The sequence below is a fragment of the Vigna unguiculata genome, chromosome 5 (assembly GCF_004118075.2).
Source record: "Vigna unguiculata cultivar IT97K-499-35 chromosome 5, ASM411807v1, whole genome shotgun sequence".
Classification (NCBI taxonomy): domain Eukaryota; kingdom Viridiplantae; phylum Streptophyta; class Magnoliopsida; order Fabales; family Fabaceae; genus Vigna; species Vigna unguiculata.
In genome coordinates, this window is record NC_040283.1 from 9,314,476 (window position 1) to 9,386,564 (window position 72,089).

Genomic DNA, 72,089 nt, shown 5'->3' on the forward strand with positions numbered 1-72,089 from the left:
AGCTAAGGAGTGGATTTCGCTGAAGTTACCGGAGAGGAAAAGGACAACGCGAGGCGAAGAGGTTCTTTTAGTAGGCTCTTGGTCCCTACCCCGAAACAATAATTAATAATAATAATAATAATAATAATAATAAATAACATTAACAACAACACGATTTTGTAATCTTTCTTTTCTATTTATTAATTTTTTTTTTGAAATTTTTTACACCATTCAAAAATTTCATTTTCAAATCTACTTATATTCATCTCCAAATCAATTTAACAAAATTTAGTTAAAATAATTAAGCCTTTATTTATTTCTACCTATTTACTATAGCAGAAGATAGATTTGCAAGTGAGTGTTGTGTTTGTTTCAGCTAATTTGAGATAATTTGCAATGACATATTTGAAGGAGTAGGGAGAGAGTGATCCTATTTGGAATGAAGAAATTTGAGCAGAAATTTATATCAATTCTTGTAGATTTATTATTTTATCCTCATATTTTTCACTTATTTTTTACTATATGATATATTAATATTTTAAATTAGAAAATTATTTTTTGTTAAAAATGCGTGCTTGTATTTGATAAATATTACGATATTTTTTATGGTAAAAGAATTACAAATATGTCCTTTTAAACAATATTTTTAAAATTTGTTATGTAATTACACGAAAAAGTTTAATTTAATTTTTTTGTTAAACCCATTATAGGAAAATTTTTAATTTTTTTATGCCATTCGATAAAAATGATATTTATTATAAAAAATTGTAATTATTTAAAACATAATTAATTAGTACTTTATTTTGAATTATAAATTATTCAATTTTTATTAGTTAAAAGTTACATTATGTTTAAATTAAATTAATTAATATCTTATTTAGATTAAATTTTTGATTGGATACAAAAGATTTATATTAATCACTAATGAATATAAATTAAACACTTTTTTGTTAAAATATTATAAATTTGTAATTTATAAATTGTATTAGATAATTATAGTAGAAGTAAATATAATTAATATAAAACTTGGAAATTATTAGGATTTAAAATTTGAAAATTATTGGGATTTAATTTATTTCTATCATTGTAATGAACTATATTTTTTAGGTATAATTACTCTTATAGTACCTAGTTTGTGGCTAGTGTGTCAAATAGGTACCCGGTTTAGAAAAAGTGTTAATTTCATCCCAACTTTTGAAAAAGTGCTTCAATTAGGTCCCTTTCAGACAGAGTTGACTAACGCCGTTAGTCAATGTGCCACGTCTCAGTATGTGGTTTTTTTAATTTTTTTTAAAATTTCTTTTTAATTTTTTTTTAATTTTTTTAATTTTTTGAAAAAAAAAATGCTACGTGTCAAGTTCCTGTGTGTGACACGTGGCATTATCAGTGCCACATGGCATTGCAATGCCACGTGTCAGTATCATTATCAGATGTCATTGTGTTGATTTCGATTTAGTCCCCATATATGTTTTTTTGTTTCAATTTAGTACCTACTCATATGTATCTGATTCAATTTTGACTTTATATTTTTTAATAATTAAAATTCATTTTTTAGAAAATTAAAAGTAATTAAGTATAAAAATTGTACAAAAATTAAGTATTTGATATTTATATTAAAATTTAGAGGTAAAAGTCATTTTTAATAAAAAAAAAATTAGTATAACATTCGTACCAATAGAAATTTTGGTTTAAAATTAGTAAGAGACAATATTGTTCTATTTTGGAAAAAATAATTAACAAAACATGAGTACTTAATAAAAAAAGTAATTAATAAAGTAATATGTTAAAAAGTCATTTTTAATAAAAAATATCAGTATAACATTTATACAAATAATAAATTTGGTATGAAATTCAGAGGAACGATAATAAATATTTATACTTAATTATTTTTAATTTTATAAAAAATGGATTACAAAAATATTTTAATTATTAAAAAAATTGAAACAAAATTGAATTAGATACACATACTTAGGTATTAAATTGAAACAAAATGATATATATGGCACTAAATCAAAATCAACACAATGACATCTGATAGTGACACTGACATGTGTCATTGCAATGTCACGTGGCACTGACAATGCCACGTGTCACACACAAAGACTTAATACGTGACATTTTTTTTTTTAAATTTAAAAAAAATTTAAAAGCTTTAGTATGTTCTCCGTTACTTGTGTGAATAAGGCCTATGTTATAAAGTATATAACTTCGATCATAGGGATCAATTTCCAGTCGCATAGCCTCATAATAATTTTGTAAAGCTTCTTCATAATTTCCTTCAGATTGAGCTGACATCCGTTACGGTCGTCATTCGGTTCAAAGAATCTCCGCTCCAGAACTGTACGTGAGATTTTCATCTCGTGGCACGTTGACTAACAACGTTTGTCAACTCGTTTGAAAGAGGCCTAATTGAAACACTTTTTAAAAAAATTGGGATGCAATTGACACTTTTTTTAAACCGGATACTTATTTGACACATTAGTCCCAAACTAGGTACTATACGAGTAATTATACCTATTTTTTAATATAATTTCAATTAAGCGTTTATTTTATTTTTTTCTCAAGTTTTCAATTGTTTAAATTTTTCTTTTCTATACTTTTAGAAATGTTTCAATTTAGATTGTAATTTTTTTTTCAAAATTAATTTTTAACATTTTCTGTACTTATATTTTATCTAAAATGCAAAATTTTTAATTTAAATTATTTTCATTAATGTATAATTTTTTTAACAAAATTACTCCCATTTAATTTATATTAATATTAAACTATCAAATATCAATTTAAAATAATTTCATTATATCAAATTAATACTTACATTTTTTTAAAACTAATCTCCAAAATTTTATTCCATCTTAATTTCTAAAAATCATATTTTTATCAATACTTTTTTTCAGTTTAAATAATAACTGACATTTCATTGTAATATAATTTATACTATTTATAATTTAATATAAATTACCTTTATATATAAGGTTAAACTAGTAATTTTATTTTCTATCAATTAAACTATTTTCTTTAATTTATCATATCAATTACATGACTTATTAATTCTAGTAAAATTTTCTCTCATTTTTTTTTTCAAATTTTGCCATCTTTCTCTCCATCCAAACAACTCAACTTTACTCCTCTTTTCCCTTAAACTCACTCTCTCAAATCCATCCTATGAAACAAATACAGGTTAAATATACGTATTTTTAAAGTTGATGAACTAAATTTGGTCAAAGTTTAAAAAAAAAATACTAATTAAGTTATGAGACTAAACATAATTAACTCTTAAAATATATTTTAGTAGATAATATTAGTGGATGTTTACTAAATTACTCTTGAGTGAATTTGTGTTGTAAATTTAAAACTAATTAATGTTAGAAAAGGTATGACAGAAGCTACCTAATGCTAAGAACATGCAAAGACAATACTAAGCTCACAATATTCAAGATGTCACCCACGTGCACTCACCACTAATTCAATCCATATTTTTCAACATTTCATTGTAAAAGGATACATATAAATTATCTATGTATTATAAGAAAAATAAAAATAAAAGATCATCTAATTAGATATCTAATTCAGGAGTGAATATTTGTATACAACTTTCTTAATGAAGTTACTTGAGACTGAGACTTTAAAATATGAGTAGTGGACAACAGTACCACTCTCTTCCTCTTCTATTTATAGTGAAGCAAGCACGTACATATGAAAAGATATGAAAAGACTACTCTAAGATACTAGGCATGATTACATGCAACAGTAGATATGGCAGTAGGTAGTTTTCCACACTCAACACCCTACACATAGGGTTAATGATACAATAGGTATAGGTAATAATTCTAACACTCCCCCTCAAGCTGGAGCATACAAATTGTATGAACCAAGCTTGGAACAAATGAACTCAATCTGAGGTCCCCTTAATGACTTGGTCAACACATCTGCAAGTTGGTCATTTGACCCAACGAACTCAGTACAAATTTCCTTGGTCATCAATTTTTCTCGGACAAAGTGGCAGTCAATTTCTATGTGTTTAGTTCTCTCATGAAACACTGGATTTGATGCAATGTGGAGAGCAGCCTGGTTGTCACAATACATCTTCATGGTCTGAATTTCACAGAAGTTAAGCTCTCGAAGAAATTGCTTTACCCATATGAGTTCACACGTGAGAGACGCCATTGCCCGATATTCAGCTTCAGCGGTGGATCAAGCCACTACACTTTGCTTCTTACTTTTCCAAGAGATAACATTTCCTCCAAGGAGGACACAATATCCCGTAGTAGAGCGTCTGTCAATAGGAGAGCCTGCCCAATCAGCATCACAGTACCCAGAGATTTGAACATTGCCTTTATCTTCATATAGCAAACCTTGTCCTGGAGCCTTCTTGAGGTACCTTAAAATACGGATGATGGCATTCCAATGTCCAAGACATGGAGTCTGCATAAACTGGCTAACAATTCCAACTGCGAAAGATAGATCAGGCCTCGTAATAGTGAGATAAATTAACTTTCCAACGAGCCTCCTATATCTCTCTGGATCGGAGAATAATTCGCCTTCTACTGTTGTTAACTTCTGATTCGGGTCCATAGGACTCTCTACTGGTCTGCAGTCAATCATACCTGTTTCTTGTAATATATCAAGAGCATATTTCCTTTGAGAGATTACAACTCCATCTTTTGACTGAGCTACTTCAATGCCCAAGAAGTATTTGAGGCTTCCGAGATCCTTGGTTTGAAAATGTTTACACAAGTGCTCCTTCAGTTGAGATATTCCAGTAGTATCATTTCCTGTAATAACAATATCATCAACATATATTATTAGGTAGACACATTTCCCAGGAGAGGTATGTTTGTAAAAGACTGAGTGATCTGCCTCACTGCGTCTTAACCCAAATTTCTGAACAATGGAGCTGAATTTTCCAAACCAAGCTCGTGGTGATTGTTTGAGGCCATATAAAGATCGATGCAATTTGCATACCATACCAGACTCCCCCTGAGCAACAAACCCAGGAGGTTGCTCCATGTAAACTTCCTCCTCAAGATCACCATGAAGGAAGGCATTTTTGATATCCAATTGATGAAGAGGCCAGTGACGAATTGCTGCCATTGCAAAGAAGAGGCGAATAGTAGTCATCTTGGCCACGGGAGAGAAGGTGTCACAATAGTCAAGGCCATAAACCTGAGTGTACCCTTTTGCAACCAATCGGGCTTTGAGTCGATCAACCTGACCATCAGGGCCAACTTTAATTGCATACACCCATCGACAACCAACAGCCTTCTTACCCAAAGGGAGGGGCACGAGCTCCCAAGTATGATTGCTTTCAAGAGCCTGCATCTCTGCAATCATGGCTTGTCGCCATCCAGGATGATCAAGTGCTTCATTCACATTTTTGGGAATAACAACAGAAGACACTGAGGATAAAAGTGAACAATAGGAAGGCGATAATCGGTGATAGCTAAGAAAATTATAAATGGGATGTGGATTTTGAGAGGAACGAGTACCTTTTCTGAGAGCAATGGGCCAACCTGAATCACCTTCATCAGGAGTCGTGGGATCAAGAGACGAGGGAGAAGAATCTGAAGTAGGGGATTCACCATGTTCTTGAACAACTGGACTATTCGTCGGCGTCCTGTGTTGGAGAGAGTCAATAGGTGGAGATGATGGCTCAGGAGGACTTTGGTCGAGACTTGGAGGGACAGGGACATTGGAAATATTGTACTCAACCACGGGAATAGGAAGGACCTGATGGATGACATGGACATCTTGAACAGATGGAGAGAAGTAAGGGGTCTGTTCAAAAAATGTAACATTGGCAGACATGTAATATTTCTTGGTTTCAGGAGAGTAACATCGATACCCTTTTTGAAGTCGTGAATAGCCCAAGAAAACACAATTGAGAGAGCGAGCAGAAAGCTTGTCTAACCCGGGAGACATGTCATGAACAAAACATACACAACCAAAAACTCTAGGAGAAGTGTGAAAGAGAGGATTGTCTGGAAACAGAATGGAGAAAGGGACCTTATGATTGAGAGAGGAAGATGGCATCCGATTAATAAGAAAACCTGCAGTTAAGATGGCATCTCCCCAGTGATGGACAGGAACGTTGGCACTAAGCAAAAGGGTACGAGCAGTTTCAACTAAGTGTCGATTTGTTCTTTCTGCTATACCATTTTGTTGTGGCGTATGAGGACAAGTAGACTGGTGCAGGATACCATGGGAACTCAAAACATTAGAAAGAGCAGACGAAAAATACTCTTTGGCATTGTCACTTCTTAAGATTTTAATTACTTGACCAAATTGATTCTTGATTTCATTCAAAAGGATGTGAAGAGGGATAATAATTCAGAACGATCTTTCATAAGATAAACCCAAGTACATCTCGAATATTCATCAATGAAAGTAACAAAATACCTAGCCAAAAGATGAGACACGACTAGGTCCCCAGATATCGGAATGGATGACAGAAAAACTAGAAGTACACTTTGATTGAGATCTTTTAGGAAAGGTAGATCTAACATGTTTTCCTAGTTGACATGACTCACATTCTAAAGTCTGGAGACGACTAAGTTCAGGAAACATTTTCTTTAACTTGGACAGGTGAGGGTGACCAAGCCGATCATGTAACATTTTAGGATTGGGGGCTGCAACACAGGACACACGTGGACGAGATCCAAAATGGTATAATCCGCCCGCTTCATATCCTTCTCCAATCTGTCTCCCCGAGCCACGCTCCTGTATAACAAAAGATTTGTCATCGAAGGTTACAGAGCAATTCAATGTTTTGGTTAACTGACTTAAGGAAATTAAATTGAAAGGACAATTAGGGACAAAAAGGACAAATTTTAGATTTAAGGACGGAGATAAGATGGCTTGACCGACTCCCTTTGAGGATGTTTTAGAACCATTTGCGAGGGTTATAAAATGAGATTTTTCTTGGAATGAAATGGTTGAGAACAAGGAGGTATTACCAGAAATGTGATCAGAAGCACCAGAGTCAATTACCCATGAATTGTGACCTTCCATGGATTGAGAGATGTAAACAGTTGATGTACTTGGAGCTTGAGATGACTGTGCCAAGCTGTTGGATTTGAGGCGTAGGTACTCTTGATACTCGTTCTCAGTGAACTTGGAGTTAGTAGTCTCTGCCTGGGAGACATTGGCTGTTTTGGCAGGAAATCCATGTAAAGTGTAGCAGTTTTCTTGGGTATGACCCATCCTTTTACAATACGTACACTGAGGACGCCCACGACCTCCACGTCCACCCCCTCTAGTTTCACGACCTCCTCTTCCTCGGGTGGCAACCATGACAGATGGTTCCATTACAGCAAGAGTTTCTGGAGTTTGAAGAGTTGGAACACGTATCATGCGGGAGATCAAAGTTTCCATGGAAGGAACCTCATGAGAGGTCAAAAGCTGATCTCGGATATGATTAAAGTCTGGGTGTATAGCGCGGAGGATCATTACCATATAGTACTTGTCAAGCTTTTTCTTCATTTCATCTAGAGAGTCGACTTCCAAGAACATTCGAAGTTCTTCCACAGCAGCTTGAGCGTCATTCATGAATGACATCATATCATGGTTAGTCATTTTCATAGATGCCAACTTGTTCGCCGAATCATAGAGGCGTTGAATATCATTTGCATAGATATTCTGAGTTCGCTTCCAAAACGAGTGGCAAGTTTTGAAGGCCCGTAGGGACATCAAAAGTCGTGGTTCCACCGATTGCCACAATAGAGCACATAGTTGGAAATCCGCTTGTTTCCACTGTTCAGCTTTTTCAGACGGTAAGTGGCTGCCATCTTTCTCAAGGTGTTCGTGGTGTCCTTGACCGAGAAACCACATCTCGACGGCAGCGGACCAAGATAAGTAATTTTGGCCATTTAGTTTCTCGGACGTAATGCAGGGGCTTCCAGAGAATGAAATAGCACTCCCAATTCCTCCAGTGGCCATGATAAAGAGAAAGGATCTCGGAAACAATAAAACAGTGACGAAAACAGTGAAACAGTGACAATTTTCGACTTTGAAAGGGACGATTTCCACAAGAGGTGCTACTGAACTTCACCGGAACAGAGATTTGATGGTCAAAACGGATAGAGGAGGCTCCGGCGACGGCGACGGAGGTGGCGCGACGACGAACTGGCGACGGGAAGGCGGCGCGTGAGCGGCACGCGCCTGCCTGCAGCGAACAGAGAAGACGTGCGTGGAGGCGCGTGGCGACGGCGCTGCCTGCGACACCGGCGGGGTTGGCTGTCGCGCGAAGAGGCGGTTTAGATCCGGTGGTTTCCGGACGGAACTGCATCGGTGGACGGCGGCGGACGACGGTGGACGGTGGCGGACAGCGGCGGAGGACGCAGACAGTGGCGAGAAGTTGTTTGACAGTGTTGGGTAGTTCAGAAACGAGGTTAACCGAACTTAGACAGCCGCGGACAGCGGCGGTGACTAACGGCGATCAACCGCGGACAGCGATGACGGACCAGCTGAGACAGAAACCAGAGCGGGATCGACCCGCTCTGATACCAACTTGAGACTGAGACTTTAAAATATGAGTAGTGGACAACAGTACCACTCTCTTCCTCTTCTATTTATAGTGAAGCAAGCACGTACATATGAAAAGATATGAAAAGACTACTCTAAGATACTAGGCATGATTACATGCAACAGTAGATATGGCAGTAGGTAGTTTCCCACACTCAACACCCTACACATAGGGTTAATGATACAATAGGTATAGGTAATAATTCTAACAAAGTTGATTTATTGTAAGAATAAATGTTCATACTTGTATATCCTCTCTACAAAAAGTCAATATTTATCTATTCAATTCTATTTGAATTAATAGCAGAAGAGAACAAAAATATATATATATATATATATATATATATATATATATATATATATATATATATTTATTGCAATTAGTTTTTTTATATATTTTGAAAATTACTTATCTCATGAAAATAAAAGGTTCTTATTTTTTAAATTAAGTTTAGAATCATTGTCTCTTTGATAGAAAACAAAAAATATTATTTCTTAAACACTTAATTATTCTTTGTGAGCCACAATTTAATCAACTACTATTTAAATGTTTTTAGAAATTAAAAAAAATTAAATACACATTTGGTCTCTATTTTTCTTGTGTTTATTCAATTTGATCCTCATTCTTATTTTGTGTTCAATTAGGATCTCATTTTATTTATTTTTTTAAAATTTTTAAAATTTTTAAATTTTTTAAAAATTGTCCATTTGTCGAGTCACACTTGTACCACATGTCAGTGCCAATGTCACGTATTAATTTATGGTTCTGTAATTTCTTTTTGTTCAATTTAGTCTTAATATTCATTATTTTTGTTCAATTCAGTCCTTAATTTCGTATTTTTGTTTATTTTATCTCAGGTTTGGTTAGAATGAAACAATTTTATCATTTTTAAATTGACACAAAATTTAATATCTTTTATAAATATTATACTAATATTTTTTGTAACTGGTATTTTTGAAATTCAATTATAAATTATTAAATTTAATTATAAATTGAATATAATTTTGAGATTTAATTGTTAAATAGAATATAATAATTTAAAATATTATTAGAATATAATTATTAATTTTTTTCTTCTAATAATTATATTCTAAAATACTTATACTTTTAAAATTGACATTTAAAAATATTACAATAGAAATATTTTAAAAAAATATACTAATATTTCTAAAATTAACATTTAAATGCAAAACATTTTAGATTTTAATATCTAAAACACAATAAAAATATTAAAGGTTTTAGATTTGGTCTCAATTTGGAAAGGACAAATTGTCCCATTTTAACTAAAATTGAGACTAAATTGAACAAAAATAAGGAATATAGAAATTGAATTGAACAAAAATAATGAATATATAAACTAAATTGAATGAAGGAATTAAATTGAACAACCACAAATTCACATGTGAGAGTGACATTGACACATAAAACACTTCTGACTTGATATGTGGATAATTTTTCTAAAAAATATTTAAAAATTTAAAAAAAAAAATCTGAAACTGACACGTGATACACATAGTTTAAAAACCTTAACTATTTAAATATTATTAATAAAAATAATCAAATTAACTAAAAATTAACAAAAAAGAACGAGAATCTAATTGAACATAAAATAAAGATAAATATCAAATTAAACAAACACATTAAAAATAAGAATCAAATATGTATTTTAAAAAAAAATAGTAACATTTTAAAAAGCTAGATGCCACAGGCAATGTGGAATCACAATTTTGGTAATAGAAATAATAGGAATTTACCACAAAGAAAATGTACCTACTTTTACTTATAGTAGGGTAGGATTAACGATTTCGGTTACTGGGATGATAAAATTAATTCTAAATTGATGTGCTATTGTATAATTATTTATGCTTAAACTTGAGTATTGTTATTTTCGGGATTTTGTTAGGTAGATTCAAGGTGATTAAATTTGTCGTTGATTCATATATAAGTTTCTGGTTGTAAAAGGAAATAGGAAAAAATCTAAAGAATTACGAGACCCAAGTTACTAAAGAATATTTTTTGAATGTGAAAGTAAAGAATGGATATTTAGTTAAATTATTTCATATAATTGGAGTATTTATACACTTTCGTGAGCTTATCAACAAATAATATAATATAAAAAATATTAACAAATATAATAACTGGATAACTGGATTCAGTTTATTATAACTTGAATTTTGTTTAAATTATTATATCATTTTTCCTAATTATAGAAGTATTATTATTTTATATATATATATATATATATATATATATATATATATATATATATATATATATAAATTTTGCATTTGAATTTCATGCTTGTTAGATTGGACTTACAATATAATAATATATTAAATAATGGTGAATTATATTGAATTTATTGAATTGCTGTGTTTACATTTTCACACACCACTTCAATAATATTTGTTGTCATATAATTTATCTTATATTTCTGGATTAATCATGTCTAGGGATGTTAACGGGACGGGTAAGGTATGGGTAATAGCTCCCCGTACCCTACTCGCTGGATAAATATCTGTCTCGTACCCGTATCCATATCCGTTAGGGTCGGGTATCCATTGTGCGAGTATCTGTCTATTTTTTTCATATCCACAGGTATCCACGGGTACCTGTGGGTATTTGTAAAATTATTTAAAAAACAAATATTTAATCATAAATTCAAATAAAATAAAATAAAATACATCACTATCATAAATTTTAAATAAAGTTTAAATAAACTCAAGTTGATACAAGTCCAAATAATTGTAAAAGTAAATATAAGATGAAGTTCAACACAATGGAAATTATTTAATTAGTGCTTTGATCAACAAACTCACTTCCTCCAATTGGTTTCTGAAAAATAAACAAAATAAGCAAATAATAAACCTCAATTGTCACATGCTAAGTATTCTTATTTTGATTCCATCATTTGACAACAAGCATACCATAAACGTTATTGTCTATATAAGGTTTGATGTATATGTACAATTTCAAAGAAAGGAAAGAGAAGAATGTCAAGGGGTGTAAGTTTAGCGGGTACGGGTACCAACGAGTACGGATACTATAATACCCGTACCCGCCCGTTAACATGCGGGTATCAAAAATACCCATACCCGCGGGTAGCGAGTATCCATTTTTAACATAAGTTTTTACCCGTTGTGGGTTTTATTCGCAGATACCTGCGTGTACGAGTTTTTTTGACATCCCTAATTATGTCTATCCCTAATATCTTTATAAACTCGATCTTAGTCTTTAACAAAAGATATGACACTGTTAATTCTGATATTTTTCTCCATTAAAAAAAATTAAAAACATAATTTACTAAAGAATTATAGATAATTATTTCTTTCAATTCTTTAATAACATGACAAGTCCTCAAAGCTTAGGATTATTAAGTTAATAATGTTACTTTTAGGAGTAGATAATCAAACTACTAATAGAAGGAAACAAGGCAAAAAAATAAATTTTTTATTTAAAGGCTAAAACTAATATTGTAAAGAAATTAAAGTAAATAAAATATTAATTAACCTGCATTTAATTATTTTGTTCTCTTCCACCTTAAAATAATTAGAAAATTTATTGCATGAATCATCCACGCGGCTAAGTAATTGAAAAAATAATCCATCTATCTATTTTAAGTACAAAGAAAAACAGGTTATTCCATAAACAACGATAAAGTGAAAAACACGTATCAGAGGTTTGGTCAGAGCTTAGACTTCTCAGAATTTATGTTGTATTGTTTATTCTGAGAAGGAAGAGAGAAAACTGAAGAACGCAACTATGGATGAGATTTTGAACAAGGTGGGGTCGTACTGGTTCAGCCGCAAGGCCAGCAAGGAGTTTAACTCTGTTGGCGATGATATCAACGTACACACCACACTCCTTAACACCCTTTTAATCTTTTGTTAGATTCGTTCTTAATTTTCTATCTTTTATTTGCAAAAAATTTCCTTTTTTGAGTTTTTTCTTCTTCCTTTACCATATGAGTGCTTCAATTTTATGGTTCTGGCTGTCATATTTGCCCCTCTTGAAAAAAAAAAAATTGGAATTTAATTTCTTGTTCAACCATGGAGCAATGGTTTGGTTTGAGGGTTAAGGGTTGAATTGGAGATGTAAATGATGATTATTTATGTGAATAATGCACACAGGCGTGCCCTTTTGGGGTTCTATGAAAAGGGGACATTTTCAATTTGTGGTTTTTTAGGTTGTTTTAGGGAGTGATGAGAAAAAATGGTTTAGGTAGTTCATTTATGTGTGCTAGAGAAAGTTTAGGTCTGGTATGGGAGGTGGAAGGTGTGAACTACAAGGTAAAATCATGGTGCATGAAGTGGATTTGAGGTTTTGTTTGATTTATATCAGTAGAAGGTGCACCCTTTTGAAATCAGGCAGTAACCTCCATCTGAATTATAAAGTCTTGGTACCTTTTTACTGTGATTATATTTCTCTTCTTTTACACACCCACAATGAATTTACTTGTAGGTATTGGTTCGTTTTCCCCTTTTGTTTACTTGGAGTTCTTTATTGAATAAAACCTGGGTTATTTCATAGTTAATGATGCTGAGTTTGTTTTTCAAATTCTCCTGCTTTTGATATGTGGATAAGATAAATCTTGGGGAAGGTTGCAGTGTTTGAATATAATATATTTCCTGGTGGTTAGTCAATCTGTTACCATTGTGACAAGTGTAGCAAACTAACCATATTTACTTTATGTTTCTAGAACCGTTTTGAAAATTTTTAATATATATAAGTGATTAAGGTGAGAGGTGCACTAAGATTATAGTGTTAGTTTTGACTAACCAAGTTAGAAGTAGTTTGAGTGTTACAGACTAGTATGTAATTATATCAATGCATGCTTGAAGTTAGTTCTGTTTTGGTGCTGAAAGGTATTCATTTTTCTTTTCTGGAAATTTTAAGGTTCACTTAATATGGTCAAAATTTGTTGGATGGTTAATGACTTGGTGATTTTAGTTCTCTAATTCTTCCTGCTTTGGTACAAGATTATGTTGATATGAATATTAGGGAAGATGCAATGCTCAAGATTGATTTATGCCCCTGCTGTTCAAAGAAATCATTTTATTTAATTGTACATCTTGGGTTTGTAGTGTTTCCCATAAATTTAACAAATTTTGAGAGGACATTTTATTGCTTATGTTTTATTAACACCTTTGCCATTGTTGAATAGTCACTGTCAACCAGTATTGAAGGGGGAACCAAATGGTTGGTCAACAAATTAAAAGGTTTGTTAAAATCATAATGTTTCTATGCATTGCTAAAACATTTGTACAAGCATAGGCTATGAAAATTATGCTGTAGTGTAGAGTTCATTCATTTTAAACTCATAATCCCAAGTAAATAAATGCATCAAAGCTTCAACTGTGTATATATGTGAGGGTAGGCATGAATGAGTTTTGGTGGTATTCTAGTGTGAATAAGGGATATATACTTGCACTGCTTTTCAGAAACTACTTTTTCTGAAGAACACTAGATACACTGATAAGGACTTCAAACATTCTAAACTGAAATTAATGTGACAAACATGCATTGTAAGGTATTCATCTGTCTCATCATATATGATACACCAAATCTTCTGAACTTTGGTATTTGATCATTCCATAGGTAAAGTAAGTTGTGGAAGTAGGATATTTACGTCTGATCTTTAGTACACAAAGATAACATATAGAAATTATTAGCATCCCAATTCTACAAATCCTAAAAACTGCTAAGTCCTTTCAAAGATCCTTTTGATTAACATTACTCTCTTGATGCTTCATAGGAAAGATGCAAAAGGCACTACCAGAGTTGCTAAAGGAGTATGATCTACCCATTGGAATCTTTCCTCGTGATGCAACAAACTATGAATTCAATGAAGAAACTGGGAAACTTATTGTTTACATTCCTCAAGTTTGTGAAGTTGGCTACCGAGATTCATCGGTGTTGCGGTTCTCCACCAGTGTGAGTGGTTATTTGGAGAAAGGAAAGCTAGCAGAAATAGAGGGTATAAAGACTAAGGTGCTGATCTGGGTAAAAGTAACCAGCATTTCATCTGAGGGACCAAAGCTCCATTTCATGGCTGGCATGAAGAAGACAAGGAAAAGAGAAGCATATGAGGTTACTAGAGATGGTATAAATGTAGATAAGTTCTGATATATTTACAGCAAGTTACTCTTGTTAAGTAGTTTTAGAGTTAGGAAAATAAGTTATCTGTTCTTGTGGACCATTTTATTCTATTAGATATGAATTTAGTGAGTGAATTGGAATTTGGAATTTGGTGGAACCTCTCTTGGTTCCTGCTGGATGTGAAGTACTTTCACTCTCTACTGTTTGGGTTTATGAGTTTTATTTAAGACTGGAACATATGTGCCAGTGAACAACAATGTGGATGTTTGGATAACCATTTCAAAATTACTTTTGGTCTTAAATATACCCTTGAAAAAATATAGAGATAAATATGTCTTAAACGTAGAATGTGTCGGTGCCACATTAACTTCATAATAATGAAGTATTCAAAATGTATGTGGAATTGTCATATTCAAATACATTGGTCCCTCTTAGGGATGTTGAAGTCTGTGTCTTAAATTGTAAGCCATGTTTCCTTAATTGCATTTGCCTAGGATCTACAGTTTTGAAATAGCATTTGTATTTGTACAAGTTTGGTATGAAACGTCATCGTCAACAATTCACAGCTTTATTCAATTTGCAATACAGAAATTCAAAAAAATAGAAGTCTGCACCAGCCGGGAATCGAACCCGGGTCTGTACCGTGGCAGGGTACTATTCTACCACTAGACCACTGGTGCTTGTTGAAATGAAGTTCATACAGTTAAGTTCTATTGTGAATAATTATCCCTTAAACTGAATTCTTACGAACTACACATTTAATAGGATTGATTTTACTGTAAGTTTACAGTGTTACTATTCCAACCGTTGATGAATGATGAGATATAATTTGACATTTTATAATGCATAATGGTTTGAAATTTTAAACAAATTTTATTTGTTAGTTTCACTATATTTTATCAATATCACTAGAATTTTGATATCAATAAAATAATTTCAATCGTTTTTAATTGAATGAGGACTAACTCAAATATTCTCATTAAAAGCTTGATTGCATACATTAAAAGACGTTACAACTATATCGTCTCATACAAAAGAGTGTGGTTAGCAAAGGAAAAATCAATTGCGTTAGAATTTGACAATTGTGAGCAATCTTATAATGACCTTCCTGGATGGTTACAAGTTGTAGAGGAGACTAATCCTGAGACAATTTTTCAATGCTCTAATCCTCCAGTTAATATTGATGGTGAGGATGACACATCGTGCTACATTCTAAAACGTTGTTTATGGGCATTTGGACCATGAATTGAAGGGTTCAAGCATGGTAGTCAAAATTAGGATCCTATTCAAGATTGGAAAGGAAAATATAAATCGTAAATCAGAAAATCGTAACACGAATCAGAATATCCTACAAAATGGAAAAAAAAACAAAGAAGAGAGTGAGTGGTAGTTAACAGTTTGAAAAAATTGTGGCTAAGTAGAGTTTGGGTGAAAAAACAAAGAAGAGAGAGAGGGGTAGTGGTAGTTTTTTTTTACTATGCAATGACAATTCTGATTTATAGAAAAGGAGAGTTGTTTTAACCTTAAAAAAAGAGGAATTAGGGATTTTTAATCTAAATAATGTCACTTAATTATTATTTTACTATTTCATAGTGGCGCTTTTTCTCTCATGTGTGGAAGAGAGGGAGTCACTATTTTCAAGATTAAAGTTACTTTTACATTTTTGTGTTGTCGCTGCTTTACTTATACCTACTCTTGAATTTGACAATCATGGGCTTTGAATTTGGGCTTTAAAATGTTTAGAATTCAGGTTAACAATTAGGGATTATAACATGTCCCAATTCCACCATCCCTTACGAAAAGAGGGACTAAAGAGAGTTGCAACCGCCACTATCTTGTGAGAGTTGTAGTTGCCACTACTTGATGTGGCTAGAGCCGCTGCCACGAGGGTCGCCGTCAAGGGAGTCACCGTTGTGACTGTCGTCACTATGACAGTCACTGCTGATACCAACGTGAGGCCACGAGAGAACCAACAAGTAGCGAGCTCTGTCGACTGCTTTTCGAGAATCGTCGCTCCCACGCGAGTTGCGATTTGCAACGACAATTCAACACAATCCAAGAATAGTACGAGTTTTAAGTGAAATGGGATCGAAGGTGGGAAAAAAAACGTAAACTCGTACGATTTTACGTTCTAGATCGCGTTTCTGACTACCATGGGTTCAAGTATTATAAACCAGTTGTTCAAGTAGATGAAACATTTTTAACATGTAGATATCACACCACCTTGCTAATTGCAATTGTTCAAGAAGAGAATAAAAACATATTTTCTTTAGAATTTATAATAGTAGAAGATAAGACAAATGAGACACTGATTTGGTTCTTTCAACTACTACGAGAGTATGTAACTCCTCAACCAAATCTCTACTTGATAACAGATAGGGGTAAGGAATTTTGTAAGCCTTACGCTTAGAAGAAGTTGATTGGGAATCAGAAAATTTTCACTTAGTCTACTGCATACGTCATCTAAGTTCTAATTTCAACAACATGTTTATAAAATGCTGACCTAAAAAAAGATTTCATTAACATGGGTGCTACATTTTCTTACCATTGCTTCCATATCTATTCAATTTTTCTTTCCAACTAAATCTTATTTCATTTGCTATGTGATTTATTTTTCATAGCTTACGAAGTCAAGCAACCTATTCTCAATTCCCGTAGGCACTAGCTTGGATAGATAAAATTTTGCTACAAAATGGTCTCAGGCTTATGATGGGGTCGAAGGTATGACCACATGACAACAAACTTGGGTGAGTGCATGAACTCAATGCTTAAGGGGGCTCGATCCTTACCTATCTATGCAATACTCAAAAAAACTTTCGAAAGGACAAATTCATGGTTTCACTAACATAAGAAAGGTCTTTTATGTCCAAGCTTTTTACGTTTGTGGTAGGTCACATGTAATATCGGGAGATGTAAATTTACGTATGTTTAATTTATAATAGACATAAATTTATGTCTATTATAAAAGTAACATACATAATTATTTTTTTTCATATCTACACCAAATTTATGTTTGTTACAATAGTAACAGACATAATTTTTTTTTCTTCTTTTTCTTAACATTATAATGTAAAATTACACTAACATAAAACATCTAATATAAACCAAATTTTACGAGAGAAAACACATAAGAAAAATGTAAAAACCAAGCTTTTGGTATGGAGAAACACCATTGTGGTTCGCGTCATCGCTATAGTTGGGTGAAAACACCTTTGTCGTCGCTCCTTTTTTAAGGAGACCCACTGTCGTATTGTTGCTGTAGTTGGAGCAAACACCGTTTCCGTCGTCGCATACCACCTTCCTCCGCCTCTGCGAAAAATGGGAAGGGTTCAACGTTTCGGGAACCTAGAAAAAGTTTTGAAATAAAGGAAAAACAAACCTTTGAAATCACTTGATAACGTTGTCCCATGCACGCACCACGAAAACCAAAAAAATTTAACCCTTTCAATTAGTCAAAGCCACTAGAGAAGAAGACCTGAAATATAAATTTTAACATTTACGTCTGATGTTCTATGGTCAAACGTAAATTTACATATGACCATAGGGCGTCAGACATGAATTTATGTGTGACCTTATGCAGTCATATGTAAACTACGATATTTACATCTGACCCTAGGGTGCCAGACGTAAAAAATTGATCACTCATTTACATGTTTGCCACCAATCATTTTTAATGTTTGATTCCTCTACACCAGACATAAAATCGTAGACGTTAGTTGTTTATTTTATGTTGGTGTTTGTTGAACTTGAAGACTGACTCTATGTTAAGAGCAGATCATCAATATCCAGAAGACATAATTGTCCTACTTCAACAAAATTAGCAGAAATTAACATTTTGTTATGTTCATCGCTACTAATATTAGCCCCCACCAATATCGACCAAAACCAATTTCATTGAGTGTTAGATTAAAAGATTGGTGGTGTGATCATGGTCACTTCAAGCAAATTGCTTACCATGTCATTATGTTATAGTTGTTTGTTCTTGTTCTCATCTGTCACTTACGAATTTTATTGATTCTATTTACGATTTCCATACCATAAATAAGGCTTATGAAGTCTAATTTTATCCACTTCGAGATGAGGATTATTGATCAATCTATATAGGTACAAACTTCATATTCCAAGGAAATATGAATGGGAACAACACGATTTTTCAATTTGAAAACGTGTGGGATTGCATGACTTACCCAAATTTGTAATTTTCTTAAAATTTGCCCAATTTCATAATTAAGATCACATATTTGCATGCTACTAAGAAAAAAAACAAATCATTTATATCAAATTAATGTATATCGAAACTAAATTTTGTTTCATGACTAATATTTTGTTTTGCAATTTTTATGTTTTGAAAATAAAAAATATTAAAAGTGATTTCAATAGTTAGAATTATTGAAATAAATCATTATTAAGAAGAGATGAAAGGGATGGAATTATTGTAAAAATAAATAGAACTCTAAATATGATGGTTAAATGCACTTTTATTTTTATATAAATAATATTTCTAAAACTAAAAGATTTCTTAAAAAATAATTCAAAAATAAAAATATTAAAAAATGTTCTCAACATATATAAATTAAAAAAATTCTTCAAATACACCGAAGTATATTATAATTTGAATCAAACTGAAATAATATACGAAAGTTACTTTTAGACTACCTAAATTATATGGATCATTTATCAATACAAATTTTATTTAGAATATATTTTTCAAATTCATAAGCTATATAGTTTAATTCAATTTATATAACTTTATCTAAGAACCATTAAATTTCTTAAAAAAAGTTTTTTTTTTTGTCCAACGTAAGTGTGAAATAAGATTATCATAGGTGACAGTATCTTTATCTAGTGAATTTTGAGAATCTGGAAATCATTATAAGATATTCATACTCAATTTTCCCCCTTCTTGCACGTTGGGCTTGCTGGTTTTCATTATAGTGAAACCAACATTACACTTTGTGCTAATCATCGTCACATTCTCATTAATCCACAATTAACTACATTGCTTTAATATCATCAAACTTTTCCTTTATCCGTTAATTCACACCGTTGCCTCCACCGGAACCCTCGCTCTCCTACATGTCCACCGCAAAATCGCGCAACTTCCGCCGCCGAGGCGGCGGTGACACCGAAGCCAACGACGAAGACGGTGATACCTCCACCCTCTCGTCCAGACCCCCTTCGTCCGCCAAACCCAAGAAGCCTCAAGCCCCCAAACTCCTCAGCTTCGCCGACGACGAAGATAACGAAAACCCTCGTCCACGATCCGTAAAACCTCAACGTTCCACGAAACCCTCTTCCGCTCACAAAATCACCACTCATAAAGACCGAATCGCGTCTTCTTCCCCTTCGGTTCCTTCCAATGTCCAACCCCAAGCTGGAACCTACACAAAAGAAACGCTTCGCGAACTTCAGAAGAACACCCGAACCTTGGTCACCAGCAGCAGTTCCTCTCGGCCCGAGCCCAAACCCCCCGCTGAACCTGTCATCGTCATCAAGGGCCTCGTCAAACCAGTAGCTTCGGAGCCTCAGGGTCGGGAATCGGACTCCGAGGGGGATGACAAAGTGGTTGAAGGCAAATTGGGTGGCTTAGGCCTTCATAATGGGAAGGACTCGTTCTTCCCCGACGAAGAAATGATCAAGGCTATTCGGGCGAAGCGGGAGCGCCTCCGGCAGGCGCGCCCTGCTGCACCGGATTATATCTCATTGGATGGTGGCAGCAATCATGGTGCTGCTGAGGGGCTGAGTGATGAGGAGCCGGAGTTTCGGGGCCGGATTGCAATTTTGGGTGAGAAGGTTGACGGTGGGAAGAAGGGGGTTTTTGAGGAGGTGGAGGAGAGGAGAGTGGGTGTGAGGTTTAAGGAGGAAGAGGAGGATGATGAGGAGGAGGAGAAGTTGTGGGAAGAGGAACAGTTCAGGAAAGGGTTGGGGAAGAGAATGGATGAAGGGTCTGCTAGGGTTGATGTTCCTGTTGTGCAAGGTGCTCAACAGCACAAGTATGTTGTTCCCTCTGCAGCAACTGTGTATGGTGCTGTTCCAAATGCTGCTGCGTTAGTGAGTCCTGGCATCGGAGGAGCAATTGAATCGATGCCGGCTTTGGATGTCTTGTCCATATCGCAGCAAGCCGAGAGTGCGAAGAAAGCCTTGGTCGAGAATGTGAAGAAGCTTAAGGTATGTTTCAAACTTGGCTGTATGTCAGGCTGAGTTGTTACTTGTCGAATTTTTGTGCTTGCTTATATTTAGGCCTTAAGCCCTAAATTCTATGATGGTATTGAAATCTATTCTCAAATCTAGATTTGTTATTGGTTCACTGATCTTGTTAATCAAACTTTAAGTACTAGGACTGTTGTTAGGTGGTAGAGTTATCCCAACTAGACTTCACCAATATCACTGGGATGGTATTTTATGTAGATTTAGGTGATGAACTAACTAATTACCTGTGCTTCTGTTTGAATCTCCTCATAGAGAATATGGACTTCCAAGGAATGGAATGATGTAAATTTGCGCCCATAGAGTAGTGTTACCTTGAAAATTTCCTTGTTTTATTTAAAATTTTACATGAAAATGATTCTATTTGGTAGCAATTGTATGGCTTTCTTATGATGAAACATTGTTTAAATGAATGAATTGCTCAATAAATCTAACGAGTATCTACATTTTAAACATTTATGTTAGCATCTACAGAAATTTACTTATTATATATGTATATTTATATAGACTATTTGAAATTTGAACGAGCTCTTACTTCTATGATCTCGTGCTACTGTTTGGTATAGTAAGTGGCCTCACATTAGGAGGATTTTGGTGTATCAAATCAAAAGCATAAATGAGCGCATGGGAAATTGACTTGGCCTAAGAGTATATTGACTTCTGTCTAGGTAGTTTTCTCCATGATTTTATTTACTAGATATGTGTATGGGCAATGGTAGGTCTAGGACAGGACCCCGAGTTAGTGGGAGCAATAAAGTTACATAGTAGCCACTGTTAAGGAGAAAATATTTAATTTTACTTTCAAAATAAATGCCTGAAGGTGAAATAGAAATCGGAGAATAGTGGGTTCAGATGTAAAATAATAGAGGGCATAATACAAAATTTCAGATATTTACATTGTAGTTTTATCAAAGTTTTATGGGGTGCATTTGTACACCCTGAGTTGTACATGGATCTGCTCATGTGTATGTGATCTCATTTCTTTCATGTTACCTTGGTTATATATGTATGAAGGTCAGCAATTAGAATTTTGTTACATTCAAGTCTTTAAATTGTAAAATAAAAATGTTTTAATCCTGGAAATCTTTAAATTTTTTCATTTGATAAATGTCTAGATTGATACCAGTATGCGTCAATGTTGCTTTGAATATTACTCTGGCATGAAATGTATAGAAATTTATCTTTTAGTGGATTGATATGTTTCCTTAGTTTCTCCTAATTTTTCATGACAGGAATCTCATGGAAGAACTATGTCATCATTGGGTAAAACTGATGAAAATTTGTCTGCCTCTCTTTTGAACATTACTGCACTTGAAAATTCATTAGTAGTAGCTGATGAGAAGTACAGGTTTATGCAAAAACTCCGAAGCTATGTCACAAATATATGTGACTTTTTACAGGTAATCGTATTTGTTGTATTCTTTTGTTTCCCTAGATCCTTCATAATTAACTGTAAAATGGTACTGGGTTCCTCTATAATATTTATTTAAGTTCTCTTTTAACCCTCATAATATTATGATACACATGGGCTCGGCCACTAAACCCGTGTCAATCTATTATTTGTTATGTTTCCATAACCAATTTGTACACCTCAATCACCGACAGCACATCCTCCCTCCTAGTTTCCCTGCCTTTACCTTGATTTCCCTTGTTGAATAGCTGCACTTGTGACTTAGATTTGTGCTTCCTCCTCCATCTTCTCTACTTCTTTCTTTTATATGAATAATGCATCTGTGTGATAGGAAGTACCTGAGATGCTAGTACTTTCTTCAATATATCCACCTGTTTTTCTACCAACTGAGGCATCCAAAAGGGTTGTCTTCCCATCACCACTAACACCCATAATATAGGTCGAGACATCTACAAATTCAGTATCCTCGATGGCATATTAGCTTCATCTTCAATTTCCAATTCTCCATTCCCACTCTGATTGGAAATATTCCCTCAAGCTACCAAATTACAGACAGCACTAGAGTTATGGTTGTTGGTATATCAGATGCAGGACACTGGCAAACAAAAAAAACATTTTATGCCAAAGAGAGCTGGTTCATATTTCGTTCAGTCCCATCCACCTATTCATTCTTCGTTTGCCTTGCATTCCTTCGTAATAGAAAAAACACACCCCCAACCTGCCAACTAATATATAGATGACCAGACTAGTGGTTGCTGGTTTATCAGAAGCATGGCTACAGCAGGCATTGACAGCCAGAGATACATTTTTCTGACACCAGGATATTAGTGCTAATTTTGTTCAGCCTCCTTTACCTGTTAGATCTTTCCTGTGCATGCATACCGGGCCAAATAACATAAAGCAGTCTGCCATATGACCAAAGACACCTGAGTTAAACAAAACTAGAGTTGCAGATACAGCTGCAGTTGCTGTATGCTGAAAGATGTAGGAAAGATGCTAGTTGTGACTTAAAATGGTTTGTCTTACAGTTTACAAATATCAGCTATAATCCATTTGTAGAATTGTGTGCTTTTACATGTTTGAAATGCTATTGTAATCCCAATTGTTTGCTGATAAATAAAATAAAAATTACCTACAATTGAAGACATAAGTAATGCAATACAATGATAGTGACACTATCAGGTGGGATTGCTATAAACCACTTAGAAAACATGAGTGATACTTATGATAATGTTGAAAAAGGTTGTATATGTTTTCTTAATGCTGGATATTTAAAAGCTGACACTTAATTATCTTGTCATTTTCGAATGTTTTTATGCTCGGTGTCATTCATTGAGGCTTTAACTAAACTTATCCTGTGAATTTTATTTCAGCACAAAGCTTTCTACATTGAGGAACTTGAAGAGCAGATGAAGAAACTGCACGAAGATCGTGCATCAGCCATTTCCGAAAGAAGAACCACTAACAATGATGATGAAATTGTGGAGGTAGAAGCAGCTGTAAAAGCTGCAATGTCAGTATTGAACAAGAAAGGTAATATAGAAGCTGCCAAATCTGCTGCTCAGGAAGCATATACTGCTTTAAGAAAACAAAAAGATCTGCCAGTTAAATTAGATGAGTTTGGTAGAGATTTGAATCTTGAGAAACGGATGCAATTGAAAATAAGGGCTGAGGCTAGTCAACGGAAGAGGTCACGAGTATTTGATTCTAATAAGCCGACAGCCATGGAATTGGATGATCATAAAATAGAGGGTGAATCAAGTACTGATGAGAGTGATAGTGAGAGCCAAGCATATGAGTCACAACGTGATATGGTGCTGCAGGCTGCTGATGAGATTTTTGGTGATGCTTCTGAGGAATATGGTCAATTATCTTTGGTCAAAGAAAGAATGGAAGAATGGAAAAGAGAGTATTCATCAAGCTATAGAGATGCTTATATGTCATTGAGTCTTCCACTGGTCTTCTCTCCGTATGTGAGATTAGAACTTCTGAGGTGGGACCCACTTCACAAGGGCATAGATTTTTCAGAGATGAAATGGTATTGAACTATTCTCCTCATGTTACTATTCTTTCTTGAAACCTATCAGAGGCATTATTTGGGGTCAAAGGCTTCTTTTTATAAGCCACTTAATTGCATTCCTTAACTTCTTGTTCATATATATAATATTTATCAGATTATGATTCATGATTCGATCCAATTCGGCTATCTACTAATTTGTATCTACGTTTTAATTTAATCACTGATATGATTCAACTATTCGTGTTTCTTTTTTGTCAATTCTTATGAAAACAATAAATGAAGCACAGTGAGCTTAAATTCTAAAATGAAAGGGAATTTGAAAGAACATTTGTGAACTTCCTATTTGATTATTCCAACTTATTTTTCACTCATTCAATGCATTTAGCTATTTAATTGTCTTGTTTCCATTCTTTTGAAAAAAAGACCTCACAAGCCTAGATCTAAAATGAAATGCATTTTGTGTTGTTTTATCTATTGTAGTTTATATTGTTTACATTAAGCATTGTGTCACCTATATGATATATTTGAAGTAATTTTTCGTCTTTACCTAAATCTCAGAATTGGATACAACAATTCATGATTTGGATCTCAATTCGATAACCTTAATATGTATGCATATTACTGGAGTATCTTTACCTTTAATGTTTCATCAATTTATAATATGTATTGAGTTTCTTTCTTTCTTTTAATATTCAGGTATAAATTATTGTTGAATTATGGTTTGCCTGAAGATAGAAAAAAATTTGTTCATGATGATGGAGATGCTGACCTTGAACTTGTCCCAAACTTGGTGGAAAAGGTTGCGCTTCCTCTTCTGCACTATGAAATTTCCCATTGCTGGGACATGCTTAGTCAACAGGAAACAAAGAATGCGATTGCTGCAACAAAATTGATTGTGGATCATGTCTCTCATGAAAGTGAAGCTCTTACTGGTTTACTAGTTTCCATACGAACACGCCTGGCTGATGCTGTTGCTAATCTTACGGTATGCTCCCAAAATCAGCATTTACACTTTCTAAATTACTTGTTAGAAGTACATATTCATGCATTTTATTTTATCTTTAGAAAGTTAGAAAACTCTGTTTGTGCGTTTTATGTTTGATCTGCATTGCTAGCTATATTTGGATTTATTGTAGGTATTTTGAATTATTAAGCATTTTTGGATAGATTTATCATCTTGTCTACTTTGTAGGTCCCCACATGGAGCCCTCTGGTATTAGTTGCTGTTCCAGATGCTGCACGAGTTGCAGCATATAGGTTTGGTGTGTCTGTTCGATTGTTGAGAAACATTTGCTTATGGAATGATGTATTTTCAATGTCAGTGTTAGAAAAGCTTGCTCTAGATGAGCTTTTGTTTGGTAAAGTTCTTCCTCACTTAAGAATCATATCAGAAAATGTTCAAGATGCGATAACGAGAACAGAACGGGTTATTGCTTCCCTCTCTGGGGTCTGGACTGGCCAAAGTGTCATCGGAGACAGAAAGTATGTTGCTGATACTTTGTTAAATTGTTGATTACATTTATTTCTTTTGGGAAGGCATTTTGCACATTTTTAGACTCTTTTCACATTACGTCTGTTTGGGTACTGTCTTTATGGGCAAATTGGGTATTGTTCAGGCAATTTGGGGTACTTATTTAAATAGAGGGTTTAGGTTTAATATGTGACTTCAACTCTGGTTAGATGTCATTTATTATTTATTTTATCATTATATGTAAAATGAGAGGCTTTGTTATGACTTTCGGTCAGCAGTCTAATACTTTCCCTGTCTTCTTCACTTTGCAGACACAAATTACAGCCTCTGCTGACTTATGTGCTGTCACTTGGAAGGATTCTGGAGAGAAGAAATGTACCAGAGAGTGACACAAGTTATCTTGCTCGCCGATTAAAGAAAATACTTGTTGACCTCAATGAATATGATCATGCTAGGTCCATGGCTAGAACCTTCCATCTCAAGGAGGCATTATGAGCTAACTGGGAAATGGGAATTCATTTTTCATCATACTTGTTCTCAATTTGTCGTTGAATCAGGCCCTAAGGTTAACCCTTCTCAGGTGCAATTATGGAACGAACGCGACATATTCACGTGACTATGATGCTTGAAATTTAAACGATTTTGATGACTGTTCATGTGAATGAACACACACAGGCATGCCCTTTTGGGATGCTGTTAAAAAGGAAATTTTTTAAATAGCCATTTTTGTCTTTAGTTTGTCTTTAAGGAGGTGAGTTAAATACGGTTAGAGAGTTCATTTATGTGTTCTATAGAAATTTTAGGTTGGGTATGGGAGATGAAATGTGTACTAAAGGGTAGGTGCATGAAGTGAATTTGAGGTTTTCATTTGAGTAGAGAAGTGCATCCCTCTAGAATCAAGTTGTATCACCTCCATCAATCTCTGGGTTCGAGTTTTTATGAGCATATCCAATGAATTTGGTAATTTGAAGTTATTTATTGAATATTAGGAGTTTGTTTTTCAAATTCACCTATTTTTTACGGTGGATATCTTCATAAATATTGGATTAGGTGGCAATGTTCACAGCTTCAATGATGATATTCCTGTCTGCTGAAAAGTTAATGGTATTTATTTTGGTTTTGAAGCTGGAACACTGCATTCGAACTTCACAAACTGGCTATAAATGTATAAAAAATGTCTCTCTGATAAAATATTGCTTCTAATGTGAGATGAGAGTTTTAAATTTAGGTAGTTAAACTAAAATACTAATTTTGTTGTATTACGCATCTGTCTGAGATTCGAAATTGATAACAAAACTTTAATACGTTATTCATGACCCGCTATAATTTACTTAAAACTATTGGTGATGTCACTGAAATATAAACATTAAAAATATGAAATATGAAAAAAAAAGTGCACCAGCCGGGAATCGAACCCGGGTCTGTACCGTGGCAGGGTACTATTCTACCACTAGACCACTGGTGCTTTGATGAAAGTTGAAAATAAACTTGATTTTAATATATTAAATTAACCATTACTGGTTATAAGTTACAATGATATGATGATCTTAGTAAAGTTTCACTTTGATAGAATTCTATCGTGGATGAGGAATCATGTGGCAGGGATTAAATACATTTTTATTGGAAGTGCTTGATATTCATAAAAGAGCATATTTGTTCCTTCAATATTACTTAAATTTATACTTACAAAAGAGAAAAGTTGTGAAATTGTAATGATTATGTTTTCAATCCTCTATGCGTGGATCACATCAATAATGACAATACGATATATGATTTTGAGTTTTGAACAACAGCAACATTGTAAGTATGGTCAAAATTTCAGAATTTCTCTGCTGACTAAATTCAAATTATTAAGCTTCTTCTTCCGTGAACAAATTCCGTTTGTAATTATTTTTAACCAGAAAAAATAGAGTCATTATTTCTTATGTGATGTTTGGTGAAATTATGCATATGAACAATTTTCTATTGTTAGTCTTTATTTGAGTTTGACAACATAAGATGTGGTTCTTCTAATCATAGTTTTAAGTGTTTATGGTAATGGAGAGGACCATAAACATTACGATTTTTGTTTTGGAAAATAGAAAATTATGCTGTGTTTACCAAACCTCAGTGGTGATCCTCAATCTCTCTAACAATGGCATATTTACTATCGATGAATCAAAGAGTAGTTTATTTTTTCCTAAGGACAATTTTCCAAATTGGCTCCAAGATAATATACTTTGAATGAAGTGGTAATTGGTAAGTGTTCTTTTTATTCAAAGATAGAGCGTGTTTGAAGTTTGGTTTTCAATAAATTATTAGAAAGATAAAACTTGTAAATCAAACTTAAACTTTGATGCTAGAACAAATAGGAAAAGAAATAGTAATTTTTTTATCAGTTAGTTCTTAGTATAAAATTCAACACAATTCTTTTAATATCGTTTTGTAACAATAGACACATATTTATTTAGATTATAAACTTTTTCTCTGTATATATAATATTATATGTTTTACATATAAGTCATTTATGAGCTTTACCATATGGTAGTAAAAAGAATGAGTACAAAATAAATAAAAAAAACAAAATTAAATATGTTTAAATAAAAACATAATTCATACATTATTTTTTGTTCACATAATTATTTTAAAAATTAATCAATTTATTATTTTTTGAAAAGTATTATTTTAAGTGAAGTTTTATATTAAAGTATTTTCAATGTATTATATTTATTGTGGCTTGAGCCCTTCTACACTAATAAAAGTCTCACAAAGTATATTGTTTTTCTTACAAACAAATTGTGAACACTCTAAATTTTATATGTAATAACTAGGGATGACAACGGGTCGGGTCGGACACGGATAGTGCCTATCCGCAACCCGACCCGTAAAACAAAATCCGTCTGTTACTCGTCCGTTTACCTGTCGGGTATCCGTTTAAAAAATATCTGCGAATATTTTTAAAACCCGCGGGTATCCGTGGATACCCGATACCTGCAAATATTTAAAAAATATATATTTTATAAATTTTTTAATATAAAATTATAAAAATAAAATATAAATTAAATTAAATTTTAATTATAATTAAATTTGACATAATAAAATATACTGTTAATTTTATTTTAATTAAATTTAACTTAATAAAATATAAATTAAATTTTAATTTTAATTTTTACGGATAACGAGTACCCGGGGGTACGGATAGTATGATACCTGTACCTGACCCGTTTATAAGCGGGTATTAAAATACCCGCTATCCACTACCCACTACCCGCAAATATTTATTATCCACGGGTAGTAACTATCCGTCGCAGATTTTATCTGCGGATATCTGCGGACACGATATTTTTTTCATTCCTAATAATAACATTATGTATAAATGAGATAATTTAAAATTATAAACAAACAAAAAAATCAAATACAACTAATATCAATAAATTATACAAGAAACACCATTAAAATTAAATGCAAATATATTAACAAAATTAATTTAATATGGAAACATAATTGATAGCGTTTGTCTTTAAAGATTGAAGCATAATATATAGTGTTTATAATGTTAAATTGTAACTTGACATACAACTTTTAGTACTTGTGACAAACATTTAATTTTTTTGTGTAATTTGACATACAACTTTAATAAAAATAAAAATAAATATTAATTTTGTTTTTTATAATGTAAAAGTCTTTCATGCTTTTGAATTCACCAAGTTAAGGTAAATATCCTTAAATTGTAGGTTTGAAATAAAGATGCTTAAAGTGTGAAGTCTAGCAAAGCGTACTTTCTTTTAGGGCTGGGCAAAATAAACCAAATTGCACTGCACTACCAAAAACTGCACTGAACTAAAAAATTGTTCGCATGAACTGCACTGAACTGAAAAATAGTTCAGATGAACTGAACTGAACTCTTATTCTTAAAAATAAACTGGACTGAACTGCATTGCACTATAATATAAATTGAACTGAACTGTTATAAACTGAACTGTTTTATGAACTACACTAATTTTTAACTTAACTACATTGTTTTTGAACCGTTTTTGAACCGAATTACACTGATTTTGAATAAACTTCACTATTTTTGAACTGAATTGTACTATTTTTGAACCGGATTGTATTGATTTTGAACTGAATTGCACTATTTTTGAACTGAATTACACTATTTTGAATCGAATTGCACTAATTACATATGATTTACTACGCAATAATAATCTAAAGTTTATAATTTGAAAGTGCTTAGGAAATAATACTTGAAATATGCATCATACTTCAATACACCAATTAACATTTTAATAATTTTTTTGTTTATATTAAAGTTTTGCATAACTTAAAATGTAATTAAAATATTAAAATTAATATAATAAATATAAATATCGGTATTAACTTATTTTTTATATTTTAAAATCTTATGTAATATTACTTTTTAGTTTTACAATGTTTATTTTGTTGCGTCAAATTTTTTAAAAGGATCTATTTTAGAAAATTCTCAAAATTAATATTTTTTTAACATTTGTATTCATTAATATTTGTGTGAAAAATGTTTTAGAAATTTTATAAAGTTCTAAAATTAATATTTTAAGAATTTTTTAAAATAAATTCTCTTTAAAAAAAGTTGACGCCACATAATAAATATTTTAAAACTAAAAAATAATATTACATAAAATTTTAAAATAAAAAATGCGTTAGTACCAATATTTATATTTATTATACTAATTTCAATATTTAAGTTACAAAAAACTTTAATATAAATAAAAAATTATAAAATATTATCTGTCACAAAATTTAATTTTTAAAAATAACTTCTGTAAAATCATAACATAAAAACAATAATACATAGTAAAATTCATTCAAAATAAAATAAGATCTTGAATTAATTTATAATTTTTTTTAATAAATTAATTATAAATATTTTATATTTTTCTCAAAAAAGAGTAAAGAAAAAAAATTAAGACAAAATAAAATAAATATTTTAATATAAAAGAGAAAGAATAGAACGTAAGACATAAAACACATAAGTCCAATTCTTATCCTAATACCAATATTTTATTTGAGGTATTTTGCTCTTTGAATCTATTATAGTTCAAAAGTTAACTTAGTTAACTTAACATAAGTTTAGTTTCTTAAAACTGAACTATTTTATAATACAGTTCAATTATTATTATGAATAGTTTAGTATATTTTAGTTTAATATAGTACAATTAACTATAGTTTACTATAGTTTAGTAAATTATGCCCAACCCTACTTTCTTTTATCAGTAAATAATCCTTTAATGTACGAGATTGAGTTATAGATACTCAAAGTCTAAGATAAAACTAAAGATCCTCAATTTTATTTTTATAATCAAGCTAGTGATGCCCTTGGCTTGAAATAAAGCTAAACATATTTTTTTATTTGTTAATAAAAATTAATAAAAGAATGAGATCAAGTTAAAAATCTCAAGGTGGACATATTAAAGATATTTAAATTATAAAATGAGTTAGAAATGTTTCAAGTAGGATGGTAGAGTCGGTCTGATCCATTTTGGTCTGCCAAATACAAGCCGGGTCGAACTCACCTACCACAACAAAACGAGTCAGAAAGTATAACACGTCTCGTCATAAGACGGATTGACTTGCCACTTTTAATTTTTTGTAACGTTAATTGTATATATACTTAGAAATAAGTATTTAAAGCATATTTAATCATATAAATATTTTATAAGGTTTGAATTGATTACTTAATATTTTTAATTGGATAAATTAAAATAATTATTACATTTACTCTATTATAACTAATAATTGAAATTTAATTTGTAAGTGTTAATGATTTAAATATAATAGTATTACATATTTTAAAAAAATATAATATAAAAATTTAAATCTTTTTAATTATTTTTATTTTTATTTTTAATTTAAAAGAAAAGACAAAATGGGTTAGTGGGTTAAAGGCGGGATAGCTGTCTTTAGCCCACCAATTTGGCGGGTTAGGCAATTTGGGACAAAACAAGTCGACAAGTTAAACATTGCAATCTGATTTATCCCATTTTGACGGACTAACTCGTGAACCAAACTCCATTTTGACATTCCTAATTTTAGACATGAGTTAAATTATATATGCTAAAATTATATGAAGTCAAATTAGAAATACTCAAGATTGTCAAGTTCAAGATAATCTCATACTTGACTTATCGAAAAAATTGTACTTTAAAGTTATCGAATGAATTAAAATATCTATTTGGCGTAATGTGTGTTCCTTAGCATAACCAATTCTAAGGTAAAATCATAATAAAGTAGTGTGTCTAACACAACTAGATAATAATTTATATGTCACACTTACAAATAAGGATTGAATGCTCATGATTAAAATCGTGTGAAATGGAATTCATGTTAACTTTGTAAATCACGTTTGATATAGAAATCATTTGAGTGATTGTTTAGAAAAATCATATTCTTCTTAATTAATATCTTTAGTAATCATTGGTCCTTTTCAATTATATTTGCTTAACTTTTTGTAATTTTTTCTAATATTAAAATTTAGAAAGTTGAGGCTTTTCACCATGAAATCCTACTTTTAGGTGTTCCTTAATTTTTTCACTCGTTGTCTTGAATTACTTATAACCTTTGATATGACTTAAAACATTCTTCATTTGAGTGATTGTTTCAATAGTCTTAAAGTCCATGTGGCTCAACATTAAAATACACCATGTTAATATTTTAGAAATTATTTTAATATGTTTTAAAATTTTAAAAGGTTAAATACTTTTTGGTCCCTCTATTTGTCATGAAATTTCAGTTTGGTCCTCAAATTTTTCGTTATCTAAATTTGGTCCTCATTTTCTTAAAAATGACTCAATTTAGTCCTCACCGTTAACTTTGACCAGACGACGTTAAAGTCAATGCCACGTGTCAATTTCTGGTTTTTTGAATTTTTTAAATATTTTTTAAATATTTTATTTTTGACACGTGTCACTTAACAGTTGTGCCACGTGTCAAAATGACTCAATTTGGTCCCTATATTTGTTTTTAGTTTCAATTTAGTCTCAATTTTTGTAAAAATGAAGCAATATTGTCCCTCCTTAAATTGATACTCAATTTAATCTTTGTATACAACTTATGATGATATTCTTAATAAAATTGACGTTTTTATTAAATATTTGTAGAAATATTTTTAAATAATTTTTTTTAGTTTTATTATTAAACAAAGTTAAACCCCAAACTTAATTTCAAAAATTAACAATTTTGTCATCATATATAAAGGCATCAAGTGTATCATATTATACAAACTTAATGAAGATTAAAAATCAAATAACTTCTCACACATAAGTTTAGGAACTAAATTTCAAGTTCAAAACAAAATCAAAGTTTAATGTTTTGTGTAGAATTTAAAGTTAATTTAAAATATTTATAGAAATTTAATAAAAACGTTAATTTTAGTAAGAATATCTCCATAAAATTTATAAATAAGAAAATTTAGTGTCAATTTAAGGAAGGACAATATTACTTCATTTTTACAAAAAATGGGATTAAATTGAAACTAAAAACAAATACAGGGATCAAATTGAGTCACTTTGACACATGACACAACTATGAAGTGACACGTGTCAAAAATAAAAATAAAAATTAAAAAAATTAAAAAAATATTAAAATAATATTAAAAAAACCAGAAAATGACACGTGGCGTTGACTTTAACACTGTCTTATCAAAGTTAACGGTGAGGACCAAATTGAGTCATTTTTAAGAAAATGAGGACCAAATTGAGATAACGAAAAATTTGAAGACCAAACTGAAATTTCATGACAAATAAAGGGATCAAAAGAGTAATTTAACCATTTTAAAATTAGTGATCATTTATGTATTTTAAGGATACATAAGAAAATCAATAAAAAAAATCATAACAAAGAATCCAAATTCATAATCTCATGCTTTCAACAATCAAATCAAGTTGCAAACTTATTTACATGCTCACATATGGAAGATTTTGAAACAATTGTTGCACAATGGTTACAATAATTTTTATTTTTATCTTAAGCTTCCTTCAACCAAAAAGTATGTGATTTCTTGAAGTTTGTGCTTATGCAAAATACATGCAACGAGTTATTCTAATTTATAATTTCTAACTGTTAATCATATATTTGGAGATTTTGTTGGACGTTCTTCTCTGTAAAATATTAAAAAATATATTATATGGATATTTTAAATATTTTAAAATATTATTAAAACATTAAAATTAGTTATAATTAATTTATTATAAAGATACAGGTAGAATATCACAAAAACACGTCTTTCTTCGTAATAATTTATTAAGTTATTGCTTGTAGTATCCAAATTTTAAAAAATTTTTGGTATCCACGCAGCAGAGTATCCAAATTTTTGATAGGCACTTGTAGTAATTCATCATAAAAATTCCATCTTTGTAATAATGTAGGCACTTAATATTAATAATTTTCCTTTTATTATACGTTAATATAAAATTTTCCTTTTAACGTCTTCCTTCTATAATAATGTACGAATTTAATGTTATTATTTATTCTTTTCCCTTTTATTAATTTATTAAGTTATTGCTTCGATAATTAGTTAATACATTAATTATCATTTTTATTTAAGTGATGAATATATAATATTAACTTATTATTTTATTTGTATAATATTAAAATAATTTTAAAATTAATTATATTTTAAGTCTCTAATAAATTTAAAAAAATTTAGTTTAGTCTTAATAAAAAAGATTATCTATTAATTAATTAACAAATTTAAATTTTTCAATGGATCTCTCTCTTGTTAAATTTTTATATTAAGTGAGTGATATGATTATTAGGTGAATGACGTGATTATCTTCATTTTGTTCATTTATCATATATGTTATTTTATTATTTTAAAATGTTAAAATTTATGATTTTATAATTTTAAAATTATAAGATTATAAAATTTATGATTTTATAATTATAAAATTATAACATTATAAATTTTTAAAATCATAAATTATAAAATTATAAGTGATAAAATTTTATAATAAAATACATTACTGAATAATCCATAGATCATAAAAATTCAATTCAGGATTTTTAAATTTATCATAGGATAATTAAGCCTAATTTTTAAAATGTTTTTTAAGTTGTAACTGTACTTATTTTAATTTAAAAAATTTGTTAAAAATTCGGACCGAGGACCCAAATTCTTATCGGTCAAAATAAATCATAAATTCATATTTCCAAATACAAATCTAAATTCACATTGTGAATGGTATCTTAAATAGAAAATGGTTATCTTGGTATTAAAGAAAACCGTAAAAACAAATATCCTTATATGAGAATTGTTGTTAATTGAAAATATAAATTAACATTCACCCTTATGGTATCATTAGAGGAAAGGAAGAATTTAACAATAAGAATTTTTTTTTTCTTTCATCTACTTTTCCAAATCTTATTATTAATAGAATGAACTCGAATATAACTGATTTTCATGTAATTAAACTACTTTTAATTATAAATTTAAAATTAAAAGCAAGTTAGTGTAGAATGAATTAATTCGAGTTGTCGTTTTTAAACTGTATAGTGCAAATTGCGTTGTCAAATGATTCTCCTTGACAAGTTTTTATGTATTTCTTTTGACCGAATTAAAAAAAAAATGTCTATGTTATTACAACTAATTTATAAGTATTAAATTGATAAACTAATTTATCAATTCAAAAGTGTTTGATAAAATGAATTGATAAATTAGTTGATAAATATAAGTGATATAAAAAGATATATATATATATATATATATATATATATATATATATATATATATATATATATTATATTATATTATATTATGAATAAAAATTTAGTTTATAAAACAGTGTCATTATGCAATTATAATTCTAATTTTTTTAAATAATTAATTTTTTATTAAAAATTCAATATTTTTATTTATTTTTTAAAATTTATATATATTTTTATTTATTTGAATAAGCCATTTTACTTAAATTAATTCATCTAATTTATATTAATTAAATTTAATTATTTTTATTTCTATTTTTTAATTTAAACTATTATTATATTATATATTTTCTTAGAATTTTTATTGTGTGCAGTTTTCACTTTTCATATTTCATCTTCAGTTTCTAACGTAAAATACTTTTTAATTTGAATTATATTAAAAAAATTAAAAAATAACTAAAATATTAATATAATAGTTAATTGTACCTATAAAAACTTTAAAACACGTAATTTCAGATATAAAAATAAAGACAATAAAAAAAGAACTAAAATAGTATACTTGAAAACAATTAACTAAACTAAAAATTATAAGACATAACTCATATAAATTTTTAAAATAAATTATTTCAAATGTTTTCTATAAACAGTTTTTTTATTAGTCAAATTAATTAAACCTCGATATATTTCTACAAGATGTTGGATTTTAATTATTGGATTAAATATGACCTAATTTTTAATTAGATTTAGTTTTTTTTTTTTTAGAAATTCTGGATAGTTTAAGCTATGTAGATTTAGTCAAATTAACTAAATAAGTTAAAAGTTAACTTAACTCTAATCATTCTTTCCTTAAACTATTAAAAGGGGACGTTGTAGACCTCGATATATTTCTACACGATGTTGGTTTTAAATTATTGGATTAAATGTTACGTAATCTTTAATTAAATTTAGTTTTTTTATTAATTTTGGATGAATTTAATTTTTTTAATTAAATTTTATTAAATTTATTTGATATTTTTTTTTTGAAATATTGAATAAATTTAGTAAAATTTAATTAAAAAAATAAATTTATATATTTTTAAAAAATAAAAAATTAATATTAAAACATGTTTAATTCTTAATTAATTATGAAACTAACCTTTCTTTTATCATTTACTGTAATTTAAACAGTACGTTTTCATGTGTAAAAGTTATGATCGTCAGAGATCATGATTCTTTATTCTAAAACGTGATTTGATATAAGTAATTGTCAGAAACAATGATTCTTTGTTCTAAAATGTGATTTGATATAAGTAATTTTTGAATTGTTTAAATTAATTTGTTTTAAAATTACATAATATTGTGATCAAGAACCATAAATCGGTGAATCTTCTATATTTTACATGAAAATATATGCAATGGCATATGGCTATTACAGATCCAATTGACCTTTGCTTAAAATGAAAACATATCAAAGATTCAAACGTGCATTAAGTTCACATAAATCAAGATTAATATTAATATTTACACATTCTTAAATCAGACCGTACTTATGTTAATTATTCCAAGATATATTTTACAATGATTCAATATTATAATATTAAAACTAATATATCGAAAAATAAATTTGAATCTAAACCATTTGATTACATAAGAATAGGTTACTGTTATATTATAAATTTGAATTCTATAAATTTAGAAAGTATTTAAAAAATGTAAAATAATTTATTGGTAGAAGATGCTTGTGAGTTATAGTGGAAAACACCTGTCCCTACATTACCGAATGATGCCAACTATTATTACGTGGAAACAATATCTCCTTTATCTCTCCTTTCACACCTTCACCACGAGTTCGCCACACGCCCCTTTCGTCATCCAATCCTGACCGTCCACCTGTTTTTCATCCAACGATCCAAAATACAGATCTCACTTTTCCAAACTCCCAAAATACCCCTCTCTTCTCCTACATATACCTTCTTGTCCCACGCAAGCTTCACCACCACAACTCAGACCTCAATTCTTAGCCGCCATTGTCTCTTCTTCCTCCTTCTCCATTTCCTTTCCCTCTTTCTCAGCCTTTTTCGATTACCCATTTCGAGATTTTGATCTCATGGCCCTCGCTCCCTCTAAAGTTTCTCCCTTTTCCGGGTTATCCCTCACAGAAGCTGTTGGGGGAACCGTGAAAAACCCAACTTCTTCTGTTTCTTTGGGTTTTCTGAATAAGAAAGTGAAAAGCAGAAACCTTGGGGTTTCTGCCTCAACTGCGCCTCTCACTGGGGTGATCTTTGAACCCTTTGAGGAGGTTAAGAAGGAAGAGCTTGCTGTTCCCACTGCTCCACAGGTTTCGTTGGCTCGTCAGTATTATGCTGATGAGTGCGAATCTGCAATTAACGAGCAGATAAAGTGAGCACTTCTATGATTTTCACCTCTTTTTTTGATTAATTTTGGAGAAATTACTTGTGATTTTATTCTCTGTTTTTGTTATCTGTGAAGCTTTTTTTTACAAATCTGTTGCTCTGTTTTCTGTCTCCTGTTTAGAGAGATTTGTTTAAACAGATTGAAAAGGTTACGATTGACAGATGAGAACAGAAATAAAAAGCTTAAAACACTTTTTTAAGAGTCTTTGTTTTTGTTAATTTAAGCAGATCAAGCGATTATTTTAATATATGCTCTTCTAAAGTGAGTCTTTTGCATTATTGAGTATAATTGAACTTTTCCTTGTACTAGGACTTATAAATTAAAAACCACATGATTATTATAAGGACATGAGTGATAATCATTGATGTCATAAAAGAATCTAATACTTTATAGATCTTGTTCTGCGAGTTTTGATCCTGAAATATAAAAGGGTAAAAGATGTATATTATTGTTTTAAAATTGTCTTGAGCTTTGTACTATAAAAATGGTGGTTTTGGTTTTTGCGGATCATTTCTGAGATGCGGTGGTTTTTGTCCCTAACTACTTCGAAATGAAGTACAAGATCTGGACAAAAGCAGTGATTTTTTACGATATCAGGACCAAAACCATCACTTTTAAAATATGTATTAAAAACAAATTTGATCAAATTTTGGGATGCTTAAAAACGCATTATTACTTCAAAGAACAAGAGTGAAATTTATGTAATTTTTTATTTGCTGCATCTAATACTGGTGCTCTGCTAAGAGTTTTTGCTCTTCGATTTTGTGTCACAGTGTGGAATACAATGCTTCCTATGTGTACCACTCCTTGTTTGCATACTTTGACAGGGACAACGTAGCTCTGAAGGGATTTGCCAAGTAACTAACACTAAACCCCTGGTGTCTTCTTTCTCTTAAAGTTTCTTTCATTTCTCAAACGGGTGTTCATTTCACGCGCTGTTATTGTTGAAAACAGGTTCTTCAAGGAATCTAGTGAAGAAGAAAGAGAGCATGCTGAAAAGCTTATGAAATACCAGGTTAAATTAATTTTATAGTTAACTGTTAACTCCTAATCATACAGCTAAAAGTAACTTCTCTAACGTTACATGACAATATACTGATATATATGGTTCTTGTTAAATTGTTTAGAACACTCGTGGTGGAAGAGTTGTTCTTCACCCCATCAAGAATGTACCTTCAGAATTTGAGCATGTGGAAAAGGGAGATGCATTATATGGTGAGCTCGCAGATTTAATTACTGTTTCAATGACTCTGTTATGTTCTGATGTATTGTGTGGTTTCTCATATGTTGTCAATGGAATATATATGTTGATTTTCCTCTATTTTTTTGTTTAGCAATGGAATTAGCTTTGTCTTTGGAGAAGTTGGTGAATGAGAAACTTCGGAGTGTGCACAGTGTAATGCGTCTATACTTTTCTGCATTTGGCTTTTGTTTTTCTGTTAATTATTTTTTCCTGTGGAACTCACAAATTATTTGTATTTGATCTAACAGGTGGCAGGGAGCAACAATGACCCTCAATTGGCAGACTTCATTGAAAGCGAGTTTTTGTCTGAACAGGTGAAACTCATATAAACTGCAGAGTGGTTGTAAATTCATTGAAATTTCGGCAATTAACAATATATATTAGAAAATTGAAAGAAATTTGCCAAAGAAGAGAGAAATATAGATGAACTGTGTGGTTTTTTTTTCCAAACTTTAACCTTTGTTCTTTTCTACAGCTTCTTAAAAAGCAAACCTGGACCACTAAATGGGTTTTTTGTTAAATGTTTACCCTGAACAAAAAAAGAGGAAGACATCTACCTCAGGCTAATAAAAACAGAAAACCATTACATGTGTATCAGTTCAGTGAACGCTGAGCTTGATTTTTCAAGTTGAGACTGGATCTTGCTTATATTACCAAAGTGTGTGTTTAATAAAACATGTCTCTTTCTTTTGTACAGGTTGAATCAATTAAGAAGATATCAGAGTATGTGGCTCAACTGAGAAGGGTTGGAAAGGGTCACGGTATGTTTTGCTTCCATGATTTCTCATATTGATTGACAAAATTTGCCTTTGATGTACAAAATACCTATGGCTTCTACTTACATTTATGTTTTATGGCTTGCAGGTGTGTGGCACTTTGATCAAAGTCTGCTTCATGCTTGAACTTGAATAGTTTTTATTAGTCTTTGTTTACATTTGCTCTTCCATTACATTCCGGGCTGTTTTCTAATTTAGAAGTAGTAGTTAAAAGTTTTTCCTTTGTACTGAGGTGTAAGAACTTGTAGTTTGTGGTAGCAAGTATCATATGTAAAAGACTGCAGACATATTATGCAATAACATTTGATATCTGCTTTTCAATCGTCCCTCTCCAGTAAATTTGCCAATGGTTACTGTGACTTGATGCTGTGAAAATTCTCATAATCTTGATAATGAGGAATACTAGATCAAATTATATATATATATATATATATATATATATATATATATATATATATAGATGTATTTATTTATTTTATGTATAACTTATTCCACTTAACAGGGGAATATTTTTGAAAACTTATATTCCAGATCGAAAGTTATGTTTTCATCTGTTAATGTCCTTAGGGATAAGGAATGACATTAAACGAATCTAAACACCCATCGTCTTCAATTAAAGGCCATCTGTCTAAGTACAAGTATCAAAAGCAGTAGTCTTCTTACTGATATTTATTAATTTACTTGAAAAGATATTAAAATGGTTCGAAACAAGCATAAATCTGTGTAAGGTTTTCAGAAGAAACTGATACACAATAGAAATGGCCAATTTGTATATTGGTAAACTGTAATTTGCACTGGCAACACCAATATTAACTTGATATATCACGCTGGCATTCAGAAGAATGCGTAGTTTATGTGATTTCTGCATCTTTTATGGAGCAGCTCTACTTTTCTGAAGGAAATGGATGGCAATGCTTTGGGCTATTTTTTGGTTTCTGTTCATCTGTTTTGTTGAACTATATTTGTCCTACAAAACATAATTTGGTGATATGTTTTGGTTTCCTGTTTAGTAATTCCCACACTAGGTTTCAAATGAAAGCAACATCAGGGTTGCTTTAAAACTATATAGTATGCAACTTGAATTTACAAACTCTAATGCAGACCTTTACTTCTGAAATGTAGACCCAAAATATAGACTAAAACTCAGCTGATACTGAATAATTCAAAAGTAGACGCTGAAGGAGTGGAACTCGAAGAAAATTTGATTCCCCTTTCTCATACATCTATCTACCTATGATACTCTTTCATTAAACCTTTGGACTCATCCATCCGTCAAGAAAAAATCATCACCATTTAAATAACCACACAACAATATGAAGACATGTTGATTCTTTTCTTGTTACTTGTGTTTTGAGGAGAGGAAGACTCAATCATCTTCCACATAACTTGGATATCTGAGTATTCTCCACAAGACTCCATATCTTTATAAAGATTCAGAAGTCCATTTCTGTGTCCTGTGTTGAACTCCATAAATAAAAAAGCAATATCAAAGAAAAGTTAACTATGTGAATCACAGAATCTCAACTTCAAAGTAGTTTTACCTTTAGATTTGAACATGAAGTTTGAAGTGACTTTCAGAAGGATACTCTTAATTGGGTAGATAGACATCCTCTTGAAGTACCTCCAACCCTTCTTCCAGTTCCCCATTTTCTGGAGCAGATTGCTAGCTTTCTCTTCCTTGCACCCTCCATTTTATATGTGTGAACTATGCCCTTAAAAAAATAATGCAATGATTTCTAGCAAAACACCAAGATGAATCCTTCCATATAAGAAAGCAACAAATAAAAGACAAGGCCTTTTCTGTCCTTGTTTAGTTTTCAATCTTCCATAAAGTATTAAAGACATTTGCTTGATTATCACATCAGAACTGTTACTATATTTCTACTGTCTAAAAGCTAAGATACTCATGCTTATGGTACTTCTTCAATATATCAGAAAAATAAGTCATGGTAAATTATCACAGGGTATGAAACATTATTTTCACTTTCTCATTAAATTTTACCAGAAATTGTAAGACTGTAGAAAAAAATGGATCTTTATAGTTTATGACAGATAATGCAGGTCAACAGTTATAAACAATGAGTTGGAGGAAATTGATTTGGACTTTGCTTCCCTACTTATTCAACTCACTAAATATTCTCAATCTAATTGCATCTATAAGCAAAACGGTGGGGTGTGGGCCCCTTTTGAAGCGGTTGGTTGGTTTATCTTCAATGTCTTTGTGTTTGTTTTTCACTTTCTCTGTACTTTTATGCACCAGAATAAAGATTTTCTTTATCAGTAAAATTGAATACATCCATAATAACTCAGACAACATGAGTTACCCTTAATCCAAAACAAAGATTTGATTTTTTATCAGAAACAGTTGCAGTTGGTAATGTTAATGATATTTTGGATGTTTGTTTAATTTTTTCATTTTTAACTCAATATAATATGATTCTGTAAAAGAAAACTGTGGAAGTAATTCTATGAAGATTGTTCTTATCTTAACAAGTTGTTGAGATTCAATTCATCTGATCTTTCTTTAAGAGAAATAAGATTTATTATTATTATTCCATGGAAGAGACTTAACATCCTCAGAGGTTGATATTAAAAGCCAAGGTTCTTGAATTGGCACAATTTAGTAGGACCATAAGAGTGGTTAATGTTTGAAGGGTCATTTGGATACTGTTTCAATCGCTTTCTGTGTATAGTTTAATTTTGGTGAGTGAAATTTAAAAAGTTAGACCGTGGCATGTTCAGGAGCTATTTTTTTGAGGTGTTTCAACCACTTGTTATGACATCTCACCAACATATATGGTTTGAATTTGAATTTATCTCTCTTGTTGTCTTTGTGTGTGTGTTTTATTTGGAGAGAGTGAAGATTGGAATATTTTTGGTGCATATTCTTGGTGTTTCAGATAACTTTCACTATTTTGTTTTCTGAATTGAGAAAAAAAAATGGAAGGAATGAAATCGATTATAGCGTAAAGATGAGAAAGAAAGGTTCTCTTGATACAAACCTATCAATTAAAGATATTCAAATGTTTTTGTTTGTGGGTTCTTTACTTAGCTGGAATTGTTTATGGATTTTCTTACACTAGTTTTTATTTGCAGATATAAACTTCCTGAGTAGTTATTTTCAAGTACAAATTTTCTACAGATTTTTTATACTGTCCTCCGCTGAACATTACAAATATATTGTATTGATGTTTTCATAAGAAAATCTGCAGACATTATTAATTTTCTCAAAAAAAAAAAAATATTGTGGAAATTTTTCTATTTGCTGTAGAGTTTAAGAGAGATGTAAGTCTCTTCTGATGTGTGATAACCAAATATAACAAAATTATTATAAGAGAAAATTATTTTTACACATTAAAAAGGGAGAAAACTAAGCTTCTAATGTATGATAACCAAATATAACAAAACAGGTCAACTTAAAGATAAAGTCAACAAAAGGTTAGGTCTATATAATTTTACCATAAAACTCTTTCAAATTTGTATGTTGGTTTAGTCAAATCTATTACATGTATTGATCCAATTCCAATAGCCCAAGTAATTACCATGAGATTTAATTTGGTTGGAACCAATTGAACTAATTAAAGTTTGATTTTCATTGCGGAGTTGATTGGATGGACCTTGATAAATAAAAGATATACTTATTTGATAATTTGTAAACAAAATAAATTTAAAAAAAATATGCTTTCATGATGAAGATAAAACAATAACAGTTCATTTTTTTTTCTATACTCAATTTAAAATTTGTAATCTTTAAAATTTATTTCTTGTTTAGCATAGTTATTTTTATTAACCTATTTGGTTACCTTTTAGGATTTTTTTTCTTCCTAATTTCTCTTTATTTTATTTTATTTTCTCCTTCTTCCCGCTTATGACAATATGATTCCTTTTTATCTTTTTGTTTCATCTCTTGTTTACTTTTCATTTAATGATTTATCTTCTTTTTCTTTCTGGTGGTCATATTGTCATAAATAGAAATCTAAGATATGGTAATATGTGAGTAGAACGTAATGTTTGTTTCATTCGATTTTTAAAATTTAAAAGTGTGAATAAAAAGAATTATTTATAAATTATACTCACTGGTAAAAGATATAAAAAAGTTTAGATTTTTATTTAAAAGAAAATAAAAAATCTTTGTAAAAAAAAAAAAAAAAACTTAAAAACTCAACTTAAATTAGATTTTATATTACATTACAAGCAATTATGGTTCTATAACAGAGAAACAATCTATCATAGGTAAAAGTTCACCATCCAAAATATGTAAATATGTGTTTAGATCATATCTGAACTCATATCTATAATTTAATCTTCTAATAATATCATATCATGTTAGGTATCACTAAGCTTCTCTCATCTCCATTGAATTCTCATTCATAAACACTAAAAAAACTCTTCAATCTTTCGTTTCTCAACTCTTAATTTTTCTCATTTTACCTCACACAGCAGTTATTTGAATGACAATACTACATTATCAAACATACAAGTGTTAAGTGTTGAAACAAATGTTATTATCTTACATATGATAGTACAGTACAGTGATACAGTGGTCAGTCTATAAATCCTCAGTAATCCACACAGGCTTATTAAAGCATTGGTCTAAACAAAAATATCAAATTGTAATTTTTCTAATTTTAAATTTCAATTAATTCTTTAGTTAATGGACGAGAGTAAAGGAGGAATAAGATCCCTATTTTGGTTTATGTCTTGTATTTTATTCCATATATATTATTAATGAACCATTCCTATCCATAAAAAATTACACGTATATCTTTTCTTTTCTTGGCCGTCTTCCTTCTTCATCCATTATTTTAGCATAAAAGCTAAAGCGGTCAAAATGGGTCTTTCAACCTAGTTTGGCTCGATTCACCACGAGTTGATCATTTAGTGAATCAATTCAACCTGACTTACTTATTACCGAGCCCAAAAAATTAGAATCTGACCCAACCCATCACGGGTTGGCGGGTTTAATAGGTTGACTCACTGGTTCACTTAATTAAAAAAAACACAATTTTTTTTCCTTTAATCTCAAGAAAACTAAATTATAATTCCGATTAAAATCTAAATAAAGTTCAATACAATCCAAATAAAATCCCAAATTATGTTACACTCCAAATACAAACCAAAATCATAAAAATATAAATTACTATCTAACATCAAATCATTCTTGTCACTTATCAAACTATAGTATTAGTAGAGCCGTCAAAATAGGTTATAACCCGCGAGCCAACCAGGCTCATCATGGGTTCAGGCCGGATTGGGTTGAAAAAAAAAAATTACAAATTTCAGTACGGGTTAAAAATGAACCCAACTCACTAAGAACCCGGCTCATTCGGGTTGAACCCGTGATGAGCCGGGTTGGCTCACCCACCTGCCAATAAATTGTAAATATTAAATTAATATATATATATATATATATATATATATATATAAGATTAAAAAAATAAAATCCTACACCTAAATGATATTCTCTTTAATTCACCACTGCATCTTTTTGTTTGCTGTTGTCGTCTTGAAACCGCTGCTTCTAGACTTCACATTATTTGATTGTTCATCATTTTCACGGTTCTAAATTGTATCTCTCATCTTTCTCCCTCACTTTCACTTCATACTTTATTTTGTTTTAAAGTTATACTACTTGACATTTTTGGTTGTTTGTTTATATAGTTAATATTTGTGGTGATTACAGAACAAAATGAATTCTGAAACAGTAGATGATCAACGTGTTAATGATAATTTGAATGATTCTTTGCCACCAACCGTATAAGAGATTGATAATGATGGTACAAATTTTGGTAGAGAAAGTAAGAGACCTAGGGGAACTACTTCTAAAGTTTGGGATCATTTTACAAAAAAATGATATAAAAGAAAGTAAAGAAAAGGCAAAATGTAATGCATGTGGTGTAGAGTATGATTCTGGTGGTTCAAATATAGGGACCTCAACAATGTTACGTCATTTGTCAAAGTGTATGGTCCTAAAGAAATTAAAAGACAATGACGTGGGAGAAATGATAATTAATCATACCGAAAAATTAAGATCTTGGGAAATTGACCAAAAAATTGTAGATGACCTTATTTCAATGGCTATTATATAAAAAATAATGTCTTAAAATTTATTTCCTTTAAATTTATAAAAAATAAAATATATAATAATTTCTCTCTCCGTATCTATCTTCACTTACCCGCTGGGAAGGATGAGTCTTTGGTTATGTTGGATTACAAGTAGAAATATATACGAGCAAGTATCCGTGGATAAAATCTATAACGGAGAAAATTGATATTGTAAATGGATATATGGTAGCAGATACATGTATTTTTGTACCCGCATGTTAACAGAACTGGTACTAGTATCATATTATCCATATCCGTGGATATCTCCGTACCCGTTATACTATAATTTAAATTAAAAATTTTAAAAAAAATATGATTAAAATATTAACACATTGATTTTGAATGAATTATTCTTTATCAATTGATTTTAAAAAAAGCTTTATTTTTATGTAAACTGTCATTCAACACTTTTTAAATAAGTTATTTGAACTTTGCTTGAAATTTATAAATGTTATGTATTATATTTTATTTGAATTTACTATTAAAATATATTATTAAATATTTTAAAAAATATTTATAAATATCTATTAATATTAAAAAAAATATTTATAAATATTCATAAATATTAAAAAAAATATAAATACTCAAATAACAAATATCCACTAAAATATAAAAACAAATACAAAACGAATATTTATCACTTACCGTATTCTATACGTCTTGTTTACATCCTTCCTTGATTACAAGTAAATCTCCGGTGATTTGAGTCTAATGAGGTATGTTAATTTATTATTACATGAGATCCTCACCGTTCCATGCTTCTAGAAATTTGGATTTTGACTTCACCAATCTTTATGGTATTACTCCACTTTACCAGGAAGCCTTTTTTTTTTTTTTACAAAGCCATCCATGAAAGCTTTAATATTTTACAACACCCGTGGGCCCCGCTATTCATGGCGCCATAATGTTAGTTCCAGACTCACCTAGTTTTGCTTATATCCTTTCAAACAGAAATTTTACTAGGGTTTTAATTCCTTTTATAATTGTGTAGTTTAAATTACTTTTAATCTGTCTATTGACTAAAATATATAATAATTTTAATAAAAAAGTTTTAAATTTTGGATATTTGTATTGTACGTTTTATATTTTTTTCTTCCAAAACAAAAATTAATTAAAAAATAGTTTTCTGCATATTTTTTCTTTTTGTATGGCCTTGTTCGATATCCTTCAAAAATAAAAGTTAGAGTAATCGTGTGAGTGTATACGCCGTCATCGTACTTATATCTATCTTTTTTGATATTACATAAATAAAAAATATGATTTTCAAGATTAAATATCAACGATCTCAAACATTTTTTTTCTGTTAAAGAACTGCTTAATCTTGATTTTTTTCTTATAAATATTTGGGCGGAAAGTAAAAATATTTTAAAAACTCATTAATTTTACATATTTAGTTAAAGGTGTGTTAATACATTTCTTATATACTCGGCTTTTGGATCATATTTTTCTTATATTTCTTCATAATAAACTATGGTGAATATTCATATATTTTAAATTATTTTTTATCATATTATGATCCTAAGTACGACAATTAGATCATTTTACGAGAAAAAGTCCTAAGGAACAATTGTGAATTAAGAAACTAATTAATCAAGGTAAGAGAAATTAGTTTTAATCGTTATCGTTTATACTTGCTGATAGAAATATGACTATGTTTGATGTGAATGTTTGAAGAATTGAGTGAAATTGATGGTTAGGTTGAATATGTGAAATTTATGATTTAATTTCATTGACTATAGTTGAATGTTGGTTGAATTAATGAATGGTTGAGACTGGACTTTTGGGTTTAAGAATTGGCTTATATTCATATATATTTGTACATTGAATTAAGATGGATAGAGAGTTATAAAAGAGGTAAAAGAGACTATTTGAGCCAATTCATAAGTTGAAGTGCCCTTTTTTTTCCTGGCTTTTGATATGGTGTTGGACATTAGATATGTATCGTCGGGTGCCACTTCGAAAGGTCAAGTCAGTGAGCTCTAGTTGCCATAACATTGGGCACCACTCTAAGACCACTAGGAACTCACTTGATAGTGGTTCCAGTGATTCAGAGCATTGGACGTCATATTCAGGTCGCTTGACACTCACTTGACAAAAAGCTCCAATAGTAGTTAACGTAGCGTGTTGCTCAATTGTCGTTGGAATCAAAGGTGCAAAAGCCCAAATCACATTAAACCAAATCGAAAATCCAAAAGGAATCAAAGGTGCAAAAGTCCAAATCACATATCCAGTAACCTTGATTGAAGAACAAAGAATGAAGCGAAAGAGGAGGTGAAAACACATTTCACATTTTGACACTAGTTTTGCATATCCAATATTAACCTCTATTTCACATTTCACCACTGTTCGAATGTCGTTCCCTCGCCACCTAAGCAGCTCTAGTTATGTCGTGGTCCTTTAGCAAAAATCAAAGGTGAAAACACCTCTATTTTTTCATTTTGCCACCTCCTGTTGCCGCTTCATCACCGTGTGTACATCGTTCTGCCACCTCCCAACCATTTCCAATTGCATCGTAGTCTTCTGGAGAATGCCTTGTTTAGTTTGTCAGTCTACTTCCCCTTCATTGGTTTGACCTCACTCACTCTCTCGTAGTCTCTTCTTTCTCCCTCCACGCAATGTTATATATATATATATATATATATATATATATATATATATGTGTGTGTGTGTGTGTGTGTGTGTGTGTGTGTGTGTGTTTTTATGATTTAAATTATTTTTTTATTCTTGTTTTTCTAATAAAACACATCATTTCATTTTTAGTTGTTTGAGACTAATTTATAATGTTTAGAAGTGGGACTGCTTCAAATTTTTGTGATCCTAATGTTATTGCATCTTCTCTTCTTAGACCTAGAAGTAAAAATACTTCAACAAATAAGATCAACATTAGATGGAATCATAAAGTAGATGTTTTAGGCAATGCAAAAAAAAAAAAGTTAAATGTAATTGTTGTTCAAATTATTGCTCAGTTCCATAAGAAGTGAAAGTTGTAATGATGAAAGTTGTGGCAAAGACTAAGAAAGTTTAAGAAAGGAAGAGAAGACAAAATAGAACTGATGAGTTTGATGATTATCATATTGAAGAGGTTGATACCACTCAAAGTAGTAGTATGATGTTCAAAAAACAAAGGAAAGGACAAATTTAGTCAAGGTGTTCAATTGGAACTTATATAACAATCATGTGCGTTGACCTAAGTTATTTTAGAATTGTTGAACTATTGTTTACTATTTTCATTAATTGTGGTGATGAAATTTTGAATTGGTATGGTATTATATACATTTTTTTTTTCATATGAAGTAGACTCTTACAAATTTGCGAGTCGGGTTCACTACTCGAGTTTATGAAACTCGCATGAGTCTAGATTTTTGAGTTCGATTATCTTAGCATTAGATGTCACCTTTGGGCAAAAAGATCAAACTGTTGGGCATAAATTTAATCTTTTCTACTAGGGAGCTCTCTACATGTTGAGATTGAACTATTCTCTTTTTCATTCTTGGAAGTTATATCTCTTCATTTTCAAAATGATAATCCTAAATGAAAATTTAAATTTTATTAAAAGACTTAATATCTTATAGCACCTTAGTCAGAGTACATTATGATCGGACATTGAAAAAGAAACGAAATTTATAAGATTTAATAAATATTAACAATAAAAAAGATCATGTGTAAATAAGTTTCAGTCATGGGATTATTTTGGGTGGAAGCTTATGTAATGAAAGGAATGGTTTCATGTTGTGAAGTCATTTTGGTAGAACTTTGTTAGGTACATTTTTACTAAGGAACCTACATGATCCTAGAAGACTAATCTCATTGAGAGGGAATTATATGAACGATGAGACGATCTTTATATCAAAGGAGGACCATAATAGTTACCTAAAAGATGATTGTAATGTTTGTTAACCTTGCACACAATGACAAAAGATCACATAACCATCTAGACATTGGTAAATACAACATAATCATCGTATGCACGTGAGAGCATACCTTAGATTGGGTTTACTTCCAACAATTATCCAACTTAATATGATTTACGTGAACTAGAGATATGATAAATTAATAACATAAGAGAATTTACAATTTACGTAGCTAGAGAAGTTTCCAATTGAGCATGTTTTCATGAGATAAACACTTTTGGGTCACTTTTACCTTATATATTTTCTTATAGATTGGGTTTGTCTTTTCACTTGAAAATAGATGTTTTGACGGAATTGTATTAATAAACTATTTTTACTAGTACTTTTTAGTTTAGCGCTAAAAAACAGTTTGAAAAGATAATGTAACTTTTACGGCTAATTCATAAGAAAATGACACTTAACACGGTTAAGAGAAAAACTTAAAAGATGATGCACGTCAACATTACTTTTAACATTTTTTAATAAATAAATATTTGTGTTAGTTTTAAATTACCATTAACTTAATCGATGTTAAGACAATTTTTTAAAACAAAAAAATTAAAAAAATATAAATTTATTTCTAAATTTGTATTAAATAAATTTGTGGTTAGTGTTAGCTTAACGTATGCTAACTAAAATAAATATTAAAAGCAATTAAGGTTATAATATTGATTTAGCTCATTATAATCTTATTTATTTGTAATATTTATATTTATTTAAATTAGTGTCAATCAGATGTTGAACTTAAAATTTAAAATAAAGAAGATTAACAGTTCGCTTAGACATTAACCATATTTACTTTTAATATTTTATTTATTTAAGTTAAAAAAAATAAACTAAAAACAATAAAGCTAATTTTGATTTTAATATTTTATTTATTTGAGTTAAAAAAATAAACTAAAATAAATAAAGCTAATTTTGACTTAATAGACATTAACCTCATTTATTTTTAATATTTATATTTATTTAAATTAATGTGAGCTTAACCTATACAAAATTATGTAATCTAAATATCAAAAGATTAATCTCAACAAAACATACATTAACCTAATTTATTTTTAATATTTATATTTATTTAATGTTATCATCCAAGTAGTTTATGAAATTAACATATCAATTTCCTCCTCAATAGCATCTAAAAACATTATCAAAATTGGATATATCGAATTTACTTAGCTAAATCAAATTTAAAATATCTATTTTTTCTTCAATGATCAAAATAAATCTCTTTTACTCTAGTTAGTCCTTTCTAATATATATATATATATATATATATATATATATATATATATATATATATATATATATATATATTAATTAAAGGCTGAACCATTCCTATAAATTCTAAAATTTTCTAAGAAATCAAAGCAAACTTTCCCATCTTTATATGAGATAATTCGCTAGAGAGGAAAAAGAAGTTCTTTAACAATGTATTCAAATAATAAACGTTTAGAGGGTAATTAATTATTAAAGATAATTTGTTTTTTTTTTATGTCAAAAATATGTTTCGAACAAGAAACTTTAAAAGAATTCTATAAATTTATTGTAATAATAATTTGATTATTTAAAATATTACAATTTTAAATTTAGACTAAGAAATAAGAATTTGAAATATTTTAATTGGTTTATGTTGTATCAATGTTTTACACTTGATTGAAAGCTTATCTTATTGTTGAGGATATTAAAGAGTAAATTGAATCAAAAAGATAAATAAGCAAATTGATGTATAAAAGATGAAAAAAATGTGTTAAAACAAATAGGATCGAGAAAAGGAATAGAGCTTAAGACATTATTAAAATATTGAAAAAAGTCTGATCGAGATAGAAAGACATTGAGAAAATCTTGATCGAAGCATAGAGACATTGAGAGAAGAGTGATCGAGATAGATTGAAGCTAAGTTGAAAAAACAATTATATGCAATAATTTGCTGATAATCAACGAGGAGAATATCTAAGATATTGTGGGTAGTATAAGATAGTTACTTTAGTTTATGAAATTTCTTTTTATTTGATTATATCAGGTAACTATCAAAAAATGATGGTAATATATAAATATGAAGTTCAAATATAAACAAGAAAGACAAATTGTGGATACAATTTGGGACAATCTAACAACACCCACAAACCAAAAAAAATGGCTAATCAAATATTGATTATAGCAATTTGATTCACCATTTTTGTTTATTTACTTTATAAGTTTTTGTTCTAGCCTTAATAATTTAATTGATTGTAATCTACATTCTTGCAAAATCTTCATCTTCATTCTCTTCTTCATCTATCATTCTTCATTTTACCTTTTTTATTGATCCACCATCCCACCTTTTAAAAACAAAAATAGTGGACATATAAACACTCAAACACGTTAAATTAGATTAAAACACACATAAATTTGCTAGTCCACTAAAAGAATTACATCGAGAAAATTTAGTTCATTGAGTAATAATATAAATAAATATGGAAGCAGAATTCTCTAGAAATACTTACATATATACAAAAAGTCTAATTAAATATTAATTAATTTATTGTAAATTTGACTATTTTTTGGAGTTTTTATTAATAATTGTATTACGTGCATGAATTTCTTTAATCCATATAAATGGACTTATTATTCCTTTATAGAATTTGTATTATCAGACAGATTAAATCATCCAACTAGTTTCATATAAATTTCATTTTCACGAAAACCATATAAAAGTGGTAAATAATAATTTTTGTTAATTTGAACCTCAATCTTCCTCTGGAATTCTCTGTTTGTTTCCCTTAATGCTGCTTAACCGAACACATCACCATCTTCTTTTTCTTCCACCCACCCCGTCCAATTTCCAACTGCAATTCAACCTTGTATTCAACAATAGTAATATGAAAACATCCTTAATAACAAAAAATAAAAAATAAAAGAAAACCTCATTTATAGAAAACAAAACAAAACAAAAAGGTTATATCCTAAATGTGAAAGAGATTAAATATGTGTTGAGATGTGCATTTGAGTAAGATGATACATCATACTTTTCAAGATTTTTCAGACTTCCTTTTGGAGAAAGTGTGTGACAGTCATCATTTTCTTTTATAATTTTCTTTGTAAAGTCGTCTCATTGAGAGAATGAAATGGCTTTGAATTAGGCACTTCTGAGCATTGTCCGTGGTGCTCGATGTTGTGCTTTTGTATGAGTTGAAGTATGATGATTTCATTCTGATTCACATAAGATATTGACAATTATTAATATTAATTATTAGTTTTAATTAGGAATGATAATAGATCGGAATAGATAAGGATAATATTTATTTGTAATTCCATATGTAAAAAAAAAAATTCATCCCTAACTCGTTTCGTTATCCGTTTAATAAATACTGATGAGTTTTTTGAAATTTGTGAGTACACATAGATATCTATAATAAATACTGACGAGTTTTTTGAAATTTGTGGGTACACGTAGATATCCATAAGTATTTTTAAAAAAGTATTTTTAAAATTTTTAAAATAAAATTTAATTAAAATTACTAAAAAAAATGAAATTAAATATAAATTAAATTTTAATTTTAATTAAATTTAATCCAATAAATATAAATTAAATTTTAATATTAATTAAATTTAACCTAATAAAATACAAATTAAATTTTAATTTGTTGTGAGTAACAAATACCTATAGGTACAAATCATATGATATTCTCACCCGACCCATTTATAAACAGGTATCAAAATATCTGCTACCTGCTATCTACGAGTAATAAATACCCTGATACTAACTATTCACCGCGAATTTTATTCTTAGATACTAATGGGTGAAAAATTTATTACAGATATAATACTAATGAGATCTGAGTTCAATCAAGGTTAAAACCACTTCCAACCTACAATTTTCAAACAATGAGTTAATAATATTCTTTCTTATGATGTCTTAAACTTCATTTTATTTACCTAATTTAGACTCACACTTGCCAATATGATTTTAGGTATATATTTTTAGTGTTATATTTTTCTATACAGGCTCAATGTATTATTTTTCAGTAGGAACTTCAAGGGTTGTTTCTTAGTGTGAGTCTTTTCTCATATTCAAGATAACGTAATTATAAATGAACATGTCGATCTTGCAATTCAGATCATTATGTGGCTTCCAATAAAAACCATAAAATGAGTCACTTAAAAATACTTTTATATAAATTTCACAATCAGTGTCAAATATTCTTACTAGAATAAGATACTTCACCTCTTCATGCCTTGAAAAAGCAATATTCCTCCACCGTATAAGAACATACAATCATATTATAATTGATAAAAAAATTAGAATAAATTATAAATGTATTAAAAATAGCATATTATATATATATATATATATATATATATATATAATATGTTCACATTTAAATACTAAAAATGATTTAAAATTACTTTAGTTTATTAAATTTATTATTATGAACTAATATTTTTTTTAAAATTTAGGACACCAAAACCCTATTCACACCGAATCTTAAAGACTAGAACTGTAATTATAACATTTGAGATTCAATCACAAGTTTTATCTCTTAATTATCTTTGTCAATTTAAAAAATAAAAAAATAAGCATAACTATTAATCTCATAGTCCAATCTTAATCTCATACTCAAAGGAAGTTTTATTATTTTCATGTTTGGTTTTAAAATTGTATGAGCTTCCAACAATTTTTTTTAATTTATTAACACCTTATATTTTTCTCAAAAATATATTTTTAAAAACTAATGAAAAATAATTTAATCAATTAAAACATAATAAATCAATTATCTTGATAGGCTTATTAGACTTAAAAAATGCTCAAGTTCATAATCAATTATCTTATTAAATTCACAATTAATTATTCTTAAGAAATAATTGATTATTTCGAGATATTCCAAGTATAGTTTATACAAATAATCAATTATCCCTGGATCAATTTGTTTGTTTGTAATAGATTTTGATATAATATAAATGATTGTCATTAATATTAATTAACTAATTAATTGTTGTTTTTGAAGGAAATATATAAGTTTTCTTCAAATAAAAAGTAGAAGAGAGCTGATTAAAATAAAAACACTTTACAGAAAGTTTTTCAATAATTCATCCATATTCTTTCATTTTAGATGCATCTTTTGTGCTTAATCAATAAATTCTCTTGAACCAAGTTGCATGTACAAGTTCTCTAGGAAATGGTTCTTTTTGTTTTTACTCTTACAGTTCCATCATCAAGTAATTTTTTTTTTTTAAATCTTTTCTCGTTTTTTAAATTGTTTTTCGCCTTTAGGTTTAACATGTTAGTATAGTAAGGTTTTAACACTGGATATATATATTTTTTCTTGATAGGTTATTTTAAAAAAACAGTTCATATAATTGAGTGTTGCATATTGCTTGTGATGAAGATATGAAATTTTATTAATTTTTAAGAATAATCAAGAAATCTATGTGAGATTAATGGGATTTAGGTTAAGAGATAATTGAACATCTAGAAAACCATCTTATAGTCTTTTTTTTTTCTTCTTCTTTCCTTCGTCTCTTTTATAGTGTTCCCATTTATTAAGCACTTTATAAAAGAGTTATCAAAACTGTTTATAAAATTTATCATAAAACGATTTAGAAAATAATTTTTAATAATAATTATTTCTACTAAAAAAAGCTTTTAAATTAATCCATCCTCTTGTTTAATCTGTTTATTATTATGTTTTTGAAACAATCTTGACCTTTTTAATTCGTTAGCTTTTTAATTATAACCTAATTAAATGATTAAATTAAACAAGTAAAAAATTCAAATGTAAAATTAGATAAAGAGGAATACAATGAACAATATATAAAAGGAGAAATTCATAAATTAATTGTCTAAATCTCTAACATGAATTTTACTTAAAATTCATTTGTCTGGAATCTCTCTAAAATGTCATTGGAAAGAAATTTGAATTTGAATCTTTTTGATATAATCATTCTACTGTTATTTTTTTTTTGTGTTTTAAAATATATTTAAAGGAACTTTATCAATATATTTTTAATGTTTACTCAAATTAAAATAAAAAAATGTTAAATATATTTTTGGTATCTTAACTTTGAGTAAAATATGAAATTAGTCTATATCTGAAACTTTAAACAAATTTAGTCCTCTAACTTTAGAAATAAGTTGATTTAATCCTTTTAATCAAATTTTATTATGTTTAGTTGACATTTCATATGCATTTCATGATTGTATTTGAATTGTCTACCCCGTTTAACATATTTTCACTACAATATTAATTCAAATATTATCATGAAACGCGTTTGAAACATCAAATAAACTTAACAAAATTTGGTTAAAAGAACTAGATTCACATATTTATAAAGTTGAATGACTAAATTAGATTAAAATTTTAAATATGAATTAATTTCAATTTTTATTAAAAATTAAAAAATAATCCCAGAAAAGATAGACTCGATAAATATTCTCTTACATTAGCTTGATTCGTATTGTATTAAGAGTTGTATTACATTATATTTTTATCTTTAAACCCCTGTTAACACGAAGAAAACTTTTAAATCAAAACCTCATAATATATTAGGGCATCAACAATTCTTAGTTGATTTAATGGTTCATCGTGTGATATAAGATCCCCTGTCGTTGTTTGTTTTCTGACGTTAATTAATTGTCATGTTATGTCTTTTTTTATTCTCCAATTCTAATCTCCAACTTTATTTTATATTCTCCTCCTACAATGTTTTAATCTTGTTTGCTTGACTTTAAAGACTTAAAATGTGCAACGTTTCTCCATGATCATCGTGCAGTCAGAATTTTGGCTTGTTTGAATCAAAAACCTAAAATTTCCGTACTATAACATTATTTAACTGGAAAATTCTAAACATATAACAGTGACTATAATGTTATAGAAATAATGAGATAGAAAATTGATGCATAAATTTTGATTTACGTTAGAATATACGAAAATATGACACATGGAATCAATTCTTTATTTCCTAGGATCGCGGTTCAATCCACCCCATTTTAACCGTTTAGCATTTAATCTTTAAAAAGATCCAAAAAAATAATCATGTTTAACAAGTTCATTATTTTATAATGTTTATTCTTTTAATATTATTTTGAAAAGGTATATAAATAATTAGTTGTTACCTATTGACAGGGATTAAAATTCATAAATAACAATATTGAAATAGATCGAAGTGGATTAAAGTATTGAAAGAGAAAAATGGAGTAACTTCCTGCTTTGAACACGTCAACATGCAAAAACTGAGAAATTGAAGTGAACCTCGTCATTTGACTCAGTCGCCTACATACAAATGAAAAAGTACGTATCTTATATATACAATATTATATTTTCTTATTTTGTTTTTCTAAATATCTTTACTTTTAATTCCACTATTTTCTTTAAAAAAAAACAATTCTATACATTTCTTTTTCTATCACTTACCTCTTCTCTTATTTGAATACGAAAATTTACTATTCCAAATTTTTTTTAATAGATTTGATTTCATTATAAATTCATCAAATTTTAAATATTTTATTTAATTAAAACTATTGAAATATTTTAAATTTTAATTATTTTGTATATATTTAAGTTGATGAAAGTAATACATCTCAAAAAGTCTTATATCGGATGAACAAGTATTAGTAACTATATAATAGATTTTAAGTTTATGATTTTAGTCACTTTAAATTAAAGAAACTTTAAGTTTGTATTTAACTTTTTGTAAACTCTTATAGTAGAGTGTCGAGTAATATGAAATTTGAGTTAAATTATTATTTTAAAGAGTTTAAGTATATTTGGAATCAAAAACATGTTAGAATGATATATGTATTATACAAATTTTTACATAATATTATTCTGACAACGGTTGTAACACACCAACCAAAATAACAATTACATTGTAATAGAACAAATTAGATTAAAATCCATTAAAAAATAGTTTAACGAGAAATCCTATCAAGAATTAATGGATAAAAACTTTTATCTTTAATTGACAAATAAATAATTTTAACAACGCCAAAAATAATTTTTATAAACAACTAAAAAACTAGTTTACATTTGGCCGAAAAATGATCTTATTAATATAAAATCTTAACGACAAAGTAGTTAATGTTAGTTAAAAAAAAAAACCTTTAACTTATATTTATCAATTTTATGTTACATGCTTGTTAAATTGTTTCACCACCAGTAATAGCCAAAGAAACGCATTATTAATCTGTCCCTGTTTACAACTAATTCAAATTCATTCATAATTGATACATCCTATATAATATACTTTTTCTTTGGACAAAAAATAGTGATTCTTTAATTTTATGAGCGTCTCCTTCACGTAAATCATAGAAATTAAAAGAATGATGATGATGAAATGTAAACAACTTTCACTCTGGTGCAACGCTTATGTATATATAATTTAGTCAACAATGAGTGAGTTTCAGAATATCTATAAAAGGAGTACGAGTGTTCAAACTTCAAACACCAAATCCATACAATCTGGTTAGTTCAAATACTCATCTGCAATGAAAATCCATCAAATCTTCTTCAATATCTTCATACCCTTGTGCTTGATATGCTTCAATTTCAACATCCTCGTAGTAACATGCCACTGTCTTCACCATGACCAATTCTTGTTACTCCAATTAAAGCAAAATCTTGTATTCAACCCAAACACATCCACCAAATTGGTTCACTGGAACGAAAGTAGTGATTGCTGTCAATGGAATGGAGTAACATGCAGCATGGGCCATGTAACTGGTCTTGATTTGAGTGAGGAGTTTATTTCTGGAGAACTACATAATTCCACTCTCTTTCAATTGCATCATTTGCTGCATTTGAATCTTGCTTACAATGATTTCAGCTCTTCCATTCCTTTGAACTTTGACAAGCTCAAGAATTTGAGGTCTTTGAATTTTAGCAGTTGCAGGTTGAGTGGCCATTTTCCAAAGGGTATCTTCCAAATACAAACTCTCAATGTTCTTGATGTATCAAACAACAAGGATCTTCATGGAGCTTTGCCAAACTTCCAAGAAGATGATGCAGTTCTTCTTCACACCATGAATCTTAGCAACACAAATTTCTCAGGGAAATTACCAGGTTCTATTTCCAATCTAAAGCAGTTGTCTGTGTTAGATCTATCTAACTGCCAATTCATTGAAACACTCACAATTTCAATGTCAGAACTCACTCATCTTGTTTACTTAGACTTGTCTTTTAACAAGTTTACCGGTTCACTCCCCTCTTTCAGAATGATGAAGAATCTCAGATATTTATCTCTCGCTCACAACAGCTTCACAGGAACCATTTCAACTCATTTTGAGGGACTTGAAAATCTCCTCATTATCAATTTAGGAGATAATTCTCTCAGTGGAAAAATTCCTGCGTCACTTTTTACACTTCCATCTTTACAAGAACTCACCCTTTCTCACAATGGATTTCACGGTCCATTGGATGAATTCTCAAATGTTTCTTCCTCTAAATTACAGTTGATTGACTTGAGCAGCAACAGCCTGGAGGGCACTATTCCTGTATCTATCTTTCATCTTGAAGAACTTCGTTTCCTACAACTTTCTGCAAATGAATTCAGTGGCACCATAGCACTTGATAGGATCCAGAGGCTACAAAGTTTACATACATTAGGTCTTTCACATAACAATTTGTCAGTTGATATAACTTCAATTGATGAACATGACATTTCATCATTTCCCAACATGAAATATTTGTTGTTGGGTTCTTGCAATTTAGGAGAATTCCCAGGGTTCTTGAGAAACCACCCCCAGTTGCATGCTTTAGACCTATCCAACAACCAGATTCATGGAATAATACCTAACTGGATTTGGAGATTTGACTCTCTGGTTTATCTAAATCTTTCCAACAATTTTCTCACAACTATGGAAGGGCCCTTTGATGATCTGCATTCCAAGCTATACATTCTTGATCTTCATTCCAATCAACTTCATGGATCAATTCCTACTTTCACAGAATATGCTGTTCATTTGGACTACTCAAGCAACAATTTCAGCACTTTCCCACTTGACTTGAACAACTATATCCCTTTTGTGCACTATCTCTCCCTTTCAAACAACAACTTTCAAGGGAAAATCCATGAAGCCTTCTGCAATTTTACTTATCTCCGCTTGCTTGATCTTTCCTACAACACCTTCAACGGCTTCATTCCCAAGTGTTTGATGACAAAGAACAGTACCCTCAGAGTACTAAACCTTGCAGGAAACAAACTCCAGGGCTCTATTTCTGATACCATTTCAAGTTCATGCAATCTAAGGTTTCTTAACCTCAATGAAAATCTCTTGGGTGGTGTTATACCAGATTCTCTAGCCAACTGTCACAGTTTACAAGTCTTAAATCTTGGAAACAATCACTTCAGTGACAGATTTCCTTGCTTCTTAAGGAACATCTCCACCCTGAGAGTGCTAATTTTGAGGTCAAATAAACTCAATGGTTCCATTTCATGCCCACACAGCACTACCAATTGGGAGATGCTTCATATTGTGGATCTATCCTACAATAACTTCACTGGTATACTACCAGGAGCATTATTGAGAAGCTGGACAAAAATGATTGGTAACCAAACAGAATCCCAGGAAGAGCAGGGGACATTATTTTTTGACATGTTTGATAATCATGACAACATCCGTTACAATACTTTGTTCTCTGTTATCAACGAGTTTCTTGTCTTAAAATTATTCAAATTGTTGTCAACTGAACCTTACACTGTGGCTGACCACATATTTGCCTACTATGTCACTTCTAACCAGTTTGGTGGTCGCTATTTGAATTCAGTCACAATCGTGTCCAGAGCAACACAAATGCAGTGGATCAAAATTCCTTCAGCCTTGACTTCCTTGGATCTCTCCTGTAACCATTTTCAAGGTCCAATACCTCAAGAACTTTCGAGTTTGACAACGATGTATAATCTTAACTTGTCCCATAATGCTTTCTCAAGCAATATCCCCTCATCAATTGGAAATTTGAGGAATCTTGAATCCATGGATTTGTCAAATAACAATCTGAGTGGAGAAATCCCAGTTGAGCTTCTGGACTTGAATTTTCTAGCATACTTGAATCTCTCATTTAATCATTTGTGGGGTAGAATCCCAAGTGGTGGTCAAATGTACACATTTGAAGCAAGTTATTTTGAGGGCAATGAAGGATTATGTGGGCCACCCCTGAAAGATTGCAGCAATGGTATTGTGAGAGATTCAGATCCAACACCAGTATATGAAATGCATGGATCAATTGAGTTAAATTTCTTGAGTGTTGAGTTGGGATTCATTTTTGGGTTTGGAATCTTCATTCTTCCCCTTATGTTGTTGAAAAAGTGGAGGCTTTTGTATTGGCAAATAGTGGATAATTTCCTTCAAAGGGTTGTGCCTCAACTTGATTTTGTGTATGAACACTGTGAGGGGAAAAGGTACAAGTCTCTAAGGTGGATGAGGTAGCTGAACTCATGATGGTGAATCAAACACATGCTGCATTTTATTTCTCCTTTGTGTGTTTTCATGTTTTCTGCAGTGATGTTTTATTAAGAACATGTTTGAAAGAGTTTTTGCTTTTTTTAAGTTTTATTCTAAGCGTAACAAGAGATTCCAAAAGGAGTGTTATGTTGTGGAGAAAAAACTCATTCTTATGCTTTGAATGAACAAAAATTGCTTCAGCAATATATTGTATAACATATCACCACCACTATATAATACCTTTTCGCATCAAGATTTTAAATCGATTATTGAAAATTGGTTATAATAATTAAATCAGTGACACTTTTTGTAAGTTATAAGAAACTTATAAATCGGTTGTTAATAATCTATGTAATATAGTTACTAAATTGATTAAACTAAAAGTCAGTGTAAATTAAATATTTTTTTAAATATCGTTATACTGAAAACCGCGTGATTATCTGAAAACCGCGTGATTATGGAAAGGGTTCCCATCCCAACTTTTAAAATTATGTATATATTGAAAATTAAATTTCCAAAAAATAATGATTTTAAAAATATACATTTAGTCTCAAAACAAAAAATATTTTAAAAATACCCATAAAAATAATCTATTTGTTATCGCGGCCTATAATCGTAATGTCGACATTAGATCTGTCACAACAACATTGCAAGAAATTTGACTATTATTTAAGATATGTTTACCACCATCATTATTACTATTATATATATTTGGTCTATAACCATTAATAAATTTAAAATTTTGATCCTTTAAAGATCGAGTATATTTTCTTCAATTACTATCATATATATTTAGTCAATAACCATTAATAAATTTAAAATTTAAAATTTTGATCATCCACATCTGCAAAATACTGGTAAAAAATAGTGATAAAAAAATACTGGTAAATAAAAAAGACCAAATACTGATTATAAATCATCCACATCTGCAATTTTGAATCACTTCACACTAACAAAAACTACAAGTGGCATCATAAACCAACCAAACAAAAAAATCTCAGAAAAAAAAAAAAAACTGAAGAACTTGCTCTGCTTAGTCACGAACAAGAGAGTTAATCAAGAAAGTGGCCTCGTCTGCTGTGGGAACTGCACTATCTGTTAAAACAACAACGTTGTGTAAATAAAAAATATTCACCATCAAACTTTTAGTTAAAAAAAAAAGAACATAAAAGTAATAGAAAAACCAGATACATAGTTTTTGTTTGTTTACCTGGTACTGAAGGAGGTAAATGAGAAGAAATGTTATGAATGATGCCTCCATTTTCTGTCTTGAAGCGTTTCACTTTTTCATCAGCCATGATTTCTTCTTCTTCCTTCTCCTCTTCCCTTACCCCCACCACCCCTTCACCTTCACTTTGATGGAAGAAACTTGAAACCATTTTTCTGATAACCCCTCCTCTTCCCTCTTCACAATCTTCAACCCCTCCCTTTTCTCCATCATCATCATCAGCAGCAGCAGCAGAAGCACTTTCATGGTGAGAGATGAAAGAAATGAAATTGTTAATAAGACCACCACCATCCTTCTCTTCTTTTCCAACATCATCTTCTTTCACCTTCTCAACTTCTTCTTCTTCTCTTTCAGATGCATCTTCTGAGTTCAGATTTGAAGGAGGAATCAAGCTCTCAACATTTGTTCCATCTTCTTTCATTTGATACTTCTCACAAGTATGGTTTCTTCAATCAATTTGTCTTTATCTTCCTTTCGGGTTGAGGAAATAGAAATGAGAAGATAGGATAATAATATTTATAAGACGTTAAAAGCAGTGTCACATAATGACACGTACTTTGCAGTTATTCACTCTGCAAATTAAGTCGGTTCCTTGGACTTTGTAGCCACCCTCATGGTATCTGGGGAAAACTTTTATTTGTTTATGCATTAGTTAATAAATAGTTGTTTTCGTTTTGATAAATTTATGTATCATTTTATTAGTTAATAAAGCTTTTTTTTTCAGTGCGATTTGCATTTTTAATTACTAGGTGGGTTGGCTAAAGCTATTTGACTCTTAATAGATTTAGGTTTTTAATAATTATATATATATATATATAACGAGATATAACACGTTAGATATTTTTTTTATCTCCAAGTTGATACTTGAAACGAGATATACCACTTAATAATGACAAAAAAAAATCTTTAAAAAATCACAAAAAATAAATATAAAATTAAATCATGAAAACAAAACATAACTCAACTTTTTAAATAGTTAAACAACTTTAAACATAAAAAATTAATCGTAGTCAAAGATTATTGTTTTGTGAGAACAATCTAAATCGCAGTTTATGTAAAGTATTGCTCGATAATACAAAATTAATAAGAAAGTCATTTAAAATTTGATCCAAAAACTAATTGCAAATCTAGGTGATAAGCGGACTTAAATTACTAACTTAAGCGAGTGTATACTGTAGATTAAGATGATAATGAGAGTTTGACTATCATTTTTCTCTTTTGAATAAAAATAACTTATTTTGTTAGAGATATGAAATTACATCTTTTTTCTTTTGAATAAGAGTAATTTATTTTGTATTTAATAGTATTAAATTTTTGTTCTATCCTTGGAAAATAGGGATAATTGCATTTTTTTACTCATTTCTTTACTCTTTTTTTTTAATACTAATTTCTTTGTTTTACAAGATAAACTAGATGATAATGTGTTTTAAAAAAGTCATTTCGTTTAAATACTAATTATTACTCATAATAATCATAACTTAATTATATTCATAATTTTTTTATTATTTTACCTCAAAATACAACGATTGATTTAACCATCGACAACATTACATTTGATTAAAGAGATGTTGTATTATCGACATACAATCGTCACGTCCCAATTCCCAGTTTTGTATGTTTAAACCATCGAATGTACAAAACTTAATTATTTGTAAAGGCCAATCTTATATATGCAATGAATTGATGAATTTTCCTATGAAGATTTTGGATCCACCAATTTCATGGGACATGATCATTTACACATGTACTATATTGTACTACCTTTAGTTTTGACAAAGTAATAGCGTGAGTCTACAATATGATTTGTGATATGTTCACTTATTGGGAACTGACTCTCATATATGTTCGTTTGGACAAATTAAGTGATTGAAGATGCAAAAGACATATTTCCTCTTTCTTTCTTCAGAAAAATCTTTCATCCATCGAATTAAGGTGTAAATTATGTTATGAAAGTTTTTTTATGAATTAGTTTCTCCCAAAAGACTGTGAAGAAAATTAACAAAATATTGTCCTTCTTCGACCTATCCACTCATCTATCAAAATTTCTTATATATTTACATTTGTAAGGAAATTTTTATTATTATCAAGGGTGTTGTAAGGTGTTCCGGTCTCAGAATGATAGCCAAACCAGAACAATAATTTCTCTTTCTTTCTCTCTAATTCACTCTCTTTTTTTTCATATGTTATGATTTGAGACTTCCAGTTTTGAAGAGAAAGAGAATAAAATTGTTTAGGACTTCATTTTTTCCTTGTTTCAAATTGTTGCCCTGTTGAGTGTTTAGGATTTCAAATTAGGGAAATTGATTCTCCCGTTTTTGGATTTAATAGAATCAGGATGACCTTTTATAATTCACAATACCCTTTCACTAAACCTTAAAAGGGAATGCACTGGCTTTTGTATTGAAAAGAGAATCCAAACCCTTAGGAATAAGCAGGCTTATGTAAACACGACGAAAAGGATGTAGTTGTGGGAATATGTGAGCTACACGAGCCCGTGTGTAGGGATGGTACTCTGCCACCTCTGCAAACATTTACTTTCATATATGTCACCCTTTTCGAAAGACTCGGCTTCCGACATCCCTTTAACGACCTCGAGAAAAGTTTATTGATTGCACTGAACGTGGCCCCTGCCCAGTTACACCCTAATAGTTGGGCCTTCATCCGAGTCTTTCATATCCTCTGGGGGGTCTCGGAATCCGACCTACACTAGCTATGTTTTTATACTTCTTTGAGTTGAAGAACAGCTCGTCCCGACATCTGGACCTCTTTGAGAGTGGGATAGGTGGTCGAGGTTTATTTACCTTGTACCAATCTTCTTATAAAGGATTTAAAAGAGTTTTCATAAAGATCTTAGCACTTGCTCATAACCCGACCCTTCTAGAAGGTTTTCTCTTGTATGGGACAAAACATCCTTCTCATAAAATTGTTCAGCAACGGGAGGAATTAGATCCAACTGATCGGAAAGACTGTGAAGAACTGGAGGGTCTAGAGGTTATTTTCGACATCCAAAAAGTCTTAGAGCTTGAGCATCCAGGAGTAGATTTAGTTATTGTTAGAAATGTAAAAAAAAATAAGATGAAGGAATTGTTTAACGTTATTAATCATATAGATGTTTTTTTTTATTTTTTTTTTCATTTTTTTATAATATTTATTTTTTAGTTAAAAATTTATAATAATGAAATTAAAATTGTATAAGTGTATGTAAATAGAAAAAAAAAAGATGTTCGAGTGGAAGAGAAAGAAAACGAAAGAAAACAATAACATTTTATATGATCTATTTATATGCATGCAAAGATAGAGAAATAAAAACAAAAATTATTTGACCCAAATAATGTATTATTTATGTATAATAATGTAATAAAAGCCGCGTATCATTTTCCATCTACTTAATATCATACTTATTTAATGATATATCACATATAAAATTCATTTAGCAATAAAATAAAAATTGTGTTGTAAAGTGTTGAAGGCATTTTTTTCTTCTTAATTTTAATTATTTTCATTTGTATAAACTAAATAAAAAATTGCTAAGAAACAAATAAATAAATGATTTTAAAGATAAATTCTTGTTCTATTTAAAACTCAATATTAAGATTTACTTTAATATATAATAGTTTTCATTATTTAAAAGTTAAAAATAAAAATAAAGATAATTTAAATATATTTTATTTAATCTTTCATAACATTTTTTAAAATAAAATCATGGTAAAACTCAAAATTTTAAAATTAAAAATATGTCACCTATCAATTCAATTGAATTGGAATATTAATTAAATAATTTAAAAAAGAAAAAAAAAGTGGAAAGGAAAACATTAGAGTTGGTAAGATGAGATGAAAAAGAGTTAGGACAGAGCGTTGGAAGTAGGCAAAGGAATCATTCACAGCAACTATTACAACTTTAAAATAGCTGTGCACCTTTTTTTTTCCTATATTGGTAAAACTGATAATTTAGTTATACAATGAATCATTTAATTAAAAACTACTAATTATTAGTATGTGAAAATACGAATCAATAAGATTCTTCAACCTTTGAAGAGGATTATTAGCCTTGCCAAAAAATTAAAATTAAAATTCACTAATCAATATATGGCAACAAAAACCCTCTAATGTTTAGGGTTAGAGATAAGAATAGTAAAATTAAACTTAATATAGAGTAAATTGAGAAGACACCAAAATAACTCAAATCAAACACAAACAAATATTACCAAAATTAAATTCAACAACTTTTTACCTGTGTATTTAACTTGTTGCTTAAATTAATATAAACTAACCAAATCATAAATTCGTGAACAGATCTATTTTACAAAATAGTAATTACATTCTAAGAAAATAAAAGTAATACCATCTTATAATATATATCAAATTACTATATATATAATTAAAATTAGTTTTATTTAATACACTTAAAATATGAGAGCCAATCATATCAAAACAAAGCATACAATTCTACTTTTAAAGCCATACACAAACAAAGAAACTAAATGTACACCAACCATTAATGCTACCCTAAGTCAATGACCAGCTACTTTTTCCATACATACTCTCTTCAAACGTTTTAAAACATTCTTTTGAAAGTAACTTTTTATAATTTTACTCTAACTAAAATTTAGTAAGTTTTATTACTAACTATTTAACAGAAATATTTATATCCGACAAAATCTAAACGGTATTATTATTTTTTAGTGATTAAGATATGTCTGATACTTTTGGTTAACATTGAACCAACAAATATATTTAACTTTATGATACATGAATGACATTTATTAGAGTGAATCAGAAGCAGAAACAGAAACACAGCAGATAAAGTCTTCTCAGTTTTGCAGACTCTGAACCAAAAAGATGGTTTCTCCAAAACTAGCTATGATCTCTGCACTAACATTACTCCCTTTCCTTTCCATCAATAAATCTGATGCTGCTTCATATTACCCTTCTGGTTTACATGGTGATAGTGCTGAAGTTGCACCTTTTGCTTCTCAGAAAGTTAATCTTTCAGTGTACTATTCAAGCCTAAGCCAACCTTCTGCAACTTTCATTGTGAAGAATCTGGAGGAGATTTTCCACAGCGATCTCATCAACATTATCAACCTCCACCTAGTACCTTGGGCCAATGCTTATGTTAATAAGACCAACCAATCCATAATATGTCAGGTTTTGTTCTATTCCTGTATTATCTTTGTTATGTTTGAAAGAATTAGAATTTGATTGTGTAAGATTGTGCTGTAATAAGATTATGATAAAAGTTTTGCTGATTTGATGCCATGCAATTGTATTCAAAAAATTTCTGCAATTAGCATGATTGAATTTTCACTGCCAAAACTGATTCTGGTATCAATTTGGTTGCTTTAAGGGTGATAGGAAGCTAAAGGGTCTGAGAAAATTTATTGATTCTGAGTTTTGGTTATTGAAAATGTAAAGTCATGCATTTCTGATAAACAAAAACAATAATCAAAGTTAATTTGTACAGTATTTATTCACTACAATGGCTCAATTTGGGAAAAGGGATTCAATATTATTCAGTTCCTAACAACATTTTAGCTCAGTTTCCTCATCTAAAGAGTTGTGTGATACATGCACAAACCATAACCGGAGAATATTTGAAAAAGAGAATTCATATTCATATTTCTAACAAAAGGGTGTGTAGTTTTGGTTTAGAATCATGAGAATGATAAGAGGAGAAAAGAGAGATATGTTTGTGCAATGAGATGACTAATGTGGTATATTTGATGATTATCTTCCATGATAAACTGCAGAATGGACCTGATGAATGTGAGCTAAATTCACTGGAAACTTGTGCCCTCAATGTTTGGAATGATGTGGTAAGTGATGTGGCTTTCCCAGTTCTTTATAGAATGAATCAATTTTTTTCATACAAAATCTCTGATATCAATTTATGTGTAGAGCAAACATTATGCTCTGATCTACTGTTTTGAGTTTCTGGCAATCGAGGGAAGGCACAAGAATTGGCAAGACTGTTTCAGCCAATTGGATTTGCCTGAGGAACCTGTTCTGAACTGCTATACCAGAGAAAATGCAACAGAGGTTATTTTACTCTACATTTATATAGTTATATTTAACAAGGACTTTTTTCTTGTCAATACACAGTAGAGAACCAGCACAGAAAAATACAGCAGAGAATCTAAATTTGTTATCATAGTTAAATGTAAAATGATATATGTTGTATTAGCCTTATAAATACAACCATGTATGTAATTTGATTTTCTACTTTATGGACTATCCTTTATGATATTTAACATAGAACTTCAACTGCTATGCAGATTGGACAGAAATATATTAATGAAACTGCACCCCTCGAATTTCTGCCTTTAGTGATGGTAAACAATGAATCAATTGGAAAGGTTTGTTCTTTTTTTCACTCTTCTCCTCTACTTGAAAATTTTGTGCATATCTATTGTTTTGAACACACTCATACTGACACACATATGAGTAGTAAGTTTTGCATATTTTTTTGATGATACTGATAAATAAAGAGTGAAGACTGTTATCGTTTGTGTTACTTTACAGGAATATGAAAATTTTACACGATATGTTTGTGAGGCTTATAGAGGCACTCCTGTTCCAGCTGCATGCAATGGATGGAGTACAAATAAGTTTTGAAGTGGTGTGTGTATTTGCTAAGCATGGTTTTATAAGCACAAGAAGAAGAACATTTTGGTGAGAGCTCTTCAGAAAAAGCACAGAACCTTGTGGAACAACTTACACTTATAGTCATCATGGTAGTGATAAGCCACATTGTATGCACAAGATTCGTTAAAGAAAAAAGATTATACAAATACCAAAGAAATATTAATGTATGCGTATGTTTCTTTAGATTGTTAATCATGGCATTCCTCAAGCCTGCCACACAATGAATGCTGCATATGCTTAATACCAGTTAACATTGATAATCATAATACAGAAGACACTGATTTTTCATCATTATGTTCAATTTAAAAATGACAATTAAACCGTTTTTGAAAAATAAAAAACCTTAATTTTAACTCCTTTATGAAAATACTTATTTAACATACTTTTACTGTAAAAATTTATTTTTATCACGCAAAATAAAGTAATCAATCATCTTAAACTATAGTAAACATAACAAAATTTAACTTTGATTATAACTAATTATAACAATGAATACTTATACATAAAATTAATTGTTAAAATGATCTAATTTCACCTATTCGAATTATAGATTATTGGTTTAATTTCACCCCCAATGCCCCTTTTTTTCTTGAAAAACACTTCAGAGATTGATTCAGAGATTGAAGGCTAAATAGTATTTTGTTAGTATAAAACAGGAATCCAGTTATAAAATATTTACATTGTGAATTGTGAGACATATATCTATATATATATATATATATATATTTGAAACTTTCAAAGAGCTGACACTGTAAATTGTTTACGTTAGCTAAGTATGTAAATTATTAATTAAACTCGTATAAAATAATGAAAGTTGGTTCTAGATTATACTTACAAACTTTAAGCATCCTTGCAGTTAAAGATAAAATCATTTATGTCACAAGTTTAGGTCTTCTCTCTCCGGCTATATTTTAGACAATTGGAAGTATAACATTTAAAAATGAAACTTTAGAGAATCATATCCATTGCATTTTATTAAAAACAGGGGGGGCATTCACGTCTTTAATATATCAAACCAGAATATACATACAAACATATATATATATATATATATATATATATATATATATAATTTTATAGGTTAATATTACAAAGACCAGCAGATAAAAGTAGAAAAATATAGTATCAACTCAGCCACAAAATCTGCTAACTGGAGTGAAAACTGAAGCAACTGGAAAAAGCAGAGTCATCCTTTTGGATGAGTTGCGCCTTTGCCTTGCGAGGCACGAGTAAATACTGCACCAGCACAAACCTCTGCTAGCTAGAAACAGCTGAATTTTTTTTCATATATGCTTCAATGTACTGCATACTAGTTGATATGCAAGTAGCGAACTACTTAGCATGTGTTAATGAATGCAGGGCCATTTTTTTTAGACGAAGAACCAACGGATGAAGCTGAGTATGACAAGCTATATTACCCTCTTCTCAGTAGTTAATATCCACATTGCAAGATTTTCATTCATAATAAATTAAGACAGAAGTCTTACACCAATGAGTGAATTGTAGGACTGCTAAGATTCCACTCAAAATTGAGAAAATAATACATCGTTGCTAGTATCAGCCTATGTGGTTGACATGTATCACTCACTAATTATTTTCCAAACACCATTACATATATCAAAATCAGTCATCTTAGAGGTATCATAGTCAAACTTTTCAACTGCGTCTTTATCCTTATCCACAATATCTGCAGATGAGGATTAAGGAGCAACCGAGTTTTTTAAGAAAAGAATCAACAGATAATATCAGAATACCAGAAAAAAACAGATGAGGGGGCAGAGAACAGTAAATTCATCAAAAGGATACAGCCTGAGATTTTGGACTGTTCACCCAAGTCAGGAACAATATTTGTCACTGAAGCATACATTGACAGTATCATCCTGAAAATGAAAAGAAGAAATGTTAAGTCCCTAATTTGTCATGTTTTTCATTGTTAAAAACATTTCTTTTAGGATTGTTTTGGTTTTCATTCTTTGGTTTTACTCCATTTTCAGTTTTTCTTGTAAAAATTAGAGATTTTAGGAAAATGTGCTAATTTTTTGTTTTAAGTAGTTTTTCTAGTTTAGTTTTCCAATAGTAATTTCCCAAGTACCATAGTTGAATTCTCTAGATTTACTTTTCTGTTTTCATGTGCAGCATAATTTTCCAGCTTATGTTTTGGTGCTTAAATTGATGCATTGCATATTTGCTGTCAATTTTCCTGCCACGCAGGCCTTGCTGCCAGTTTTGGTTAGATAGTAATTTTTCGATTTGGGTTGTTTACCCATTCTGCATTCATATCATGCATTATTTTAGTGATTTAAACTTGTTCCAATCATTCATTTTTTATAATTCATATTTTTAGTTCTATTAGGCATTTTGTCAAACACATTGTGCATATTAGGTTTTCATGTAGAATTTTCATTAAACAGTGTGGTAATTTGTATGTCTGCATTCTTTTAGACTTGTTTAGGTGTTTAAATCATGAATTCATGCATTGCATAGCATCTGGACCCATTCTCTGCATAATGCCTAAAGCTGTCAAAACATGAACCATGAATTTTCTAGACCAGTGCTGTCAGATTTGGTTTAATAGGTGATTTTGCTGTTTTTGCACAATTAGATGATTCTAAACATTTCATTTGCATTCATATATTCATTCAAATATTTTACCATCGGTACCATTGCATAATTTTGAATTTTCGTTCTCCATGCATTTAATCAAACAGTTGGTGCATTCTAGGGTTTCACTTAGGCATTTCTTCAAACAGTTTTGGTATTGACATTTCCACGTAGTTTTTCTTCATTATAACTTTCAGAACATGTTTCCATACATCATTCATTGGTCATTCCTAATCACACCAGAACATGTTAGATTTGCATCTTTTCTCATGCATAATATCATGCAGTCTGTTACAGTAGTTTTATATACTCTCTCTACACCGTTTTTAGTCTCATGCATCATATCCATCCCATTCTTTAGACTAATAGTTGTGGTATCCATATTGTTTTACAGTTCCATATTGTAAATATCCCCAATTTTGTGACAAT

The 72,089-nt window shown here is 30.0% G+C and overlaps 7 protein-coding genes, 1 long non-coding RNA gene and 2 other non-coding genes across 10 annotated transcripts in view; 5 read left to right on the forward strand and 5 right to left on the reverse strand.

The window, feature by feature from the left end:
• Positions 1-12,136: 12,136 nt before the first annotated feature.
• LOC114185747 (uncharacterized protein At5g01610-like) lies at positions 12,137-14,901 on the forward strand. Its single transcript, XM_028073641.1, has 3 exons — positions 12,137-12,349; positions 13,665-13,719; positions 14,256-14,901. Exons 1-3 carry the CDS (start codon positions 12,263-12,265, stop codon positions 14,624-14,626), a joined length of 513 nt encoding a protein of 170 aa, XP_027929442.1. The 5' UTR covers positions 12,137-12,262; the 3' UTR covers positions 14,627-14,901.
• A 307-nt stretch (positions 14,902-15,208) lies between these two features.
• Positions 15,209-15,279, reverse strand: TRNAG-GCC. The gene has a single exon. It is a non-coding gene; the product is annotated as a tRNA-Gly (tRNA).
• Positions 15,280-19,492: 4,213 nt separating this feature from the next.
• LOC114184995 (transcriptional repressor ILP1) lies at positions 19,493-26,691 on the forward strand. The gene is made up of 6 exons (XM_028072452.1): positions 19,493-20,767; positions 22,039-22,206; positions 23,591-24,255; positions 24,934-25,222; positions 25,430-25,719; positions 26,020-26,691. The coding sequence occupies exons 1-6, from the start codon at positions 19,676-19,678 to the stop codon at positions 26,201-26,203; spliced, it is 2,688 nt and encodes an 895-aa protein (XP_027928253.1). The 5' UTR covers positions 19,493-19,675; the 3' UTR covers positions 26,204-26,691.
• A 411-nt stretch (positions 26,692-27,102) lies between these two features.
• Positions 27,103-27,173, reverse strand: TRNAG-GCC. The gene has a single exon. It is a non-coding gene; the product is annotated as a tRNA-Gly (tRNA).
• Positions 27,174-37,316: 10,143 nt separating this feature from the next.
• LOC114185823 (ferritin, chloroplastic) lies at positions 37,317-40,096 on the forward strand. The gene is made up of 8 exons (XM_028073755.1): positions 37,317-37,741; positions 38,530-38,613; positions 38,711-38,771; positions 38,884-38,971; positions 39,091-39,152; positions 39,248-39,313; positions 39,697-39,760; positions 39,864-40,096. Exons 1-8 carry the CDS (start codon positions 37,449-37,451, stop codon positions 39,899-39,901), a joined length of 756 nt encoding a protein of 251 aa, XP_027929556.1. The 5' UTR covers positions 37,317-37,448; the 3' UTR covers positions 39,902-40,096.
• A 396-nt stretch (positions 40,097-40,492) lies between these two features.
• Positions 40,493-41,655, reverse strand: LOC114185833. The gene is made up of 2 exons (XR_003604904.1): positions 41,317-41,655; positions 40,493-41,229 (listed from the first exon to the last, which is right to left on the reverse strand). It is a non-coding gene; the product is annotated as an uncharacterized LOC114185833 (long non-coding RNA).
• A 16,798-nt stretch (positions 41,656-58,453) lies between these two features.
• On the forward strand, positions 58,454-61,171 carry LOC114184327 (receptor like protein 22-like). The gene has a single exon (XM_028071637.1). The coding sequence runs from the start codon at positions 58,454-58,456 to the stop codon at positions 61,169-61,171; it is 2,718 nt and encodes a 905-aa protein (XP_027927438.1).
• A 902-nt stretch (positions 61,172-62,073) lies between these two features.
• Positions 62,074-62,932, reverse strand: LOC114185926. Its single transcript, XM_028073891.1, has 2 exons — positions 62,397-62,932; positions 62,074-62,281 (listed from the first exon to the last, which is right to left on the reverse strand). The coding sequence occupies exons 1-2, from the start codon at positions 62,833-62,835 to the stop codon at positions 62,220-62,222; spliced, it is 501 nt and encodes a 166-aa protein (XP_027929692.1). The 5' UTR covers positions 62,836-62,932; the 3' UTR covers positions 62,074-62,219.
• Positions 62,933-67,194: 4,262 nt separating this feature from the next.
• On the forward strand, positions 67,195-69,194 carry LOC114186344 (gamma-interferon-responsive lysosomal thiol protein-like). The gene is made up of 5 exons (XM_028074412.1): positions 67,195-67,562; positions 68,165-68,230; positions 68,313-68,453; positions 68,690-68,770; positions 68,937-69,194. The coding sequence occupies exons 1-5, from the start codon at positions 67,254-67,256 to the stop codon at positions 69,027-69,029; spliced, it is 690 nt and encodes a 229-aa protein (XP_027930213.1). The 5' UTR covers positions 67,195-67,253; the 3' UTR covers positions 69,030-69,194.
• Positions 69,195-70,488: 1,294 nt separating this feature from the next.
• The window catches only part of LOC114186069 (kinetochore protein SPC24 homolog), a 2,937-nt gene continuing 1,336 nt past the window's right edge, over positions 70,489-72,089 (reverse strand). Inside the window, exons 4-5 of the mRNA XM_028074082.1 lie at positions 70,866-70,939; positions 70,489-70,746 (exon numbers count right to left, since the gene is read on the reverse strand). Coding sequence (XP_027929883.1) covers positions 70,640-70,746; positions 70,866-70,939 — 181 coding nt within the window. The 3' untranslated portion in view covers positions 70,489-70,639. The remainder of the gene's footprint in view (positions 70,747-70,865; positions 70,940-72,089) is intronic.

What these genes read in the sequence shown, in the direction of transcription:
- LOC114185747 (XM_028073641.1), top strand. Translation starts at nt 12,263, where the DNA reads ATGGATGAGATTTTGAACAAGGTGGGGTCGTACTGGTTCAGCCGCAAG. An exon ending in CTGTTGGCGATGATATCAAC is followed by an intron (nt 12,350 to 13,664) that starts GTACACACCACA and finishes ATTGTTGAATAG; the next exon opens with TCACTGTCAACCAGTATTGA. An exon ending in GTTGGTCAACAAATTAAAAG is followed by an intron (nt 13,720 to 14,255) that starts GTTTGTTAAAAT and finishes GATGCTTCATAG; the next exon opens with GAAAGATGCAAAAGGCACTA.
- LOC114184995 (XM_028072452.1), top strand. Translation starts at nt 19,676, where the DNA reads ATGTCCACCGCAAAATCGCGCAACTTCCGCCGCCGAGGCGGCGGTGAC. An exon ending in AGAATGTGAAGAAGCTTAAG is followed by an intron (nt 20,768 to 22,038) that starts GTATGTTTCAAA and finishes TTTTCATGACAG; the next exon opens with GAATCTCATGGAAGAACTAT. An exon ending in GATTTTTCAGAGATGAAATG is followed by an intron (nt 24,256 to 24,933) that starts GTATTGAACTAT and finishes TTTAATATTCAG; the next exon opens with GTATAAATTATTGTTGAATT.
- LOC114185823 (XM_028073755.1), top strand. Translation starts at nt 37,449, where the DNA reads ATGGCCCTCGCTCCCTCTAAAGTTTCTCCCTTTTCCGGGTTATCCCTC. An exon ending in GCTCTGAAGGGATTTGCCAA is followed by an intron (nt 38,614 to 38,710) that starts GTAACTAACACT and finishes TGTTGAAAACAG; the next exon opens with GTTCTTCAAGGAATCTAGTG. An exon ending in AACTTCGGAGTGTGCACAGT is followed by an intron (nt 39,153 to 39,247) that starts GTAATGCGTCTA and finishes TTGATCTAACAG; the next exon opens with GTGGCAGGGAGCAACAATGA.
- LOC114184327 (XM_028071637.1), top strand. Translation starts at nt 58,454, where the DNA reads ATGGGCCATGTAACTGGTCTTGATTTGAGTGAGGAGTTTATTTCTGGA.
- LOC114185926 (XM_028073891.1), bottom strand. Translation starts at nt 62,835, where the DNA reads ATGAAAGAAGATGGAACAAATGTTGAGAGCTTGATTCCTCCTTCAAAT. An exon ending in TTTACCTCCTTCAGTACCAG is followed by an intron (nt 62,282 to 62,396) that starts GTAAACAAACAA and finishes TTGTTTTAACAG; the next exon opens with ATAGTGCAGTTCCCACAGCA.
- LOC114186344 (XM_028074412.1), top strand. Translation starts at nt 67,254, where the DNA reads ATGGTTTCTCCAAAACTAGCTATGATCTCTGCACTAACATTACTCCCT. An exon ending in TCAATGTTTGGAATGATGTG is followed by an intron (nt 68,231 to 68,312) that starts GTAAGTGATGTG and finishes ATTTATGTGTAG; the next exon opens with AGCAAACATTATGCTCTGAT. An exon ending in CCAGAGAAAATGCAACAGAG is followed by an intron (nt 68,454 to 68,689) that starts GTTATTTTACTC and finishes ACTGCTATGCAG; the next exon opens with ATTGGACAGAAATATATTAA.